Below are 69553 nucleotides of genomic sequence, written 5' to 3'. Positions count from 1 at the left end.
CTCATTGGGTCGTAGATGCACACATCATTCAGATTTAAGTTCACCATTACGCAGCACCAATGCGTGTTGCTGCAGCATATAGCGATCAGAATTTTCTCGTTCGTCTTGCCCGCGAAAATTGAAGCGAAGGCTCTGGTATTGACAGGACTATCTTCATTATCAATGGAACCGATAACACCTGGATCCACAATGACGACATCATTTCGTTCTCCGAACAGCTTGGACATGACGATATTCATGGTATCGTCGCTTAGCTGTTTTTTTCCGACGAGATCTAGAATTTCTGCCTGTTTGTCAAACATAACGTTTAGTTATGAAGTGTTGTAGTGATGGCATGATTTCGTCGACGTACCTTTGCAGACAAAAGCGGGATTGACTGCATCTTTGACAGCATATCCGTCTGTAGCACCACTTGAAACGGAGCAGGCATTGGGAGTGTGAAGTCAATGGTTTCGACCCACTTCACAGCCTTCTCGACCTGTTTTACCACCTTTATTGCCCTGTGCCACCTATTCATGATCCCAATTGTACTCGTTGAGTACGCACCAAAGCCTGGAATATCCAGCGCCACGGCACTTTCTGCTAGGCCTTTGTGCTTCGACTGCAGAGCCGAAACCTTTTTCCTGCAAATGGCAATTTGTTCAGGGCGCAATATCCGCGTGATCGACTCTGCTGGTATCAAAGCGATTGTGGGTGGCAAGCTCGATATTGTTCGTGCTGTAGGTGTCTTGAACTTGAAGCCATACTCCCCCATTTCGAACTTGTTCACAACTGCAGCTAACGATATGTATGTTGCATCCGAAGACAGCGCTGCATCCACGGACGCCAAGCTTAAATTCGAAGCGTACAGCTCTGAGTCTTCTTGAGCTACAATGACAGTTTTTTTTACGAGCTGTCTTCTTTGATCTGGCTGTCTGTCTTGGTCGTCCTCGCGATCTTGGAGGACTCGCTATCACAAATGGCGTGTCCTCCGCTGCTGGTGGTAGTGTGCTTAATTCAACGTCCCCGACTGTATCCAATTCTTTCCCGACTGTATCCAATTCTTCCCCGACTGGACCCGATTCTTCCTCGACTGGACCTGATATGCCCCCGATTGAGCCCGATTGGCCTCCGATCGAGACCGACTGGACCGATAAATCTGCAACCTGTGTTGTTTCGACGGAGTTGCAGCTTGTGGCATGGTCAGACTCAGAGACAGTTGGGGATACATGACTCACATTTACTGTATCCGCATGACGAGTAAGTAGCTCTGTCGACACGTGGTGAGTCGGCCGTGCAGTCGGATCGTGACCAGTAAGTAGTGGCGGCGACAGCGCATCATCGCGCGAGTTGCTAGTCGAACCGTGACGCTCAATTTCAGCTGGTGGTAAAATTGGCACACCGGGATCCTCGAATTTGCCTCTCTTGAACCGCCCAGTCACACTTTGAAGATACAGCATCGCTTCTTTATACTGCGTCATGCCGAGTCCCGCCATGGTGTCACAAATTTGGGATGCAAATTGCAGTGCTTCACGATATTTGCGGTTCGAGTCCCACGGTCTCGCCTGTGAGGATATCACATTTTTTACCTCAAAAGACTTTGGCTCCGCTGTATCAGAGACGACACTTGAATTTTCAATCGCCGCACGCACAGTAGACAACAGCCACCGCCTGTTTAACAGTAGTGTGGGGATGACTGTCTCCTGACCAAGAGCCTTTCGGAGGTAGAAAACGTGTCGACAGGGTAGCAATCTCGTGCACATGAATAGACAGGAGCACTTCCATTCGCGCTTAGTAACTGAATACTCGGCGTTCATCTCGTCCAGCGCGTCATCAGCTGTAGATATACTCTTGATAAAATACACGTCTGGGCACCCCTCATAAAACGTGTACGACGCAGATCCAATAGCATACGAATACTGCCCGAATATAAGTTCACAAGCATGCTCACTGACAATATTCGCCACCAGTGTCATCTCGCTGTCGTAATCAGGATGCTGGACGGTCACATTCTTGTATACTTCTGCAATGAACAATCGCTCTTGTAACGTTTGATAGTACATGGTCGAAGCGATGCACTCATCCACTCCCATAAACGAATCCACCCACTCTTTAAGCTGCTTCCAAGAGGCTTCTAGGCGATTGTTGGTATTATTGCCGAGTGTGACGGTATTCTGGCGCCTATGTGCACACCAGAGCTCACGACAGCTGTCCCAATTCTTTCGAAAGTACTTCACAAAAGGATGTTCATCAATGCGAGAAGAAATATCTTCCAGTTCATGATCTGTGACTTCTACACCGACTGAGCCCGACTCCACACCGACTGAGCCCGACTCCACACCGACTGAGCCCGACTCCACACCGACTGAGCCCGACTCCACACCGATTACGATACCAGATCGATCATTCGCAACTGGACCGGCATAACCAATCGACGCAAGATGCACCATGTACTGGAAGCGTTTGTCGTACTCTGCTTCCGTTTTTGCGTAGACAAGTAAGCTCACAACACCGCCCAGTTGCTCTTTCTGAGACCTCGAAAATCCATAGTCAGCTGAAGCAATCTCTTCCCGTAGGTACTTCAGCACGTGGAATTGGCAAAGTAAGACTGTCACCCCAGGAAATGCCTTTTCAAGTACGGAAAGTTCTGTGAAATCCTTATCCACCAGCACACATTGAAGTCTTGACCACGCAGGATTGTTCGCTTTGAATTCCTCTATCGCTGTCAACAGGGTTTCATAGCGCTCATTTTGAAGCAGCGCGTGCTGCACAAACTGGCCCTTGCCGAACGTATCGTGTGCCATCAATGAAAAAACTTTATACTTAGACCGGTTCGTCCCGTGCGTTGCGTCAATCATCAGAACTTCAGGAAATTGGTCGAATAGTGTTCGCATGTGCTTTGTTTGCAATGTGATGCAAGTCGCAACTTTCTGCGTATCCAATAGCACACAAAACAACAAATGTTAACTTCATGAATTGACATTAGACCGGATAAAAGCATTCACTCTACCTTGCCACCAACGTCGTCCAAGAAAACCCGACCAACGTTCCCTGGCACATCACCAAATTGCTTCATCCACTTCTTAAGCCGCTTGTCAGTTCTTGAAGGCCCATCGCGTTGTTCGCGAGCCTTTAGTTTCTGGACGAGGTTTTGCACATCTTTTGGGGTGGGGTTACTGTCGGTGTGCTTCATTAGGTGGCTGATGATACCAGACTTCTTGACACCTTTTTTTCGAAGTAGATCAACTGTAGTTAGCGTTGACTCGTCGAGGATAATGCGTTTCGATGGATGTGAAGAGAAAGCCAGGCTTGTCAGACGATGATTGTGCTCTAGTCGGCAACGAGTGATCCGCACAGCAAACGTCGTATTCTTTGTATCAACTACCTGGACGCAGACATTAATCTGTAGGGCATATATAACCACTGTCAGTCAGTGAACTACCCGAATGACCCCGACTGGACCCGACCAGGCCGACATATATGTACCTGCGCCTTGCAGCCCTGTGCTCGAGTCTCTTGGCGTGGCCGCTTCGTAGCTACAGACTTGTACTTCCCTGAGTGCGTACAAACGAACGTCCTCGAATACTGTTCCCACGATGCTGGTATTTTAGCTGCTTTTGACTGTGACTTGTCAATCCTGGCATTGCGCTCTGCCACGCTGGTATTAGAGCGCGCCCTGAATATCTACAAGACAGATAGCACAAAATTAGTGGGACAGCGGGGTCAGACATCCGTTCATTAAATCTTGAATGAATCTCGCATACTTGAAACGTTTGGGCTTCATACGCAGCCAGGTACTCGTCGAAGGCCTCCCACGAGGCGAACTCCACCGTGTTGGGTGGTAATGCCACCACGCGTGCGGGGGGACCACCCTCGCTAGTGCTGCTGGTTAAATCGGTTACATCCGACACACTGAAAGCCTCGGAAGACTCTCCATCACCCGAACCAGCACCGCTCGCAGCGGGTGTTGGGAGCCAGACGTCGTCCTGGGAGTCTTCTCGGGGCGGCTCAGAATCGCTGCTGTCGCTCTCGTCGATCTCGCGCGCGACAGCCCCAGTTAGCGGCCTCTTCTGGACGGCTCGGACGCGGAGATCCATTTCCCCCTCCTGCAGCCTTACGATCGTTACGCTGTTCGAAATTTAGTGGCTGTCAGGCTGAATGGTATACATGGTACACACTGTATACATCGTACGGATGGGAGCGCGTCAAAAATTTGTAGGGGAAGGTTAACTCAGTCGGTCAATATAGACACTCTCTTAAATCAACGTGCCTTCGCTTTGCCTTTTTTTTTCAGGTGACGGGCTTTACTATGCAACATATTCGTTACGGAAGTGCCCCTCTTTCCAAACGGATCCATCAATAACGTCGTCCACTACGATATAGGATCTCATCAAAACGCATCTAAAGCTGTATGCCTTACGACATTGTCGTCTGAAACCTGTTAAGAAATTATACGCCTATCCTTACGTCAAACATCTGTTCCTTACAAATATTAAATGAAACGGCTTCGTCATGTAAAACGACACTGATTGGTGTGCTATGTGTGTTTCCCCTCTGCTTTATATACAGGAGATGGGAGACGTAAAAGCACGGGTTACGGTCTCTCAAGAAATTAAAACTTCCATTTTTAGAGGGATGCCTGCATTTACCTCCTCTCCGTGAGAACACGCTGTCTACGGCCGGAGTTGAGTCGTAAATTAGCTTCAGCTTTGTCGTAAATTATCAATCATAAAATTAACATTTTTTCCAAGACAACGTAAGCTGCGATAATTTACTGAGCGGTGGTGCGTGAAGGATATCATGTTGGTTAAATTTAAGACAAAAAGGACTCGTTTAAGACGTACTTGCTACTGTACTCGAAAAAATAAGTTATTCTTAGACGGAATTCGTCGGACATTCGTCAGTCAACGATATTTTCATGAAAATTGATAGTTTTACCTAGAGAACGTCATACAGCCCGTGTTTGAGTTGGGACATGCTTGTCGTGTCTTGCTGGCATTAACGGTGAATATGAGCCCAACTTAAGACTTCTGCCGGTCTGTTATTTTGTATTGTTGTTAGACAGTTCGTTAGTGTTATTCATGTTCATTCAATGTGTCACAAATAGCTCTTATAAGTCGACACAAATGCTCGTACATTAAAAAACTATGACTGACAACTCAATATGCACGTACGAGACGTCTAAGAGATCAGTACGCTATTTAATACCTATAACACAGCACATAAAGCTGATAGTTGCTCTTCATAGCAGCAAAGTGCGCCGATGACAGCGCGACGCACTGGCACTGCCCGCCGCTAAGCTCTTTAGGCCATGGAGGACGACTGCCGGAAGGCGTCCACAAACTACTGTGATAACCAAATTGGCTAGCACAATGGCTTGTGGACACGTATATGCATGATGCTTAGTTAGTGTGGTAGAAGGGATAATAGTAGTTTGACACTTGTCTGACGAATTCTGTGCAAATCCGTCTTTGCGATTTTTGCCATACAATCAAACAGAGGGGAAAAACAGCTTTTTCAGAAAATGTCAGAGTGTGAGGATCACTTTCTTGTTCTTATACTTACAGCTCTATTCCATCAAAAGATGGCGTTAAGGATTCAAGGAAAGTATACGTGGAAGACGCCGTGAACGTTGTGAAAGTCGAGCATGCATCATAATCTTTGGCTTCGTGAGTAGCAGGCTCCCACACATCCATGTATGTCGACGCACTAACACACATCCCGCAGAAAACAACTTTTCGCTGGATCAACTCGCCACTTATCGAGAGAAAACTGAGACGCTGATGGATTTTACACGATAAACACACTTCCCCGCCGCACAACTTGCACACTTTCCGGCCAATGCTTCCAATGACATTACCGGTATTCTTCCTGCACACAACACACTGTTTCCTGCTCCGTTCTTTCGTCGAGCGCCGAAAGACAGCACGTCGATGTTGCAGTAACCACGCCAACTTCTTCATCTGTCCACAGTACACATAATTCGTAGCGGAGAGAAGAAAATCCGCCACAACCGACGTCAAGAGGAAGCGAATAGCGTCGCCTCCAGGGTCCACTGTCGCACACGCAAAATTGCCGATCGTGTTGACACCAACTTGTCTGAAACAACTGAAAGCCGATAAGTTCCCGCGTATTTTATGAGGCAACGGTCCTGTCTGTGGGAAGTCGACGGAGTGTAAGAAATGATACCCGACACAGTCTCCGTCGTCAAATTCCACTATTCCTGTTGCCTCGATGAAGACGAAATCTCGGCTCTTGGAAAGTTTAGCTGACTGTAGGGGAGGATCAATAGACATCCATTTGATCACGAGCGACTGGAATGGCTCTTCCTTGCTCGGTTCCACTACCGAACACAACACAGCAGCGTTGTCGAAGTCATGTACGTACGAAGCCTTGATACGCATCGAGTCCAGTGTGGGGCTCATGACACCAAACATGAGGTCTTCAAGCTCTCCGGCGAATGTTCCAACGCCAAGGAGAACCGACAGGTCTCTCGCGGTTGTGCTGCGTTGACTGGATCTACGTAGTACTGAGCTCCTTCGACCGAGACCTTTAGGAGTGCGCTTAGCATAGATGTGTAGCTTATCTCTGGACTTGACATGTTGCCAACGTCGTTTGTTCACTTTGCACTTGTCGTTGACGACAAAGTCTTTGTACTTATCGATGTAGTCCTCCACGTACGTGTCGACAAGCTCGATCATTTCTTGTCGTTCGAGGGTAGATACTCGCAAGTCTGGGAACGGCGTGATACTTAACCCGTCTTTCATCATGTTGGTGTCGGTGGAAAAAAACTTGAATGGCAACTTGTTACCTCTGGGGTCTTACACTGTAGCGAAGTAAAGGATGGGTAGTCCATGTATACGACATATTCAGTATAAGATGTCGACGGAATACGGCCAACATATGCAAGTATTTGGGGCCATTAAAAGCAGCATTAAATGTGATGAGGCAGACATCGTGTCTATATGCAGCATCACACAGTCCGTCACTACCTAAATCGAGAACACTTTAGCTCCGAACTACTACATGTAAAAACCTTGTTAGGTTAAACCTGCCAATATTAGTTCGTTTGAGGCGTCATTTGATTGTTTACCAGCCTTCAACGTGACCTTATCGGGTCCGTACAGATGTCCATAAGGCTTTAATTTATGGCTCGACAATGTGTTTACCATATGAGTCCTACTCCCTACAGCCTACATGAAGAATACCAGCGAGGTGGTCATGTGTCGGTAAGAAGCAGAAACGCTTAGCGGATGATGTATTGTTTGACAGTATGCAGCTTAGTCTGATTCTGCGGCGTGGGTCTTAATTCTTCCGCTAATGTTGATCACGTGGTCATGCTTCGTTTCTACATGAAGGCCTCAGACTGTGAAAGATATTATTAATACTGGAATATACATTAATTTAACACAGTCAAAATAATACACTTAAAATGTATATTAAAACAATTCACATGCAGACATTTAAAATGTTCGTTGCATCAGTTTTTTTTTCTAATTTGATTATATCTCTCGAAGACTGTCCGGGTCGAGAATTCAGTCCATCGTGTCATCCAGCCTTGGTGGGTGTGCGTGTGGGGGGTCTTTTGAAAAAGAATACCATAAGCGGGTGATATATTTGTGTTCAGAAAGTCTTCCTATGTAAAAGCATCAAAATTACTGGATTCCACAGCGCTCAATTTTTTGCAGCTCGACGTTCATGTGCATTCCAATTTCTTCATAGCGCTATTGGCATATGAGTCAATCAGTCGACGTCGCAGCGACGAACAAAAGCTCGATATGTCCAATAAATAATACCACTCTGTTCCATCTCAAATCTAACACTTCTCCTTTGCTGACATATTTATTAAACTAATGATGTGATTTAGCTAAACGAGCCCACTACGGAAAGCCCTGCCTTAGCTCTATAAAAAAACAAATGGTTATCTTTTTCAGAACGGAGGTAGCCACAAATTAAAAAAATAGCAAATCTCTATTCTTAGCCTAATAATAGCCAATGATATCATTTATTTTTGTGCGGTCGCTCGTTGCGTTAGATTTGAGATGGAACAGAGTAGTATCTGTGCTTCTCGAAGCTGTAAATCATCGAAGTATCGATCGCTGCAGTCACTATGTGAAGCGTAGACGCCAATGTTACCGTTATATCAATCCATCCCGGTGCTCAGTAGAGCATTTGTCCAGACTAGTGCTTGGAGACCAATTTACAGCCAGCAGTAGTTCTTCTTCAAGTCTCTGCTCGCAGTCAATAATCCCCACAGTCGATCGCTTGCATAAGGCTGCTCTTCGTCCCTACGAAGTCTCGGCGTCCAGTTAGTTGATCGTCATCTCCGTTCAATGCTTAATGAGCTGTTGTTACTTGTACACTGGGGCTACATACCCCCCCCCCTCCCAGCTTACCAAGCGATGCTAAGATACTCCTGTGACTTTCCCCATTTCCGAGCATATTCTTGGTAGAATTTGAAGAACGGGTGGTCGTGGAGTCGGGCTTCCGAATGTCCTCGAAGTCCCAGAAATTTGAATATTTTCGTGGGAGGAACTCCGTACCAATACGCATACTTCAACCGCGCTTTAATGAACGCCTCCGATACTCCAGGGATCACGATCGGGTACTTCTTCTCCAGTTCTGCCAGTTTGGACGGCAACGTGTCCGCGAGATCGTTTATCAGGCTCTTACTTTTGACCAAAGCCGTCACTGTCTCAACTGAAGCGACCGTTCTCGCTTCGTCGCGCTGCGCAACCCGTAGGGATCGTCTGTTCGTGTCGATATTCTTGTCGTTTAGAGCAACCGAAGCAGCAAGCGATAAGGCGGCTGCTATATTTACGAGAGTTATCGTGGCGCCTAACAATACGCAGAGACGCCTGGCCATTGGTCTCCGAAACTCGAACTAATGTGACTTTGTTCGGGATCACAACGGACAACACATGGTCTACTATTTATGCTCGAAACTGTAATCATATTATGTACGTGCGTGTACCAAATACAGATAATCCTCTTAATTATAATACCGCAAAGAGTGATATACTAACATAGAAGACTCGACGAGAAGCTACATGAGGTAGGGAGATATCATGAGAGTACAATGTATGTTTTCAGAACAGGCTACAAGTACATATTTAAGGAGCTGGAAAGCAATGGGTCACGGTCGGTCAATGTCGCGCTGGTGGGATGTATGCTGCTTCATTGCCCCCTTAGATATAATTGACTGAAGTGAGCTGGCCTGGCGATTATCATGCACGCTAGCCATACCCATCTGAGTCTTTCGATTTTCGAGCGTGCCGGTACTAATACATGTAGTACGAGCAGAAGCACAGATAACCACAGATGTCTGTATCCTAAAGCATCATCATCGTATATCATAACGGAGGGGGTCCTTAGATTCTATCATTAGCAAGAGGAAACACATTTCCTGGACAAACGAGAGGAATAGTGACTGCTTGTGCATTCGCTTTTTTATAAACTATGGGTGTGAAGCGTACATGTATACAATCTCGAAATATTTGCTCAATAGTGTTTGACTGGGACTAAGTCTCGTACAGATTCTATTTAAAGAAAAAATAGAAGCTGTCGGGTATCATTGATGAGAGGATGAGATGATCTGTAAATTTCCTCAACGCAGGCTGGGCTGTAATGTGTCGATGTGCAAGTGAATAAACGTTTCATCTTTTCGTTCCCGCCTGTTAGTAACAGGCTGTTGCTTCTGCTCTCAAAAGTCTATCGAGCTGACATGTAGGGAGTGAAAAAGCGTGCAAATCAAAACGGAGAAGACCCACTGAGGTCGCCTGGCGAGCGGATGCGAGGTCGCGTAGCCGCAGCGCGGGGTGCCCGCGAAGCAGGGCCGTGCGGTATTTGCGGAGGCGGGCCCAGCACCGATCTTTCCAGCGAGCCGAGCATTGCACTCTCCAGGTGAGAGAATCTTTTTATTGCCTTTCGACGTGAAGCGGAGCAAATCGAAAGATGTAAGGTCCTCGTTTTTTTAGGATGGTAAGGGAGGTGCATTTTACAATGTTAAGTTAATAATTAACCCTTAAAATTGCCTTCAATAAGATGGTACTTTTTCAGTTGGGCGCAGCAACGAGAGCCAAAGTCGACTCGTTCAGTACCGGGACACAAAACACTTTTAATACCGGTATTGTCCCGGTGAAAACGGCGAGGACAGCACCGAAATGCATTTTACAGATGAGCCCTTCGGTAGTAATCCCTTCTCTTAGAATACCCTCCGACAGAAATAAAAAATCGGGCACCTAAGATAGTATTCGTTATAAGGAATACAAAAATTAACCAGAAATGACTGTTCTGAGGTAGTTAACTATGGGATAGTCACTATTGTGCAGCACGTATGCTCTGCAGTATCCTATTTTAATCCCACTAGTGTTTTTTGCCAATATATAGTGGAGGCAACCGTCTGCGCTGCACGTAAAATGCAGTTATCGTCCGTGTTTTGTCCGTCTTTGCCGGATGGCGTTACAGCAACCTTAATACAACGCTACGACAAGAATTAGAGCAACCTTATTGCCTAAAGCAATCGCCAATTCTGGGTAATTTATTATAAATGACACCTACGTCCGTTTAAATAACGGGACCTTCGCTCTAGATTTAGAGATCAAATTCAGACGTCACACATCTAAAACACAAAATTGTGTGTCCCACATCGTGAGCAATTCATGATTTTCAGATGCAACAGAACAACAGACCCACTCCATCCTTGGACGAGAGATCTCTAGCCCGGGCGCTGCTACGCGCGAGGATCAACGAGCTTGCGGACATGAAGTCAAAGCTGGAGAGTATGACCACAAGCCTGGAACAGCTACTAAGACTTCGACAGGACTTTCAGTCGCGGGTTGAAGAAAGCGAAGAGCGCAATTACGAGTTGGCAACGACGTTCGATGGCGAAGGTACTGCTCTAAATGCCCATGACGTGATGACATTCGAGGTTCTGCTGGAGATGATCATCAACAGACTGAAGCGCTAGTGTAACAGGTCAGGAGAAAAGTATGACAGGCTGTATTAAGTCATCAACAATTTTGAGTCGAGCTACCTATTTGAGCTCGTCTTCTAGCTTTTGTTGAATCTTCTTGGTCTTAAGTGCATCGGAGCTGCTCAAGATATTCTCTTTATTTAGGTTCATGATAACCCACAGCATCCCCAACCGCGTTACCTTGATGTCACGATTAGATACCCCGTAGTTCTGCTGCTCCACATTCCCAAAGAGATAGTTGTGAGCTTGTGCGACTACTAAGACACCACAACTAGCTCCGTCAGGTTGTTGCTGAGCTTCAATCCATTCAATCGGATCAATAATAAGCTTCCGTTCGACCATCGAGGCTTTATGCCACCGTAGCACAAACCCACGTAGGCCTTCCCTTTCTTCACCGCTCTCGTAATTTTGGTTTTTGGTATTCCTACCCAGACTTTTTCCATCGCACTGCGATACCCTTCATCAATCAGAGGCTCGTACACGTAGACGTGTAGCCGCGTCGTGTTTTTGTAGTTTTCAGAATGATGATAACAATGCCCTAGTGGTTCGCTTTCAAATCTACAGGATTGACGATCAGCATGACTTCTCCAACTAAAATTCGCGGTGTGGTAGGCCATCCCGCGGCCCACGTAAGTGATGATAATCCAAATGCACCCTCAACCGAAGCTACAATTGTTTCGAGCACCAAACACACATCCAGGCTAATCAGTAAGGTTGCTTTATGAACACAATGGGTTGCTGTAAGGGTTGCTTTAAGGGTTGCTTAAAGAGCAAGGTACCAGGTCCAACGTACCTAAGTGATACCCGAGGTTGTTAGTCCCATGCCTGAAGTTTATCGCTAACGGCTCGCCCCATCGCTCAAATGTTAATGTCTGAACCTTTGTCTGCATGACGATGCCGCAAGTGACCTCCATCTGGTCCTGAATGACGAGGACATCACTCCCTTCAAGTTGGCGAAGAGCCTGCAACATGTATTTCATTCGATCTTCGCCTGTGTTCGGCCCCATGATGCTGCGTATGAGGCTTCGTGTCTGCTGTGGTGTCACTTTGCAGCCTATACATCTCAAACAGAAAAGAATTAGCACCATACTATCGATAGGCTATTACCATTTTCCACAACGCACCGATGCGATTATTCAGGAAATTTGTAATGTGTGCAGAGGACACGCGGGCATCAGCCAAAGTCTTCACGTCCTCGATATCTTGGTCATCGAGTGGCAGCGTCTTTGTTGTGAGATACGATGAAGCTTCAGTCTGGGAGGTAGGGTGCGTGTGCGTATGGTTCTTAACATCAAGTCCATGAGAAAGTTAGCGTTATAAGGCAAACAGATTGGTGAGCCTCGCTTTTTCTCGTACATCGTTTCGTTTGACAATCGCATACGTGTTGCCCACTACCCGTGTTACGGCGGCAGTTAACCGCGCTTGGCATCCGCAGCATCGTGATTTGCAGTTACGATGACCCTAAGATCGAGATTCTTGTGAAACACCATGTGCACAACGATAGGCTATGTACGTCCACTCAAAAGCAGTAGACATTTGATCATCATGCACCCTGTAAATTAACAAGAAACACGAGCACGCTCAATACAAAATGCCAAAAGATAGAATTAACAAATACAAATAGCAAACCGCGAACTTGTTGTAAAGATCCGTCTTTTCAGAGCTCCGCACACGAAACTTCAGGTTGTACTTCGCCTTGTACTTCTTAAATTCACGCTCAAACACTCCACGACTCCAGTGGACCAGACGAAAATGACGGCACCGTATTCTTAATCTTGCCTCGTTATCTGACCAGTGGCTGCACCTCTTCTAGGTGCGCACTCGCACGCATCCCTGGATAGTATTTACCAACGTTTTCATCATGCCCCCTATCCCCTCCGTTGGATGGTTCGCTCAGCGTTTCCAGCTTCCGTTGCTTTGGTAATGGACCATCATATTTAAGACAGACATGCGAGTTGCCATCAATCAGCAACCTTATTTTTAGCAGTATTGGCGAAATTTGCGTACGGTGTGTGTCGGTCGCGCGTTTCTGTTTCCAGTCTTCTGCATCCCCGTTTGCTTCTAATGCCGTTTTGGAAATGAGCGGCTCGAGTCGTTCGTACTTAATGAGTACGTTTTGAAAAATATTTAAATTACGCCTGGTAATTTTTAAAAACGCTTAATGCAACCAAAAACATATATAGCGACCCAACATGTCTCAGATTTACGGTTGCCGTAGCGACTCCGGATATGCTCTTTCTAGTGAGGGTTCGCATGGAGAACAAAGCGGCCTCGTTCATGTTTAAAATGTTTAGTAGTTCGTATTCCTTTAGTTTTCGGTGCAGGTCGCTGATCGAGGCGTCCACAGCTGATCCACCCTCACCATAGCTCTTAATGCTGCGGAACCCACGTCGACGGTTGAACCTTTAAAGCCACATATTTATGATGGTTAGCTCGGAAGTTGCCTCCGGTGTATTACTACGCTTCAGTAGCTAGACGGCTCCTTGAGGTGGCCGCTGCGGCAGCGCCAAGATTACGTGAGCCCCCTCGGCTCAGCTGTTCCTGCGTGGAGTGGGTGGCAGGAGCTAATGGTAACCAATTATACGATATATTTGATGGTAATAGTACTATTTTTGATTTCAAATATCAATAGTAGCTCAGTTTTTTTAAGTTAACATAATATTTTATAATTACCTCAGAGATTTGGAAAATACTAGATGCTAAATGATATTTTATAATATTTTCCCACCTAAGTACGTTTCTTGCCACCTTTCCCTCTGCTAAATGAAATTAGCAAAGAACACTTTCGATCAGGTTCGAAAACAGCAGTAGTGATGACAGGCTTCAAAGCTGACGAGTGATTGTTAAAGTATTTCATTGTAACTCAGACAAAGCCGATCGAGATGGAAAACAGCAAACGGTTGAAGTCAGTAGAGCTAAATCTAGTATTTGTCCTTATTCTCTGCCGATAGCCTCGTCCACAATGTGTGTCTCAGAAATCTGCAAGCTGTGACGCTAGATTAATGCGCTAAGCAGTGCTAAGTTGGCACTGCCAACCAAGGGTTAACGGAAACTCCAAAGTCGGTGAAGTTAATATAGTGATTATATATTACCTGGTAAATCAACTAATATATTTGTTTCTACCAAATATTATCATCTTGCCGGTAGACAAAATAATATTATTAAAAAATGCTTAAAATGAGTTAAAACGATTTTCTATTTTCCAAAGATTGCGATATCGATATTTATCCACCAATCATACGTCGTTAAACTTGACTAGCTGAAGTATTACTAATCAGCCGTAAGGAAAATCAAGTCCGGGGCAATACAGCTAGGTTGATGTTGTGTGTTGGTTTTAGACTACTAAGCGCACTATCAAGCGTCACAGGCTGCTGATTTATGATACGCACGATCTGGACGAGGCTATCGGCAGATAACAAGAACAAATATTTTGATTTTTTTCGCTCTATCGACTTCAAACAGCTGCAACCATTTGCTGTTTTTTATTTTGATCGGCTTTGTCTGTTTCATTGTGAAATACTTGAGCAAATACTCGTCAGTTTAAAGCTTGCCATCACTACAGCTGCTGCTTTAGAGCCTGGCCGAAAGAGCTCATTAGTAAGCCTTGGTTCACAGAGAGTAAGGTGGCAATCAACGTACTAAAGTGGGAAACATCATAATAATATCATCTAGTATCTAATAAATTTCACATCTCTGAGTTAATATAAAATTTGTATGTGAGCTTTGAAAAAGTGAGCTACTATTGATATTTAATATCGATAATTCAACTATTACTATCAAAAATATCATATGATATTTGGCTACTATTAGCCAGTGCTGGAAAAACCACCAGGCATTTTGGTTCTACTACCAGGTATTTTATGGTTCTTTGGTTTATGTGAATCTGGTGTGAATGGTTGAATGTCACTTTGGGCTCAAAAGAAAAGAATATCACTTCAGACAAACCAAGTGTATGCTTGGCTTTGCTTCTTGTGATGTAGAGCTGTACAAGTAGGGACCACCAGTCGAAAGATCAGTCAAGCTCTTCGCTACTGAAGTGGGGCTGAAGCTGCCATCATTCGTCGGTACGACAGCGTAAGAATGTGCAATATTTGCTGTTTGTTCATATCGTGTGAGCCTTGAAGCCTAGAAATGTGCTGGCAAGTGTACACTAGCTGCTTAATACTCAGACGGACCGTACATTCCGGCAAGGAAGTCGCCAACATGACGTCGTTTGACACTCGGCAGGCTACTGTGAAGGAGGTGACTACGACTGCGTCTACCGTCGGGTCTGGGCTGAGCCCAGACGATGGTGTAGCTGAGCCTGAACTTCACGGAGGTGCTGCGAGACTACTCGGTGCATATCTTTACTGAGCATGTGCTCAAGCGGATTCTGTCGGATGGCTACATGCAGCTTGCAGCGTGCATGTTAGTGATTCGTGAGCAACGTAAGAAGCGTTGGCAAGGTGGACGAGAAGTTAACGGGTGTTTATTGTGTAAGGATCGACGTGCGTCAAGGCATGTGCTATAAACATCAGTATAAGACAACCGTGTACGAGATGAAAAAAATCTGAGCAAAGCTGATCGTGGCTATATCAACGCATGTCTTGCCACCTTGATCTGCTTTTACCGCTGACGTCGAAGCGGCTGCGGACTTGCGAAGTGCCAAACTGTATCATAAAATTCAAAATTGCTATGAGCTCTGTAATAACACGCAGATAGAGGTTTGAACATACCTGGTTGAATCGACGGTGAATCCGGTGTCTTCGACAGCTCCACCAAGGTAACCTTTTGACCTCGTAGCCCAATTTTTTTTCTTTTCTTGGGGAAAGCGTCTGTCGTTGTGATTCGAAAAAGGTCGTCTGTCTGGGTCTGGGATCAGCGCGAACGACTGTACTTTAATCGCTTCTAATACGGTAGCATAATTGGTCTCTTCGGCGATGGAAGCTACGTCAGCAGCTTGCGGGGATCCAGCGTAGTCTGGCGCGCTGCCCTCACGAGTAATCGGTGGATCATCATCACCTTCTAGTTCACAGAGCACTGACCTCCAGTACGCAAAAGCAGTATCCGGCCCGACGACGCGCTCTACTCCGGCATCTTCTTCGGGCTCGCAGCATTCAAAACAATCGTCGCGATCTCGAAGTCGCGTGCGCTCCGTTGGGTCGATGAGTCGGGTAGCTTTGTCGCTCTGACAGGCGTCGCGCTCGGCATCAAATTCCCGTACCTTCTTGCGAACTAGAGCAAGCTTTCTTGCCTTTTCTGGGGACATTTTGTTCCTTTTGGCGGTGTGAATTAAGGCCAATTCGCTAAAGTAGCGCTCTCACGCTGCTGTGTTGACAGCAATAGACAGGATTTCGATTGCAAGATCTGGTAACTTGCTTTCAGGCATCTCAGAGCGCATACATTTCCAGTAAGAATGAATCGAGCTGAAGTCTGCGAACGATAGCAATGTTTTAACCTCATCCACGATCCACTTGTGCAGGTCTTTATACAGCCTAGACGTGTCCTTGCCGAGATTTAAGCGCCTAAAATAGTACACCCCCACGCGACACAGAGAGCCAACTGAAGTCAGCGGTGTCTTGTTCAGGGGGTTCTTGCCGGCTTGCTTGTGTGTGGGTGCAAAACGAGTGCCAGAATCATAAGCGGTTGCTCGCACTGGTGCCATCGCTTTTCCACTTCGCGAATAAGATTTTGGCTACCGTACCGATGCTTCGCAAACCCAGCATAGATATCAAGATAGCACACTACGACGTCTGACATGGTGTTTTCGTCACGCTGAAGCTTTAAAGACGCATAGGCAAGAGGACGCACGACCTCTTCGGCGTCTGCAAGCGAGACCTAGAATGTCCGATCAGCATACACTCGTAAAGCAGCTGGATAGTCACCAGCGTCTCTGAATCTCACCTCTTGCATCTCCAGCGCACTGCGAATCCTCAGGAGCGACGCGAAGCATCCGTGCATGCTATTCCATCTTGTTTCGCACAGCTGCTTCAAGTGTAGCTTGTAGCCGTAGGTATCTCTCATACACACGTTGGCTTCGACTAGCCACTTGGCCGACAATGCATTTAGGGTGTTGACAGCATCCGACGCCTGCTTGATAACTTGGGCGTAGTTGGACTTGAGTACGGCCTTCACCAAATTATTCAAATCGTGCGCAAAACAAATTCCGAAAGCAATGTGAGGCCAACGGATGCTCAATATTCTCCGAGCTCGACCGCACCGCCTCGCATTATCAGTAGCCACAGCTTTAATTCTCCAGCCGTCCTTCTGCATGCTGAGCATCACCCCTCCATTTGCTCGGCGATGGCGACACCATCATGCCGGGAACCGATGGCAAAAAGACCGCTGACTAATACAAAGCCGAACAAATCCAGCTGACACCCTAGTAGGTGTGCACGTGCGATGTTCTGCCATACATCCGACAGAAAGCTAACGCGACCCCCAGTGTTGTCTTGGGACTTTCTAAGTGTTGAATTCTCATGGGTTTCACAAGCCAATGCGTATTCATCAAGAATTGGCCCACCTAATGTGTTGCGCCGTGGGAGGGGATCAACACTACCACTCATTTTGTTTGCGTGACGAAGAAGACGAGCCGTTGACTGGCGCTCAATAAAACGGTCGGGCAAGCTGTTGTATGCTTGGAATTCAAGAAGTAGACGCTGCAAAACTTTAGTATCGTCTTCTTGTGTTATTCCAGCATAAAATTCGTCAATCCGCTTCTGTCGTTTTGGCTTTAGCTGCTGAACTAACGCGTCGTAATCAAAGGCTAAGCGCCGCGCTGCCGTTGTCGCCTGCTTCATGATCGGATCGATTCGAAGCCAAAGTGGCAGTGCTAGTAGCTTTTGCGAAAGCAATACATCCATTACAGCGCTTTAGATGGCTCTTAAAGCTCTCGATCCTTTCTTTTATTCTTCTCGGTTCAGGTATACTGTATCGCATCCGGCTGCCTGGAGGCCTCGTATTCTTGGTCACAATACTGGCAAACGTGGCACGAGCGGCCGTTCCCGCAATCAATTTCAATATTTTTAAACTCCTTCACTCGCGGGATGCCCCATACGCGGCAGGGGTTCTGTTTCAGTTCTCACGCAGATCGACAGCTTATTTGGAGAGGAGAGGGTATCTAAGACTGAGAAAGGGGAGTCCGTGCGGTGAGTGTGAATTGTGCTAAAATATAAGCATTAAGATACGTCTGTCTCCCTCGATACTAGTACTAGTACCGACCGTCGTGTACTTTTGTCAGCTCTCAACCTGGTCGGTTTAAAACCCAGATTTCGACCAGGTGGCCCATGGTGGAACTGGTTTTTTGACCTGGTTGATCCATGGTTTTTGTAAAACCAGTAAAACCAAAACCCAAAAAACAGCCAACACTGTATTAGCCCCTGCTGCCAACACACCACACCAGCCTTCCCGTCACATCCTGGAGGCCTCACCGTGATAAGTAATACTTCAGCTAGTCGAACGCTAACGCCATATCATTGGTGAATTTATTTCAATTCCGCAATATCTTAAAAATATAATATCGTATTAACTAATACTAAGTCGGATCCGGCATCAATGACGGATGATAGAGCGAAGTACACTTAGATTCACAATCTAACACTCTACCGCATTGATGAAGTCGTAGCAAGGTAGTCGAAGGGGGCCATAATAATATTATTTTCCTCTGAAGAAAATATTAGGTAATACTTTTTATATTAACTGGTCTGCCAGGTAATATTTTCACTCACCGATTTGGTGCTATCATTAACCCCTGTTTTTCCCTCGCCGAGGTTATTAAATTAAAGGATGTGGCGCTGTTTCTGACGCATTTCGACATTCTGTCTTCCCTATTCTACTACTCTCCGTCTTCACCAGGCTGCACAGGGATCGATGGCCTCGCTTATCCAGCTTCAACAAAATCTTAAGAGTAGACATGGAAGGATTCCTTACTTTTCGAGTTTAGCTAAAAGGTCACCAGAGCTTTAGCAGTTAATTATCTCTCCATATTACACTAGTGGCTTGGCAATGTTCTGTCGATATGCTCAGCTGGAAGCGCGCATATCACTTTTATTCAGTCCTGACCGAGTACAGTTAGTGTTTTAGAGAGCTAGTACCCACGGAGCACACCCCGGGCCAGACTAAGTGAGTATCACCGTTGTGTGAAGACGCCCTGTGCTACTTATACAAAAGCGGCTTGTTGAATGAATGGCAGAACAAGTGCGACGCCAGTGGTCAAGTTTATTCGATAGCTGCTGCTCTCATTACATTGTGCAAGGCGAACAACGCCTACATCGTACCAGTGGTCCTGACAAGAAGAGCAATAGTCACGACAATCCACGTTCTCAGGGACGCCGTTTAAACGCCAATAATCGCAACAACAATCCTTATAACAGCTATCGTCAGCAACATAGACAATGTCAAAACCGCGCCGGGGAAACGGCACCAACAACGGCATAGAATCTAGCAACAAAGTGTACTGCATATTCCGCCGGATCGCTTTCCATAACACCCGAGACTGCCGGGCGTTCGCCACGATAACCGACTGGAGAAGCAGCATCGCCAGGCCGGTCATAAGTGGTGGCAACAGGGAAGTCATTGCTCGGGGGAAGGGGGGGGTCAGGTAGTCGTCGCCAAGAAAAGACTCGAGTCGAGCCGCATGGTGAAAATACGGAAAGCCCAGGCGACGTGAAGTACACGCCAAGCAGAAACCCCTTATGCGCTTCCACCAGTGAGAGTCAATGGTTAAGATGGAGCACGACGTGCTTCCGGATAGCCGGTGCCCATGCAGCATCACACGGTATGACATCATGCAAACCGTAAAGGCTCAGGTTGGATAACACAAACCAACCAGTATCTCGTTTGGTCGCTGGAAGCCCCCCAAGAAACGGGGCGATTACAGTTTGCTTTCGTAGCCTCAGCTGAAGAGAGACTCTATTGTTATCCATCCCGTTGAAATTCTTGCGTCATTACGTGATGAAATAGTGGTTGGGTTAGATTTAATGACAGCTCTCGGAAAGGTGATTTCCATTGGAGTCGGCACTGCGTGTTGCGATGGTAGTGACTTTTCTAACGGAGCTAGTGGGGCCGCGACTAAGACGCCTCGCTCTGTTGCATTAGTGTGGGTAGCTGAGAATAATAGCGAGAAACTACGCGCGGCATAGAAAACAGCTTTAACCGTGTGGATCTTGTTCCAAAGCTAGCGAGTATTTAAATCTTCACTAAAACGAAATTACGTTGGTGAAGGACGCAGCACTGAGTAATAGCTTGCTTTAATTGAATAGACAGCATAATCAAGTGCGACATCGAGCTGATACTTGAAATCTGGACGGGACCTGATGATGTTGAGTAGCTTCAAGTAAACTGTTACAGACAGATTGGATCTGTCTACGATCTTTGTTGCGGTAAAACGCTTCCATCGTGCGTAGTAGAGCTCTAAACTCTCCAGCGAGCCCAGTGCGTGGGAGTTACGAATTCCCGCGTAGAATATCTGCACCGCCAAATTCACTCGAAACCGATAGATGTGGTGCTTGATGCACGATCGCCTACACCCAGCATAACGGATGATCAATTGCGCTCAAATAGTACATATTGTCTCTTAACGGACCGGCGAAGGCCACGCGAACCACATTAAACGGTCCATCCCCGTTCGGCATTGGCGTTGATTGGAGGCGTCCATAAGCTTTTTTCTACAATGCAACTTGGACTTCTTGCTTCGCATACAGAGCTGCACGTGCTTTGTCACGTCCTTCTCCACGACCGATAACCAAAACGTGGACACCGATCTGAGCTCCTTTTGCTACCGGGATATGATAAGTAGCTAAGATACAGCTCGACCAAACAGCTTCAAAGAGAGGACGGCACCACCACACCCTTCCGGAAAATGCAAACGAGCTGCTTCTAGCGGGGACCGAAGTAAAAATTCGAGGTTATGCTCGTTTGGCTCCAGTCGTGCGATAATTGCGCGGTAGCTCAGATGGTGTCGCATCATCACTGCACCAACAAAATCGTATTCTTCTTTTTACACCGCGTAAGGTACTTCCTCTATTGCATACTTCACATACTCATAGCCAAATCTTGGACGGCATCTGCCACAATATCATGAGGTAGACAGAGCGTAATTACTGGGCGTGTCCGAGCCGCTAGACGACTGGGAAACTTAAGCTAAATAAGAATATAGAATGCTCAGGCACTGGACCTTTTCATGCCGCAGCAATCGATCCGTAATTTAGGGACATCATATGAGCTCCAGGAAAATACTCCACAGAGAGACCATACTCCTCGAGCAACCTCTTCCAACGCTTGACACGAAGAGAGTTTTCTGGCGGATGCAGCAAGCTCTTGTGATCGGTGTGAATGGCCGCGGTGAAAAACAGCGTGATTCACTTTTTTTAGATTTTCTACGACGGAGAGTAGCTCCCACCCTACTAGTGCTGCGTCTCGGTGAGCGTCCGAGAGAAAGAGACCAACATACGTTTGCCTTAAATGATTAGCCTACCAATCTGACGACCACCCGTGCCGACAAATATGTGAAATGTGCGGCTATAATCTGGAAATGCGAGCCTGACATTGCGTGCTAGCGCTGCTTTATCTCCTTAAATGCTGCTGCGTTTTCGGGTGTCCATCTAAGTGGCATTTTTTATCGGGTTAAGACGTGCATAGCGTGTCGACTGGTTAAGTGACATCTCTCGATAATTTGTTTTGTGTATCGTACTGAGAGATCTGGGAAGCCATGTCATCTGCGCCAGACGACTAGCAAGCTTGCATGAAGCGTACCGTCGGCGAATTACCTTTCGTCATCGTGTATCTCGACGACGTTCTAGTCCTCTCAGAAAACGAGAATGATCATTTGGAGCACTTACGCATCCAAAATCGCTGAGCAATATCAGATGGGCAAGTGCGTGGTGATGATTTTGCACGTTTAAATGGCCCAGGTGTTCATGCCACGACTGCCTCGCTAGTCATCAGTGCTGCGCCAGGTATTGCTTTACTCACAGAGCTCACCCCATACATAGGTTAATTTAGTTTAACCCACGATGCTTCATATGTGACTTCGCATGCGCTGGAAGCCATAATCAGCACTTAGCTGTTTGTTTTTGTTAAAAAAAAACGCGGACTGAGAGATACGTACCCTCACTACGTAATTTTGAAAGCACGTGCTTCTGTAGCATAAGCGATAAAAAAACGGTAGCAAATATTTCGTCCTAAAAGCCTCTAATGGCGTTGAAGTCGCTCATTACGGAGTTTTAGAATAATTTCAGAGGTAAACATGTAAATCTTGAATGGATTGGTAAAAGTGTTTCCTTTAGGATTTTGAGAATTAGAGTTTGATTTCCAGAAATATTTGATTGACATGGTGCGTGGATCCGGCACTCGGGCTGCATGGTATCCTCTGCATGTATTTGTATCGCTGCTTGGTTTTGGTCGCCAAAGTGGTAAGCTGTCAGTATACGTTTTACCTAGTCAAATTAGTTTCTGTTAATTACTGTGGTATGAAATAAGAAAGCAGCACATTTAAGAAAAAAACCTCGGCCGAAAAATACAGCAGCTTTCTACTCCATTAATTAATCTTTATAGCTGCTCTACGTATCTCTGTGGTAGAATTTATGCGTCATTTTTTAAGTGGTCACCCTGTCAGGAACAGTTTTGATTTTTTTGTAAACTTCATGTGCATTATTCAATAAAAATACAACGTCGGCTCTCTTGAAGCGTGTGGTCGTGATGACCCTATACTGTCGTCTTGTTAAGCCAACTACGGCCCAACACCGTCGGGGATGACGAGAGGTCGGAGCTCGTTTCCGACACGGAGCATGTAGAGAACACGCTATAAGTGGACGGCCCGAAGAGTTGGTCACGCGCTGCCCTGGACGCGCTGGCGTGTAGCCCCTCCAGCATACAGGAGGCACACACCGACACCTTATGACGCACGAGCGCACTGCTCGACGATAGAAAACTCAGGCGCTTCTTAATAGAACACGGCATGCAAAGGTCACCCAGACAGATGCGGCACTTGGTGCTGAACAGGCCGCCGGCCTTCGATCGGCAGGTCACACATACGTGCCGGGGTGTCGGCAGTTTGACCGAGTCGGTTCCTAGTCGACGTTCCTCTCTCTTTTGCTGCAACATCCACGTGAGTTTCTTCATCTGGCCGCAATACGCGTAGCGCAGTGGCGCCAACATTTGAGCGGCAGTGTTTCGCATCAAGATCGAACGTGGGATAGCACCTCCAGCGTCGATTGTGCCGGAAGAGTAGTGCTCTACCGTGTCGGGACTGGTTTGCCGGAAAAAGCTACATATTGACAGCCGGCCACGTACTTTGTGTGGCCGGTCGATTGTTTGGGGGAAATGCACCGAGTGCATGAGGTGATAACCGATACGGTCTCCTCTCTGCCCAAGTTGTACCATACCCGTGGCCTCCATGTAGACGTAGTCTCTGTTCTTAACAAGGCCCGACTTGTGTAATGGTAGATCCGTCTCCATCCACTTGATGACGAGCGAGCAGAACGGGTCGTCCATTGAAGGCTCTACAATGGACGCCAGCACCGCGGCGCCGCTGACGTCGTCGACGTATGAAGATTTGATACGCATGAGCTCAAGTGACGGGTTCACGACACCGAACATGACGTCTTCGAGGTTTCCGACCAATGTGCCGGCACTGAACATGACCGGCAGCTCGCAGACAAAATACTCGGTATCGTCATCTTCGGCGTTCGTACGACTGGCCTCGGTTGAGTTGCTCGAATGCTTGCGACCCCGACGCGCCATGTCACTCTGCGATCGTTCCGCGTAGACGCGTAGAGCTTCCTTGGCCTTGACCACCTTCCAACGGCGATCGTCCACCTTGTCGAGTCCCACGGCCGAGTGTCTTAGATATTGCCGCAGATTATCGGACACGAAGGCTTGCGCCAGTGCCTCGAGTTGGGACCAGTCGCCCATAGTGAGCGCTACCTCGTCGAATGGGCTAGTAGTGAATCGCTCGTGCTTTGTCATTTTTTACCGGCACACCTATGAGATGGAGAGGTGATTCGCAAATGGTAGGACGTGCCGATCGTTGAAGGCAGTTCGGAACTCGCGTTACGTTCAAGCGCGGGCGATGCATGCTGGATAAAGCGAACTTGTCTTAGCGCTGGTCACGGTCTTTTTGTAACTCAGCAAACGCCAGTGCAGGTCACGCTGCTTCAGTTTCAACGTGTCTGTCACGCTTCCACATGGATAGGCATATCAGACGGAGACGATGTGTGCCGGACCGGCACTGCCGGTCGAGAGCTCCATTAAAATAACAATGAAGATGACGGGCATCTGCGCTATGTTAGCGTTTCATTTTGCACTGCACTTACTGGTAATTTGATTTGCAAGAGAACCAACGGACAAAATTGTGGCAAATAACAGCAATTTGCTAGTCGCGCGACAGGAGCTTACTAAAATCAAGTGTAAACTAGCTACTGAGCTTTTCGGTGAAGTTGCACTTTAGGGACCTCAGATGAGACGAAGATCAAGTACAACGTAATCGCCTGGAATGAGTATCGGATCTCCACCGAAAAGGATATGTAGGTCTGCATTGTGACAGTGCAGCGTGGCTGCAGCCTGCAGCTCCTTCGGCAGTTTTTTTGCCGCGTTGAAGTGTGTCGGCGGAACAAGCCGAGAGGCAGCGATCGCGAACAAAGATTGCTATGTGCCGTGAAGCTTCTGCTCCGAGCAGGCAGAGTAAGCGGTCCTGTACAGGCCCCCGGGTTTCCCGCGACCGACACCTCTTCTTGGCAGATTCGCAAGGACATCTAAGGTAGCTGTTGACAACTAACTAACCTCAATTCCAACTGGATAAAGAGCGTTGCACGGTGGTCAATAGGTTTCCAGTCACTTGACCGCCGGCACAAAGGACGGTTGGTAGCGAGTGCCTTTTTTTTGGCCTGTACCGGTACCCATAATCCATTGGCTGTGATAGCAATGCACTTGCGAAATAAATGGTGTTCTCTGGTCTCTTCTTCCGTGTACATGTACCTTCAGCTACTACCGCTCGTCTCGGACTCGGACGTCGCAGACGAAGTGTGTCGGTTGGCAGGGTAATTCTCTAGGATCTGTGCGCGCGCAGCTTCAGACGCGTCCGATTTGCTGACCTCCGCAAGGCAAAGCGCACAGAAAGTGACTTTCCTCTTGCTCAGCAGCATATCAGGCGTGACGAAGCTGATTTTCTTGTGGATTTTACAGCTGTGGCACACGTAGCCGAAGCAGAGCTTACATGTAGCGTCGGTCTTGCCGAAATCGCCGATCTTCCGGCCTGTGATCGAGGCCTGGCACGACACGCACTGTACCTTTTTATTGGGAGTGCCATGCAGACGGAACTCCTTGTATTTCTTCTCTAACATCCACGCGAGCTTCTTCATTTGTCCACAGTGTGCGTATTTAAGCGTCGACAAGAACGTGGTGGCCATGTTGGGGATCACGAGACGACGCACGAGACCTCCCGCGGGGTCCATGATTCCCGTGACGTAGATCTCGGTAGTGTCTTCCGCAATCTGGCGGAAAACCCCGCAAATAGACAAATTCCCGCGAATACGGTGCGGCAACTCGTGTGTTTGCGGGAAATTGATGGAATGCAACAAATGGTAGCCAATCCGCTCGCCCGTTGGCAACTCGAGAATATCTGTGGCTTCCGCGTAGATATAATCGCGGTTCTTGACCAAGCTGGTGTTGTGTAGTGGGATATCGAGCTCCATCCACTTGACCACAAGAGACTTAAACGGCTCGTTTAGTGTCGGGTCTTCCACGTTCGCCAACACTGCGGCGCCACTCAGGTCGTTGACATACGACGCCTTGATCCGCATCACCTCCAGTGTCGGGTTTACCACTCCAAACATGACATCTTCGAGCTGTCCGGGGGCCGTGCCCACACACAACAACGAAGGCAACTCCTGGCTGTCTTGGTTATTATTCGGAGCAGGTTTCTCCATATACACACGCGCTGTTTCGCGAGCCTTGACGAGCTTCCATCGCGGCGAATCGAGCTGGTGGGTAGCGTGTTTTAGGTACGACGTGTATCGTTCCAGACCGGCCTTAACGAGGGAATTGACCAAGTCGTGTAACTGAGCTTCATCCGACGGACTTAGCGGCACAGTTGGGAACGGGTTCACGACGAATCGTCCCCTCATTGTGTAGAAACGAGCAAACTCGGTGTTGTCTCGGTGGCAAGATGAATAATGAAGGAAAAAGCAGCGCCACCCGTTAGTGCTGAAGACATTTTTTTTAATTATTATTTGACCATAGTACAAAAGCCAATCAGCCCATCCTGACTGTCCCAACAACGCCTTGAAGTGCCAGAGGGATGGAACGCTGACGTTGCGCACTGTACGCCACGAAACGTTGACACTGTCCGCACTGCACCGCACTTGAGGCCGGTGATCCCTTGGATTTTTTAGGATGGAAAACTGAACACCTTGCCACGTAAGAGCAGGTCCATCTACACGTCGTTTTGTCATTTAGAGGGCCTGAAATAAAAGAGATTATTAATTATGCAGCACAGCAGCACTTTTAAAATCTCATTCTGGATTAACAAGACGTCACCCACCTCATCGATGCATCCAGGACAAATCGTCAGCTTTCAGAGTCACAACAGCAATTCCATGTCCACGAAGCGCTGCTCATCAGATCGGATATAACTTATTTGCGATCTGACCCGCTTCATGACGAAACCGAATTTTGAGAGATCTTGATGAGTCTTCAAAAACTGTTTTTCTTTATATTCACCATCATTTGAGGTTTTCGTCATTTGCCTGTTCGAAGCATACCGGAGTACTGGACATGATACCGCTGCAAGCGCTGGTCCCATGTCGACGGCGGTTGCTGCAAAGGTATGGTCCGAAATGTAGCCGGTTGGACACGTCGTGTGTTGCATGGGGCTGTGGCTTGCGTGTCACCAGTATCGACTGGGAAGGTGACGAGCGCTTTTTAAATTTGGATCAAATCTTTGAGCCTTAGAGTCCGTTTACCCTTGGTCAGTATGCTCAAAGAGGTAAGCACTGAAAGTGATCCTTTCGCCTGTCATATGCTTGCAGCCTAGTTGTTAACTGGAATAACTATCAAAAAGTATTAATTTCGCTCAAACTCGGGGGTCTACTTATAAAATCGGCCCGCAAGTAGATCGAAACCCTGCTGCTCGTGGCAATGCTTTTCAATAATACGGATGACTGCATGCCACTGGCAAACATTTGAGCATGTAAAATATTGACAGAGCTGAAGCTTGCACGAGCTTTGAAAATGAATGCGATATCCACCTTGTTGAAAATGCGATTATTTGGGATGAAGAAAAAAATTCTGCTCTGAGAACGTCAAAGTTTCTTTAGTCCGGTGTTCCAAAGTTGGAGATGACGACAAACGGTCGATTCTTTTTTACTCGGACGAGACGTCCATTAAGCGCCTATTATATGGATGTCCCGTCACCCCATACATGAGCCGCAGGCCTGTGTCAGATTCCGGTAGATGTACATGACGATATTAATAGGTACATTTTGGCAGTCATCAATCCAACGCCAAAAGATTTCCTGAGCAGCGCGTACGCTGAGTTCCTATAACGGATGGCTTTCATACTTCTAATAAGATTCACAAAATCAAGAGGACATGCATTCGCACTTTAGTGACGTCACAAATTTGGGCAAATTTGATCAGATCTACTGATAAAGAACAAATACTTTTCATGTGCAGTGGGCGAATAGTCAGTTTTGGTCCGATCTATAAAAAACAGAGGCGAGCTGCGTTGATTAACCAATTATGATTGCATTCCAGCCTGGAATTTTGGGCTTTGATCTTCACACTACTATTAGTCGAGGAATAAATAACGGTGTACAGCTCCTGGATTCCAGGAGCTGTACACCGTTATCTATTGTGGTGTGAAGATCGAAGCTTACAAAATATTGGGATTTTAAGTAACTTACTATCCTGCTGTCCATTTTTGTGAAGTCGGGTACTGTAGCCTCATGCAATTGGGGTGCCGCTATCTTCTGTTGTGTCAGGCCAAATAGTTAATTTTAGTAAAAATTAGTGTAAAGAAAGTTGAATATATATTAATTCTCGATCAAAAAGCTCCAGCATCCACCAAATAGTCCGAGATCATGCTTCGCGTGTCAACACTGTCCGATGATATGGATGACTGCATGCCTGAGTGCATGTGTCCTGCGTAAATTCTCCCGCTGGCAAGCATTTGAGCGCGAGCTACATCGACGGAGCTCATACTCGTCACCTCACTGATGCACGCCGTGCAGAACGTCACTTTCCGTTGTGACAACAGCAAGTCTGGGTCCACGAAGCTGAGCTTCCGCACGATCTTGCACGCGTGGCATACGTAGCCGAAGCAGAGCTTGCACGTGTGGTCACTCTTGCCAAAGTCTCCGAGTCTGCGACTAGTGATCGGGGTGGAGCACGTCACACAAATATTCTTCTTGTTCGGGGCTCCATGGAGCTTGGACTCTGCGTATTTCTTGTCCAACATAAACGCGAGCTTCTTCATCTGACCACAGTAGGCGTACTTTAGTGTACAAAAGAAGACACCGACCATATTGGGCACTGCAATTCTCTTGATCATATCACCACCTGGGTCCATGACGGCAGTACCGAAGAGCTCCATTGTATTAGACCCAACTTGACGCCAGAACGCCATAGCCGACATGTTACCGCGAATACGATTGGGGAGATCAGGTGTCTTGGGGAAATTTACTGAGTGCATGAGGTGGTAGGCCAGACGTTCACCGTTCCTCCACTTGATGAACCCCGTAGCATCGATGTAGACGTAGTCGCGGTTCTTAACGAGGTTTATAGAGGCGAACGGGATATCTATCTCCATCCACTTGACGATCAGAGCTTGGTAGGGCTCTTCCAGAGACGGTTCGACGATACTGTCGAGCACAGCCGCGCCGCTAAAGTCATCAACGTATGACGCCTTGACACGCATCGACTCGAGTGTGGGACTGACGAGGCCGTACATTAAGTCATCGAGCTTGCCTTCCTTGTTCCCTGCCCCAGATCAACGGTAAACCGTTTCCACTGAGATTCTCTCCGGACGAAGCGGTAACTTGACGCTCGACGTACATTTTGATACCTTGGCGCTGCTTGCAGAGTTTCCAGCGACGTGGGTTCACTCCTTTGTTCTTCTCGTCCTGGTACTTGGTGTATTTTTCAAGATTGGACATGATGAGACAGTTGGCCAGGTCTTTAAGTTGGGCATGGTCATTCTCAGTCAGAGCTAGCTCTGTGAACGGGTTCACAATGAATCGTCCTTTCATTATAGCTGTCGAGTAATCGGTGGTTGGCTTTGCAGGTGGGAAGAACGACGCGAGTCGAGAACTGACGACAGGGTATGTTTGTTTTTCGTCGGTCTTGAAGCTCGGCGACTATAATCAGGATAAGACACTGCAGTATTTTGCTGCGATAGGCTAGAAGGTGTAGGACGCAGGATAAGAAATAGCTTCGATCAACATAAGGGCTCACTTTGTCCTCAACCGTTTTATTTTCGAATTGTTATTGTTCTTATGTAGCATTTATTCTCTTTACCAGCCTGCAAAATATAATTATTAACCTACATATTTTATTTCGAAGTATCATTAATATAATTAAAAGTAATATAATTGGGGGAATCATAAGAGAATCGAGCTGGTATTACTAAAACGCTACAGCGTCTACTACATGAGCTGTAGTAAGCACTTAAGCTAAATACTACTTCAGAGTATTCCCAATTCGTTAATAGTTACACCTGAGGTCAACATTTGTTGGCAAACGCATTTCACTTCCACCTTCACATTACCACAGCTAAAAGTCAAAACTAAGGTCCTAGTCTTGAGCTAGTCACGTCTATATCTACTGTGCACTCGCGTACGAGTATTCTCCGCTGTTGTCGTCAGATGACATCGTTTGCTCGACGCTGGCATGGTTCACCTTGTGATGCTTGAGCATCATGGCCCGTGCGCAGTCCACGGAGCTCACACTCGTAGCGGAGCTGGTGCACGCCGTACAGAACGTCACCTTCCTCTGAGAGAGCAGCAGATCCGGGTCCACAAAGCTCAGCTTTCTAGAGATCTTGCATGCGTGGCACACGAAGCCGAAGCAGATCTTGCAAGTGCTGTTACTCTTGCCAAAGTCTCCCAGCTTGCGGCTAGTGATTGGTGACGAGCATGTAACGCAGATGCTCTTCTTGTTAGGTGCACCGTGCAGCTTCGAGTCGGTGTAAGCCTTCTCCAACATGAACGAGAGCTTGCGCATCTGTCCACAGTATGCGTACTTTAAGCTGGAGAGAAGCACGTTGGCCATATTGGGCACCACGAGCTTACGGATCAAGCCGGCATCGGCCGGATCCATGACGCCGGTAGCGAACATTTCCATTGTGTTGGGGCCAATCTGACGCCAGAAGGCAGTGACGGAGAGGTTGCCACGCACACGGTTCGGTAGTGTGTGAGTCTGTGGGAAGTTGACCGAGTGTAGCAAGTGGTAGCCCAGTCTCTCCCCTTTGGAGTTAGTGACGTAACCCGTGCCTTCGAGATAGACATAGTCACGGTTCTTAACCAAACTGGTCGAGTGGAACGGGATGTCAAGCTCCATCCACTTGATCACTAAAGACTGGAACGGGTCCTCTAGTGTAGGAAGCACCACGGCGTCCAGTACAGCTGCACCGCTAAAGTCGTCGACGTATGACGCCTTCATACGCATCGTCTCGAGGTCTTCACTGATAACTCCATAAAGGAGATCGTCCAGTTTGCCTTCCATGGTACCGACACAAAGGATCATGGGTAGACCAGAACCCGTCGGCTCGTTACCCGAAGCGGCAGCGGCAGCAGCAGCCTCCGGGCGTTCCGTGTACACTTTGAGCTTTTCTTTCTCCTTGAGCGGCTTCCAGTGCTGCGGATCGACTCGACGAGTTGTGCCGGACATGTACTTCATACAGAGCTGTAGGTTGGATGTGATGCATTGGTTAGCCAAGTCTTCAAGACTGGTACGGTCTGCGGGAGTCAGGTTGAGTTCTTGGAACGGGTTGATGATGAATCGGCCCTTCATCTTTGAGTGTGGAAGTGCTAGGAGCTGAGCAAGTCGAGGAATGGAGAGCGGAACGATACTCGACGTTGCGACGAGGCATAGGAGCCTGTGACTCCACAAGCCAGATTAACACACTACTATGTAGTACAGCTGGGGGTGATGGCCGAATGACATCTGATGGTGCCCAAGTTATACCGGGTAAGATCCCGTAGCACTCAAAACCAACCTCTAATCTCGACTTTATATCAAGAAACGCATCAACCCGCAGCTGGACGGCGTCTTCCTCTCCCTGTCGTCGACAGTGTCGGAACGAGTCAAGCACAAGTGCGTGACTCCAGATGGAGATGAAGTAAGTCAAGGCATCATACACCGTAATGGCCCTGCAATATGATACATGCTGTCTTGAGGTGAGGCCGGTAAGGTACAGAAGACCAATCCTGACGAGTGATCTTTTATCGTTTCAACGAGGATGATGCAACAATTCGTCGCCAACAAAGGAATAACTGGACACAGGAGCTCGAAACGCTAGTGTTTGAAGTGGTACAGGCATCGCTGAAACAACTGAGGTTCAGTACCGGCGTAATTTTATCTTATAGAAAAAAGAACACAAGAAAGCCGATCGAGAGCCCGCGGAGGAGGAGAGTTCCGTGCTGTAAGCGCCGGAAGACAGCGCTCTGTCAGCGCTAGAGTTCGTGTCGTTATGTCGCTTTCTAGCCATCAAATTAGCCCTCGCGACGTCAATTGCATTCATGCTTGTCACTTCACTAATGCACGCGGTACAGAACGTCACTTTGCGTTGCGAGAGCAGCAGATCCGGGTCTACGAAGCTCAATTTGCGGACGATCTTGCACATGTTGCACACAAGACCAAAGCACATCTTGCACGTACTGTTGCTCTTGCCAAAGTCTCCGAGTTTCCGACTAGAGATCGACGATGCGCACGTGACACAGACGTGTTTCTTGTTCGGAGCACCATGCAGCTTGGACTCTTCGTAGCGACGTTCGAGCATGAACGAGAGCTTGCGCATCTGTCCGCAATACGCGTACTTTAAACTCGACAGGAACAAACTCGCCATGTTTGATACCACGAGTCTACGCACCAAGCCAGCGTCGACAGGGTCCATGACACCGGTCGCGTACAACTCCAAGGTGTTAGGTCCGAGTTGCCTCCAGAAGGCGACGATAGAGAGGTTGCCTCGAACTCGGTTCGGTAATGAATGGGTTCGAGGGAAATTTACTGAGTGGAGTAAGTGGTAACCCAGACGTTCTCCTTTCGAGTAAGTAACGTATCCTGTGCCTTCCAGATAGACGTAGTCGCGGTTCTTAACCAGGTTTGTCGAATGGAACGGGATGTCCAGCTCCATCCACTTGATCACTAAGGATTGACACAGGCCTTCCAGTGTAGGCAACGCCACCGAGTCGAGCACTGCAGCTCCACTGAAGTCATCGACGTACTTTTGATGAAGTTTTCATCCGCATCGTCTCAAGATCTTCGCTTATCAAACCGTACATCAAGTCGTCTAGTTTGCCCTCTTTGGTGCCGACACATAAGATCATTGGTAGTCCCGAGCCTGTCGGTTCATTCCCAGCAGCGGTAGCAGCAGCTACTCCTTCCGGTCGCTCGGAATACACTTTGAGCTTCTCCTTCTCTTTGAGCGACTTCCAATGAGCTGTGTCGACTCTGCGTTTGTTGTCGAAATACTTCATACACAGCTCGAGATTGGTCGAAATACACTGGTTCGCCAACTCAACAAGGCTCGTGCGGTCGGATGTGGTCAGATGGAGTTCTAGAAACGGGTTGACAATGAATGGGCTCTTCATTGCGACGAACGAGAAATGATCTTGGTTTGTAGTGGTCGTGAGATAGTGAAGTGAGCGTGGGGCTACGTTAAGCACGTCGAAAGAGAGACGCAACAGATGACACGACGCAGCCATCTGACAAGAAATGTCTGGGTATGGCACTGTGTCTCCCCGCGATGATGTGTGGAGTTGATTGTCGACACCATCGGCATGGCTGAGATTAACGTCGTGACATCCACCAGACTCTCTGGCAGAGAGTGCTCCTTATGTCATGGATATGATAGCAAACCCTATCGATACAAATCTTTGGAGATCAAGCAGGACACTTCAACGTAAAGCTCACTTCAACATGCAGCACATACCGGAAAGCTTCAATTACTGTTTGTTCCTTAAATGTTACGGGGTATTACGGTCATTGTTACTGTGTGCAGACGACGACTGCGAGTTCGAGCTGGAGACGTCGACATTCCAAAGCAGAACGTCGTGTTCCGGCAAGGATTCCACGTCGGCATCTCGTACCGAGTGCGCGGCCACAAGCGATGCACTAAGCTCAGCAGCTGCGCGAGTGCAACGCCCACAGACTGCCATTTTCTCGGAGATTACGCCTGGTTTGTACGGCGAGATCTTGACCATCTTGTGAGCCACACGACAGCCTGCACACACCCGTGCGCAACACACACAACAGATCTTGTGGATGTCTCCTAGCGCTGCTGGTTTGACTGTTCGGTTACATAAGGAACACACTTTACAGCCTCGTTGAGACTTTACGGGAGGACTAGCGTGCTTGAGGAGATACGCCAGCTTATACATCTTGGCACATGCCAGGTTCTTTGGGATGGACATGACGATCTCGGTGACGGTGGACACGACCAGAGATTCCGGCGCTTCGCCCATAGCACACACGAAGCCACGCAGGAAGACGTCCACCTCACGCTCCGAACGTTGTCGATACAGATAGCAGTAGGACAGTTTAGCGCGTACAACGTTGAACTCCGTCAACTCGCGTACCTCCGGGAGATCTACGGAATGTTTTAAGTGGTATCCTAACGGTTGCTTCCGTCCATCGGGACCTTTGATCGTAATGAACCCCGTGGTCTCGAGGTACACGATGTCTCGCACTCGCATGACTGTCCCGACAAAGAACGGGTGAGCTTTTCTGCCCCCCGATATCTCGTGGAACGGTTGGGACGGCGTGGGTTTGACGAGCTGCGTTAGTACTGCCCAATCGACGTATCCGTCCTCGACGACGGCACTTTTGAGCTGCATACTACGACCGGTAGGGGTTCGGAGGCCGAGCATACAGTCCTCGACAGTCCCGTCCAGACTCCCCACTGCTAACATGAGGGGGACCACCTCATTGCCTCGCTGGGGGTCTCGTAGCCCCGACGCGCTTCTCCGTTCAGCCGCTGCCGCGCCGCGCTGCTTGTAAAGTGTGAACTTGTCCTGCTGGTTGAGCTTCTTCCATTGACTCGTATCAACCTGTCCACGACCTGTCGTCAAGAAGGTGTGGTAGTAGTCGCGCGTTTCGCGCACCACGCTGGTCGCGTATGCTTCCAACGCTTCAGCTTCGTCGAGAGGCAGCTCCACGGTGGGGAAGATGTTACGGGGTAACGGGAACTTCATTTGGTGTTGGTAGCCCCCCCCCCTTTTCACGATATCGGAGACTGCTTGGCTGGCTGCAAGGCCAAGTCGCGAATGACCACTAACGTGCTGCAGGTATCTGAGAGAGTAGGCACAGGACACCTGATCACAGTGACTCCCTGCGTGCACGTTGCGCGTCAGCTATCTGACCAAGGTCTTTTCTACTGGCCAGACAAGGCGGGATTCTTGTTTCTGGACCACCCGCAATTGAATTGTCACTTGGAGTTCCTAGGACGCTTACTGAAGCTCAGACTGAGCAAAGGGTTGGAATGTAAAAGATGTGAGTTGTGCAGAGCGACGAACTCGAGATCTTGAGTCTCAGTTGAAAGGAGTGTGGTGCAAATTCCTTTGCACGAATTTTATTGTCTGCGACTTGAACGCTACGTCCAAGGTGTGTGTCGAACGTGCTGAGGCTTGAGTAAACCTCCTGGCCAGTGGTAGTGATAGTGGGATGATGGCACTTTCACCGCGCGATCGACCATCGATTCGACGCGTGCTCGCGGCGCTCGAGTGCTGATAAATGAGACTATGGTAGCCTTTTGATTCTCGAAGCTGTACCAAGTCTCAAGGCAAACCTTTACGATACCCAGCGGCTAAATAATATCGACACCTTGTCTGCGCATTGTGGTTAAGTTGGTCTCTTTAGCTTTCCCAGAATAAATATATTTTGAAAATATCTTCGGAGGGTGGTATTGTGCGTCCTCAAGAATTATTCCGCTAAGATTTGCTAACTTTATCCTCGACCACTTCAACTTTGGTTCGTATCCACGCCAGCTCTCAATATAGCTCCGCTGTTGTTAATGGGCGCGTGACATGGCGGGCAGTGTCAAAGTTTCCACGCGTTGAGTTCTTCTCCCCGTATCCAAGTCCGCCATCATGACTCAGATGCATGACTATCTGGAACATGAACACCGTCAGGCTTCGTTGCCCAACGACGAGGCTGTCGAGGTTGTTGACGACAAGAATGTCGTCGTGCTCACGACCGAAGAGTTGACACCCGTAATGGACGTCTCAAGTGCCACATTAGATGACGTTCTCCACGTCTTGACGAAGAGCTCAGACTGGCAGCAACTGTACGAGGCGGTCGTGATGCTGCGCCGCTTCGTCGTACATCACAGCCAAGTGATCACGACCAAACAGAACGAAGAACTGCTACGTCCACTTGCGCTAGAATGCGACAGTCTCCGATCAGCTCCGTCCAAAAACGCTCTTTTAGCATGTGCGGAATGCTTCGAGTTTCTACCTCGATCGACTCAAGAGCGTGCGTTGCTCGGTGGGGCACGTCCCGAGATGATCGACGTGCTTCTACGTCGATCTGTATGTGAGAAGAAGTTCCTACGTGACGCGGCCTTAATCGCAGCACAGAAGCTAGCGACCCATCTTGCCGGTATACCGCTTCTAGTAGCAGTAGCCCGGTACGGCACTAACAAGAACGGCAAATTATGTGGCTCAGCTGCGAAGATCATAGCGTTGAGTCTGGAACGCTTACTACAAGACCAACCGATGCTAAACCACAAAGGCATTGAGTCCTTGAAGGCGTTGTATCGTGCTTTAGCAGCATTCCGCGAGAGCAAGGACGCGACTGCACGTACGGAGGCGACAGTAAGTTTCCAGCGGCTAGCTGCGTTACTGGGCACGAAAGCGCTCGAGAGCGGCGTGAAAGACGCTTTACCGGGTGCAGGGCAAGCTGGGGCTGTAACGCGCATCCTTAAAGACGCCTCTGCTAACACCAGCGTCACGAAACCTCGAACTCAAGTGAGGTCATTACGCGATCGTGTGCGAACGGGAACTGTAGCAATAAACTAAGGCAACTCTAATTCAAAACACTGTATTCCCTAACTGTAAAGCATCAAGGTTGTTTTGTCTCCGTCTTACTGGACGTCAGCGACGCCGATGAGGATTTCCCGGCCGAGATCGTCCGACAGCTTGTCGCCGCTGATCACGACGACACGGTCGCCGGCAGACAACCATCCCATCTTCTTGGCGTGAGCGATGGCCTCCGCGGTAGTCGGGGCACGGTCAAGGTAGTCCGGCACCACCGGGTACAGACCGCGGTGGATCTGGAGCTGACGGCCGACCTTAAGGTCGGTGGTGAAGCACATGACCGGCACAGTCGGTTTGTACTTGGCGACCTTTCGGGCCGTGTAACCGGTACGGGTGAGCACAATCAGGAGCTGCGCGTGCATCTCGTTGGCCGTCTTGACTGCCGACGACACGGCTGACTCGACGTCCGACGTGGGCGGCTCGAACTGGAACTTGGCCTGGTAGTTAGGCTTGAGTAGGAGCTGGTCGGCCTCCTTGATCACCGTGTTCATCGTGGCCACAGACTCGATCGGGTACTTGCCCTGAGCCGACTCGCCACTGAGCATGACGCAGTCCGCGCCGTCCAGCACGGCATTGCCGACATCCGACACTTCGGCACGCGTGGGGCGCGGGTTGTTCTGCATGGATTCGAGCATCTGCGTCGCCACAATAACCGGCTTTCCGACGGCGTTACAGCGGTCCACCATCATCTTCTGGTATGTCAGGACCTTCTGTGCCGGCACTTCGACACCCAAATCGCCACGGGCACACATGATGCCATCCGAGGCCTCGAGGATCTCCTCAAAGTTCTGGATACCTTCGAGGTTCTCGATCTTAGAGATGATCTTAGGGGCAATGTAACCAGGTTGGTTACCCCAGTGTTTCTTAACGCACTCTCCCACGAACGAACGGATCGAGTTCACGTCGCTGGCCTTACGGATGAACGAGGCCGCGATAAAGTCGATATCGTGCTCGACACCCCAATCCAGGTCGCGTTTGTCCTTATCAGATAGAGCAGGCAACTCGACGATCAAACCCGGGAGGTTTACACCCTTACGGTTACCGATTTCCTCGGTATTGTGGATGTGGCACGTAATCTCATCCTTACCCACTGACGTACAGGTGAGACGGATAAGGCCGTCAGATAGTAACACTGTATCGCCCACCTTAACGGTTTCGGCTAACTGCTGATACGTAACGTAGAACTTGTCGGCGGTACCCTCAAGCTCGAAAGCCGGGTCGGTCGTGAGCACCACCGACTTGCCACTCTCTAACGTGATTTTCTTGCCGTCACGCATCTTACCCGTACGGATCTCGGGTCCTTTGGTGTCGTGTAGCACGGCACGTAGGTTGAATTTGGCCTGACCCTCGGCGTGCACGCCGCGACAGGCACGAAGGTTAGTGACGCGCAGCAAGGCCTCGTCGTACTCGGCGTGTGAGAAGTTAATGCGCATGATACGCAAACCTTCGTCCGTGATCTTCTGTAGCATGTCCAGCTGCTCCGACACGGGGCCGATAGTGGCCACGATCTTGGTCATGCTGAACTTGGAGCTGCGCGGGTTCTTGTACAGCTCCGAGGCGGAGGCGAAGTTGCGCACAGAAGGCTTCACGGTACGGAGGGCAAGACGACGCAGCATGGTGATAGAGAGCGATGCAAGCTTGAAAACTCTGTGAGTGATACAAGGAAAGACAGGTTAGAGTTATTGGTGGCAGGCGTTGAAGTGATGCGTGTCTTTTTACCAAGGTGGCTGCTTGGCGTGTGGTGGTGAAGGCACTTGGTTTTGGTGCTTGGAGAATGCCTTTAGAAATGGATATCTGTGAAATTTTATTAGCCGGTATTATTTAATAGGGTGATTCAAAGTGGCGAAACAAGAATGATAATCAGCCAATCAGAGCGATTTACCTTTATGCCGTTATGTTATGTTTTCTTGACACCTAAGAACATAACAACTTTGTAAGGGTTTTCCTCCATGATGACATTTTGAAAGAGCCATCCTGTCAACTAAAGTTATGGGATGCACCTCTAAAAGATTGAAATACAGTGCAAAAAAATATTTATTTAATACTGGAATTCCTCAGTTTCCGGTAGTGAGATTTATTTAGTTCTAAAGTGCCAATAAACGGAGTTATCTTAACAAAAAAAGTGAAGTAACTTACGATTGTGGATATAAAAATATATTTTAAGGTAAAAAATGCTTTTTCCAAAATATTGCTTACTGAAATTACCTTTTTACGATAGTTGGTGCACTGTGTGCTTCTCCTAACCAATGGTTTCTTCTCCTTCAAAAGTTGCTCTTTCGTCAAACGTGTAATCATTTTCGAATCAAGATGGCAACCAACAGCCCCTTCAGCACACGGCAAATGTGTAGCTTCTACGAGCCCGTTTTAGACGCTCAGCGTCTTGCTTGGCAAAGAGGCTGAACTAACGGCTAAACAGCACAGCCTGCTCAAGGATTGCGGTGCCCGCAGCGGATCACGCCGACGAAGACGCGGTCGCAAATGCTGACCGCAGTAGCTTTGTGGATCGCGCGCTGAGAGCGCGAAAGAAACCGCGAGTCGCTGCTCAAGCCTACGGTGCTGTGCGCTTTATACCACCTACATATAATGCGGTGGAGCGCCTGCTCGGCAAGGCGCGGCACGTGCTGTCACTTTATTGTACCAAGTCGCCTGGAGATGTTGCTCTTCCTAAAACTCAACCGTCGGATTTGGGGAGCCGCAACTGTATCGAAGGTTATGAGTGCGTAAGTCAGAGCTAGATAGCTACCAAAATACAGGTTGTCATCCTGTGGTTGGATTCGCTATCGTCTAATTTGTTTTTATTTTGGTATTGTTAAAAGAAGGTGCAATACTACGGAATAGTTTATTTCACCAAAGCTTAGTGATCCACGGAATATCTGATTGCGGAGACATTGCAAAATGGCTTGGCAAAGCCATTTTCGGATGGCCTGGTCACGCCCACTAAAAGTAGGAGAATGTCAATTATCTCATGCAAATTTGAAACTCCTGAGCTCTTTTAAATACTTACTATATAACTATGTTTGTGAGCACATTGCCAACGGAGCTCAGTCCACGGAGCAGGATGATGTGCGGCGCCGTGTGCGCAAGCCGTGGCGAGAACTATGGAGGACAGGAGACGACAAATCGTATGATGAATTTCCAGGGCGTCTATCAGCTTATGTTCGGGTTACAAATTGTTGAAGGAATGATTTGCGCAGAGTTGTTAGGGCAGTACAGAACTGAATGAGGACAAAGGTAGAGAGGATTAGGCGGCCATAGTGAAGAGGAAGTCTTGAGTGTAGAAGGAGAAGACGCTTGTGGTGGACTTGGTAAAAGAAGAAGAGCATGTGGTGGACTCGGTAAAAGAAGAAGTAAGATTAATGTTTAAGAAAGTAGCGGGCTACTAACAAGAAATTAGTATGCGGCATTCAGAAACATAGTCTAGAATTGCCGCTACCATTCATAGTACTAAAATGTTCCAGACATTTTAGTACATTATTTATTAGAGTCAAAAATACCGTGTCTCTTCATTATTAGTTTATAGAGAGCACGATGGAGAGACGGTCCCTGTGACGGGCCCTAACCTCAACAGCCTCCCTGGATCGACATCAGGGAACGTCATTGGATAATATAATACACGTGTTTTGATTGGTCTACGAAAACCCTGTTAAAAATGTTCAGTCAATTTACAAAATGGCTACACGAATTCGTGTTTTATGCGTTTCTGAAGCTCCTAGAGGCCCTACAGCCAAACGGAGACCGGATTTGGACTCTACTCGCCAGGGCAGTTTTCTGGGGAGGTGGAGTCCAAATCGCCATTTGGCCACTTGTGCACCAGGTGGCATACTGAAAAATGACTCGAAAGTTCAAAACGAATTAGTTTTGACAGTGATAGGTTTTGAGAGTACACTTGTATTGAAGTTAATAGCAGTTACAACAAGTGGCCATCTTATCGGTCGTGTATGTTAACTTAGAGAAGCTCAATGCCATCAGAATCGGCCCACATGACGGACAGCCTTGAATTTAGTAGAGACGACAAACGCAGATGATGCTGAGACGGCATAAGGTCTTATTCTATGGTCCGGCGCGCGGTATAGGATCAATCAGCAGCTCGGGGGCTCATCGAGCTGATCTCGTAGTCTCACATCACAATTTACACTCTACTGTCACCGCACCAGCCACACGCACGTCAAGGACACGCACGTCAAGGCCACGACACCAACAAATTTCGGTGCTTCAACAGCCAGCTTTGGGTATTGCAACGCTTCATTCTCGCTCAGTCGGCGTCATTCAGGATACTTGTGGAGACCAGGCAGATTGGCTCGAGGCTCAGTTATTTAACGCCAGCTTTGAGGATCATGTCTCGGTCGGCGCAGGTGGCCCGGATGGACCCTACTATCGCCGTGCATCTCATTACAATGGCTGCCCCAAAGCAGTTACCTTCGATTACAATTTCTCTATATGAAATAGTACAGTTATATTTCACTAGATAGTCATCATCACATCGGAGATGCTTACTTCGACAGCCTCCCACATCGAGGAATGTGTATGATGCTCTATCTGTCGGATAGTTACCACAGGTGGCTGTTATAACAGTCCTGTACGTACATGAGCATTTACAAGAAGTAGATCTTGTTTTGATATTGATGATCTTTTTCCTTTGACTTTCATTGTCAGATTTGTCGCCTTGTGCTGTTTTGCTTTGGCAATAACTGTGCTGATTTCTTGTTTTCATTGTTATTTTGGCTACTCAGGAAAACCTTAGAGGATTAAACCTGTTCACCGTAGTGATTGTTGTTGCTATCGTTTTAGTTATACGAATTTGTAGCAGCTACTTCAGGGAAACCTTTAATTTTAAGGATCAAAACCTGTTCGCTGAATTGTTGCTGTTATCGTTTTAGCTTTACGAATTTGTAGAAGCTACCTCAGGAAAACCTTTAATTTTAAGGATCAAAACCTGTTCGCTCTGTTGTTGGCTACTCAGGAAACCTTCGAGGATACACCTGATCACCGTATTTATCTTTATATATTTTGTGTATGCGTTTTAGCTTTGTTCATTTCTTAAACTGCCATTGTTTTGCTCTTTCATATGTGTGGTTTGTTTTTTGTTTTTCCGCTGCTGAGGTCTTATAGAATTGCCTCCCAATTTCATGAAATGGTTGATATAGGTGCTGCAGTCATTTTCAATTTGTTCTGACTATTATTATTGAGAGCTTATAGTTTTCAAATATTTTTGAAGAAAGGCTACAGCTTTCAAAGCATAAAAACATCTAACAGTGTCATCGGTAGTGTACGCATCTTGTTTGCAGGCTCTCATCGTTGGGGCTATTTTTCTCCCTAGAGGCTCATGGAGTTGTTTCTCATTTCGAAGATTTTTATTTTGTTTATACTTCGCAAGTGCAAGCAATAGGTTTGTAAACTATCGATTCCATTGAAAATGAAACTAATGCAGTAAAACTATAGTTGCTTTCTGTAGACAGAGGCTTGTGTAGGCTTGTCTTAAAGTCATAAAGTATTGAAGATTTTTTCTTTATGCTGGAAATGTTTGAAACTTTTGCCGCAATAATTTTTTTTTTAAGTTTGGCGAATTGAATGAATTGTTTTGGCGTTGTTGCCTCCCAGTTTCATACATTTCTGGGCGTATTTCTTAACTTGGTTAAATACCAGACACATGTTTGTATGGACAATTGCCCATTTTTATTTTATCTCTTTCTTGTTTTTTTAAGGTATATTTTTATTTTACAGGTCCAAAATGTAGTGGATTACCTGTTCTCAACAAGCCGTAGATCTGCATTTAGTAGACTGCTGCAGCTTTGCATTAAGCGAGGTTTTAGCTGTGCCATTCCTCCTTGTAGCTCGAGATGCACATATTTAAAATGGTATTTCATTAAGTACACATATACTAGTAGTAAATACACAGCTTGTAGCTGGAATAATTTTTGCACAGCTTTATAGCTCGCAAGTGGGGCATTTGGCCTCCCAGTATGGCGTGACACTACAGCAATGCTGCTGGTGCGTGAGGGCGGTATTTAGTTCTTCGCCTTAAATATGTACTACATGTACTTGTACATCATCAAATGCATGTACGTGTATGTGTACGTGTACGTGTACGTGTATGTGTACGTGTACGCGTACATGTACGTAGAGCACAAGGCACTGTGGCCTTCTAGTACGGCTTTTCAACCAGACAGCGCTATGGCTGGTCTGGCATCATGGCCTCACAACTCGGCAATGGCCGGTGTGGCACGGAATGTATGTGTCTCGTGCGGCGCTACAGCTCCATGGCTGGCGCGGGGGTTTCATGACCTCCCAGCATGGCGAATAACTACGCATGCTGTGCTACAGCACAGTGGCTGGAGCCAAGTTGGCAACGTGGCCTCACGCGAGTTGGTGTCCGTCGGCGATTTTCTCTCCGATCTCCTTCATGAGCCTTGGGGCTTGGAAACGCATCGTCTTACCGCTTTCAGCTCGTCAGTACCCTGGCGAAGCGTTGGGCTGATAACCTGTTGAAGGAATGATTTGCGCAGAGTTGTTAGGGCAGTACAGAACTGAATGAGGACAAAGGTAGAGAGGATTAGGCGGCCATAGTGAAGAGGAAGTCTTGAGTGTAGAAGGAGAAGACGCTTGTGGTGGACTTGGTAAAAGAAGAAGAGCATGTGGTGGACTCGGTAAAAGAAGAAGTAAGATTAATGTTTAAGAAAGTAGCGGGCTACTAACAAGAAATTAGTATGCGGCATTCAGAAACATAGTCTAGAATTGCCGCTACCATTCATAGTACTAAAATGTTCCAGACATTTTAGTACATTATTTATTAGAGTCAAAAATACCGTGTCTCTTCATTATTAGTTTATAGAGAGCACGATGGAGAGACGGTCCCTGTGACGGGCCCTAACCTCAACACAAATGATCTACTTCGGTGCACAATGAATCATGTGGATCGCGAAGAGGACTTCCTAGCTGCCAATTATCACTAGGAGCTCTGCATCGTTACGAAATGCCCCCCCCCAGCAATGTGCTGCATCTGGTAAAACATGCAAATGTCGATACAAGATTCTAGCATGTGAAGAATTTGACTTTATATCTGTACTGGAGGAAGAAATACATGTAATGACTGATGATGCTCCCGAGTCTCCTGTAAATCCTAAGCTTACGGACGACATTAAATCTTATATTCTGGCTAAGCTGAATGACTCACTGTCAATTGTGCCGCAGCTTTTGCTCGCATTTCTGTGCCGGGAAGCTCAGCGGATTCGGATTCTTGGCCTAACAGCGGTGTTGAAGCACGTCTAGAGCTTTGTTAAAGGCTGAAGAAGAAAGAAGAAGCCTGACAGTATGGCTCCTGTAATCGAGATTTGTCGACAATGCATGTATGATCGGGAAGGTCGTGAGGATAGAGGCCACGATGACCTGCTTGTTCGCTGCGATGTAAAGAGCGTGAATGAACCTTCGCTTGGGTCTGTCTCTAAGGCAAACACTTTGAATTGGATTTACATGCATGGAGCTTATAGCGCGCTCTGTAGCTGTGCAGCAAAATGCACTTCTAGCCATTATGATGCACTTGGGCAGTTATCACCGCATCGTGAAGCAGAAGTATCCCGTCTTTGTGGCTGGAATATTGGATCGTAGTGGTGCTTTTCTACCTGTAGTTTACTTCTGCACATTACAGCGTCGTGAAGTGGATATAGCTTGGTGTATTGCGTTCCGAAAACGAGTCGTATACGGACTGTTTCAAGTGCAGCTTAGTTCTGACTATGTCATGATGGAAGTGGCCAAGGCCCAATACAACGCATGTGTATCGGATCTTTCACAAAGCAACATTCTAATGTGCTGGTTACATGTCACACAAAATGTGGCTAAGCACCTTCATGACCAAAAGCTATATCGAATCCAAACAGTTGATTTTTCGAAATCTTTACGATTTGCATTTCGCTATTAATAAGAAAATATGATTCTGTCGTAAGTTCTTGGAGGTGTGGCGATGAGATTTGTTCAACCTTTCGCAGGGTGGTCAATCATATAATTTCATTTTGGATTCTCGGAGGCTGTTTTCTTGTTGACAAGCTTTTCATACCCCAACCGGGTACGTAGCAGCAAACAATCCCTTAGAAACATATCACTACACGCTGAAACTCGTAAATGACAGCAAAAGAGCTAGTCATACGGAGCTGGTCACACGCCTAGACTTATCTCGAATTGCATAGGTTGCATTAACGGCTCCGTTTAATGACGAGCATAAAGTTTCGAAGCGACCTAAGGCTTCCTGTAGAAAGATGAAAAATAAGAAAACAATGATGACATCCACTGCTCATCGTTTTGGAGATCTGAACCCGTCCTTGTACAGATTGCACCGTCAGCAGAAATTCTAAGTATAACCGAGTCCGGCACCAACATTAGAGGGTAATCCACCAACTACCTCATCTGAAGTTCTAAATGAAGTCCATCGCTCTCACGGGGCGACCAGTTACACTAGCTTAATGTGGGTTGGTATACCTCAAAGAGGCTGGACCATTGATGCAGCTCATAGGTTCTATATGTTTCTAATAAGGAAGAAATGAGGAATCTGCTTTCATGTGATTAAGTCCACGCAGTTTCCCGAGTTGCCCTGTCCAGTAGTGCGGGATCCGCAGCAGCGATTTGTGACACAGAACTGTCAGAAATCGCAGAAATTGCGATAAAAGAATTCATTTGTGGACCATTAGCATTGCAGGAATCGCGAGCGGTACCAGTCGTCCTACCAGTGCCACCGCAAGAAGGGGACCAACGCATTGATCAAGGTAGTCCAAGAGAAGATTCTCCAGCGCCGCTGGACCTGCCAGTGACAGAGTATGCAGATGATAATCGTGAAAATGTTTTGGACGAATCTGAATCGCTACCGGCCTTTCCAGAGCCACCAAATCTACCAGTGATAGAGAATTCATCTGATGATGGTGAAGAGGTACTGCAAGATTGTGAAACCAGAGAGGACACGGCTGGTTCTTCACGAAATATACAGAAAGTTGCTGATGTCCGTCGGTCGAGAAGGCGAAGGAATCCTTTGTTTCGCGCTTGCGAGTCTTACGAATTAATAAAGAAGCAGAAGAAATAAGGTGGCTCGTAGGCTTCAGTACATGTAATTTGGTAAGACAAATTTACACGGATATTACACAGCCAGTATGTTGTACAAGATACGTTTCAAGTACAGCTTCTTTAGATGCACGGTAAAGGTCAGTAAAGGTTACAGGCTGTAACTTACAGACTCGTGCAGTACTGGTACCTAGAAGAACTACAAGCTGTATCTTCTGCATGCAGCTGTGATTTAAAAATTTGCTTTGTTGCAACTTACAGGAACTCTTTTAATCTCACTTTCCAAATAACCAGAGCACTTAAAAAACGTACTTCATATCACGAGTAAAAGGATATTGCTCTCGGTGGTCGGTACACTGATTCTCTGAGCAAGCCTTCACATGTGCATCAAGAATCTCGACTCAAGTTTGTTGTTACGCTGCATTCGGGTGAGGAGAAATTGTCTCTCCTAGGCATAACGGCGCACTTCCAACCTGTGCGCATGGTGGCGCTAAACGATGCGACGGGTGCAGAAAAATAAACAGAATGCTGGCTCGTCAAAGTTTGTCAACTTAAAAGAGAATTGCTATTGGCAATAACCGTACACAAGCAGCGATCCAGATGCCACACTACATCGATATGACCATTCACAACGCGTGCAACATTTCACTAATGGAAAGCAGCTCATCTGGACGAGATGAAGACAGCTGTGCGAATATGTGTCTCTCTTTTGGAGCAGCGTCGACACGACGTGATTGCGTGTGGTGTCGGAGAGGATTTCTGTATGGAGAAGTTGCTCGAATCGATGCTCAAGGCTGATAGAAACCCGTGCGACATCCATCTGCCATCCAGAAATGACGGTGGCGACACTGAGTGCTACGATATGTCATATGTATACACGTATTTAGACGCACCCAACGTACGCGAAGTGCTAGAAGTGGACTCGAAACGTGTAGGCGCGTGGCAGGAGTACAACTCGAATGCGTCGGCATCCGGCGTCGTCCATGCGCCAGTTTGACTTGCCCTGCAGTCAGGCCAAGGCTGTAGGTGTCTATGCGACTACAAGACTCGCTGAATGCGGCCGACATGGAAGCTGGGGGGGGGGAGGGGCCTGAGGAAACACGGCGATAAGGCGAGACCGTATTTCAATAAGCTGCTGAGCATTCTGATGACGTCGAGTTCTATCACTAGGGTCTGGCTGTTTGCGCTTAACGTTTTCCCTCACGAGCTCCAAACTACTGCGTAGGGCCGTAATGGCTGCAAGACATATGGCGTTCGGCCCGAATACCGTCCACGATGGCTGTAAGGGTACGGTTCGTGTCCTATTCGTCGATGGCACCTTCCTCCAACTCGTCACAAAGGTATCCTAGACACTCGAGCGTGGCCTGGATGCATCCTTCAATGACGCTCGTTACATTTTGTAGTAGAGGCTCCGACAGGGTCGGTCATACCTTCTGTAGCAGCTCGATGCTGCCGATCTTGGCCACGAGCTGGGCGCTCGTGTGGGGAGTCACAGGGTCGTTGGACTGCAGCACACCGAGGGAGCCATCCTTGATCTGGGTGCGAAGGGCTGTGTCCATGACCATCCAAGCATTGATCTTCTGCTGCTGTAGAGGGTCGTCCTTAGCGTCCAGCACGTTCTTGAGGTATTGGCTGGCGGCTTGATAGGTACTGCGTAGCAGCTGAGTAGCTACAAGTGATAGAGGCTGTGAGCACTAAACTGCCTTCGAATTATATCCTTGTTGGTTTTACGCTATTTTGTTCATATCTCTGTTATTACTTCATGGTTTGCTCTTTCGACTGGCCGTATCAGTTTCGTCTTTCAAGAACTACAAGTAGTACGTACCCGTAGAGAGCTACTTCAGTAAGATAGGCATCATAAGTCGAATGAGCTCATTCAGAAGCGTTCTCGTCGTAATGCTGGAAGTGGCCTTAGATTCTTGCTCAGTTCGATTGGCGCCTAGTTCCTCTATATAGTGCTGCCTTCCCAGGCTGACGGTTACACTACGAAAATAAAAAGTTGGTGATGACTCCTGTTTCAAAAATTGCCAATGCACCACTTATCAGCTCATAAACGCAACTTTACTGTTTAAATGTCCACTTTTGTAGCTTCTTCTCCTCATGAAAATGTTGTCCACGTTTTTCTCAAGTCTTTCCGGATTTTGAAATTTTTCAGGTTGTGTTTTTAGCACAAAAAAGTTGATCAACTTTAGCAATTTTCAGGGTTTAAGCCACAATGTATTAATACAAGGGATGCCTTAAATCTCTTTACTTTGTATTGACAGAATCAGCCGACAGCGTGACGCCTCTTGTGATACTCCAACCTGGTGATCTCAATGTCTGCTCAGAGCGATAGACAGGTTAAACAAGTCGAGAGGATCCGTCTGAGCTTTCAAATTCGAATTCACCAGCAACCAGCGCGTCGTTAAGACACGAAAAGCAAAAGATTACTTTCCTCCTCGTCGCGTTAAGAGTCGATGACTGGAACTTGGGCCTCTGTTCAATCTTGCACGAGCTGCAAACGAACCCAAAACAAAGACTGCATCTGAAATACGGTCCAAACCAGCGCCACACCCGCTTACGACACGTAATACAAGTGTGGTCCACCCGGAGAGAACTCAACTCCAGTCCGAATTTCCTCGTTTTACCACCTTTGGAATCCTGGAACGGTGATAATATCAGTTTAACAAATCGAGGTACGACTACCCGACGTACTCCGTCACTCATGGGATCCAGCATTGTCATTGCGTAAACCGACACTAACGTTTCACTGACTTGTCGGAAGAAGAAACACACCGAAAGTTTCGCACGTACTCGGTCTGGTAAGCTGTGGGTTTCTGGAATGTCCACCGAGTGCATGAAATGGTACCCCACACGTCCACCGCTAGGTAGGTACTTGATACCTGTAGCTTCGACGTAAACGTAGTCGCGGTTCTTAACGATCCCCATTGTTCGACGACGCACATCCAAGTCCATCCACTTAAGTGTGATAGACTGGACAGGGTCTTCCATAGTCGGTTCTTGGACAGTAGAAAGCAATGCAGCGCCACTGGGATCATTGGCTCGCTTGACAGTACCAGACATTAGGTCGTCGAGAGCACCGGAAATTGACCCAACGCAGAGCATTGAGTATAAATCTGGTCCAGAATCGGCTTGCTGCTTCCGTCGTTTCTCGGTATACAGTCGAATGTGGTTCTTTATCTGAACGAGTTTCCAAAATTTGGAGTCTACGCCGTCAAATTCTTGATACTGTTCGAAGTTCGCGTCGACGAGAGTGGTGGTGATGACTTGCAGCTCATCCTCATTAACAGAGGAGAGCGATATACGCTGGAATGGAGTGTTCTGCGGCATGCCCACGCTGTAAGACGAAAAGTAACTTGCATGTTCGCTCATTTACTTTTTCTCAGATACTAACAAATCTCTAGTTTCTCCCATGCGGAAAAGCTTTTCATGACGCTCCAATGACCAAACCAACCCTCGATTACTTAATAGTTTTGCCGTTCCCATTGCAGCTCGCACCGATGGTACGGTACAGTTATTGTACTTCTGCAGTAATTTTTTGGGGATTTTTTTAAGCTCTTATCTTCTTTATCTCGTTTGCCAGATCGAATGAGAATCTTGTTGACAGATCTCGGGGTTATTGCTTAGACGCAATGAAAAGGAAAACTTGGACTCGTTTCTAGCTATCAAGTCGGTTAGGCAAGAGAAGCAAATGGTGACTTTCCGTTGAGTCACTTTGCCGTTTGAAGTCGGAAGCTCCACCTTCTTTTCGATTTTACAGGCGTTGCAAACGTACTCACAGCACAACATACACATCCTGTGGTGTCTTGCAAATTTGGGCAAGCGCCACATACGCTTGGTGCAGCTGCCGCAGCTCTGGCTTGAAGTCGCCGTTTACCGAGCGTTTGTGACGATTTTTGAATGGGTTTTCTCTTGGACGTAGCCACCAGTGTCTTGACAAATCGAGGGACGAGAGCGTGTCGAGCTGGCCCACTCATTGGACTCATCATCACCATGGAACATACAGACAGGGAAGCTTTATCAACTTGACGGAAGAACGAATAGACCGAAAGATCAGAGCGCACACGTCCTGGTAAATTCAGAGCTTGAGGGATACCCACTGAGTGCATGACATGATACCCCAGAGGTTCCCCACTCGGGAGGTGTTTAATCCCAGTAGCCTCAACGTACACGTAGTCTCGATTCCTAATAAGCCTCATGGATTCATGACGGACGTCAAGCTCCATCCACTCCGCCGCGACAGACTTGAATGGGTCGTGCTATGACGGTTCCTTGACCGGGATTAACACAGCTGCCTCCTGGACGTTGAGGCTGCAAGTGCAGACATCAAGTCGTGCAGTGTACCGTGAATCGATCCGACGCCTAGTAGCGACTGTAAATCGGAAGTGAAACATTGTCGTTGCTCTTGTCGAGCGCTAAAAGCGTGGATTCCATCGGTCATCCGGACGAAATTCCACATTTTTGGGTCTATCGTCGAAAAGTTCTGATACCCGTTAAAGTTCGCGTCGAGAATTGTCGTAACAATACTCTGGAGCGCCTTTGTGTCGGTAAGGGACAACAATATTGGCTTGAATGGACAGGGCATCTTAGCAGGTGAAGTTGGGAAGTACTGGGCACTTTGGTGAATGATCTTGTGGAGACACATAACTGAGATGAAACCAAGTTAAGGATGGAGCTAATCCATTCTTTCCGATATGCCGCGTTTGTGTCGTATTAGTGCCAAATTTCAAACGAGCACAAATGCTAAGGATTACGATACGGTAAGTTTATTCTGACGCAAAGTATAATTTGGCTTCAACTGTACGCCGTACAGTGTACGGCGAGTGTGCGTAAGCTGCCTTTCCAACATGTATTATTAATGGCACTTGCTATTCAACCCGACTGGTGTGGAAGAGACAGGCTAATGGTGCCCGACAGCACCCGATCAATGCCCGACCATGCCCGACACAAATTAAGTCAGTTGAGCAATCAAGCGTCCGTATACGTATATCCGGATGTGAAGACTTTGTGGTTTGAGCGTGCAAGTACGACCGGCATCATGTCATGAGCATGAGAAACTTTATTCAGTAGAGCTCAGTGGGACTGGTAAGTGCAGAATCAATATCAACTTGTTGAAAGAGTTAACTATAGACACATATATATGTATCTGTAGCGCAGATACTGTAACTCCTTCCTACTCAGCATGCACAGACCTTGGGCACCAGCGAATACCTCAAACGCTAGCAGAACATACATACCACAATTGTATGTATCTACTTGTACCCCTAGATCGCCCATGTAGTGGTGTACTCGGTATTTCCTTGGTGCGTAGTTTGGCAGTTGCATTGCCAGCTTTTCTGCGATCGCTCGGACTCTAACGACATAGCTCGAGCTCATTGGGTCATAGATGCACACATCATTCAGATTTAAGTTCACCATTACGCTGCACCAATGCGTGTTGCTGCAGCATATAGGGATCAGAATTTTCTCGTTCGTCTTGCCCGCGAAAATTGTAGCGAAGGCTCTGGTATTGACAGGACTATCTTCATTATCAATGGAACCGATAACACCCGGATCCACAATGACGACATCATTTCGTTCTCTGAACAGCTTGGACATGACGATATTCATGGAATCGTCGCTTAGCTGTTTTTTTCCGACGAGATCTAGAATTTCTGCCTGTTTGTCAAACATAACGTTTAGCTAGAAAGTGTTGTAGTGATGGCATGATTTCGTCGACGTACCTTTGCAGACAAAAGCGGGATTGACTGCATCTTTGACAGCATATCCGTCTGTAGCACCACTTGAAACGGAGCAGGCATTGGGAGTGTGAAGTCAATGGTTTCGACCCACCTCACAGCCTTCTCGACCTGTTTTACCCACTTTATTGCCCTGTGCCACCTATTCATGATCCCAATTGTACTCGTTGAGTACGCACCAAAGCCTGAAATATCCAGCGCCACGGCACTTTCTGCTAGACCTTCGTGCTTCGACTGCAGAGCCGAAACCTTTTTCCTGCAAATGGCAATTTGTTCAGGGCGCAATATCCGCGTGATCGACTCTGCTGGTATCAAAGCGATTGTGGGTGGCAAGCTCGATATTGTCCGTGCTGTAGGTGTCTTGAACTTGAAGCCATACTCCACCATTTTGAACTTGTTCACAACTGCAGCTGACGATATGTATGTTGCATCCGAAGACAGCGCTGCATCCACGGACGCCAAGCTTAAATTCGAAGCGTACAGCTCTGAGTCTTCTTGAGCTACAATGACAGTTTTTTTACGAGCTGCCTTTTTTGATCTGACTGTCTGTCTTGGTCGTCCTCGCGATCTTGGAGGACTCGCTATCACAAATGGCGTGTCTTCCGTTGCTGGTGGTAGTGTGCTTAATTCAACGTCCCCGACTGTATCCAATTCTTCCCCGACTGTATCCAATTCTTCCCCGACTGGACCCGATTCTTCCTCGACTGGACCTGATATGCCCCCGATTGAGCCCGATTGGCCTCCGATCGAGACCGACTGGCCCGGTAAATCTGCAACCTGTGTTGTTTCGACGGAGTTGCAGCTTGTGGCATGGTCAGACTCAGAGGCAGTTGGGGATACATGACTCACATTTGCTGTATCCGCATGACGAGTAAGCAGTTCTGCCGACACGTGGTGAGTCGGCCGTGCAGTCGGATCGTGACCAGTAAGTAGTGGCGGCGACAGCGCATCATCGCGCGAGTTGCTAGTCGAACCGTGACGCTCAGATTCAGCTGGTGGTAAAATTGGCACACCGGGATTCTCGAATTTGCCTATCTTGAACCGCCCAGTCACACTTTGAAGATACTGCATCGCTTCTTTATACTGCGTCATGCCGAGTCCCGCCATGGTGTCACAAATTTGGGATGCAAATTGCAGTGCTTCACGATATTTGCGGTTCGAGTCCCACGGTCTCGCCTGTGAGGATTTCACATTTTTTACCTCAAAAGACTTTGGCTCCGCTGTGTCAGAGACGACACTTGAATTTTCAATCGCCGCACGCACAGTAGACAACAGCCACCGCCTGTTTAACAGTAGTGTGGGGATGACTGTCTCCTGACCAAGAGCCTTTTGGAGGTAGAAAACGTGTCGACAGGGTAACAATCTCGTGCACATGAATAGACAGGAGTACTTCCATTCGCGCTTAGTAACTGAATACTCGGCGCTCATCTCGTCCAGCGCGTTATCAGCTGTAGATATACTCTTGATAAAATACACGTCTGGGCACCCCTCATAAAACGTGTACGACGCAGATCCAATAGCATACGAATACTGCCTGAATATAAGTTCACAAGCATGCTCACTGACAATATTCGCCACCAGTGTCATCTCGCTGTCGTAATCAGGATGCTGGACGGTCACATTCTTGTATACTTCTGCAATGAACAATCGCTCTTGTAACGTTTGATAGTCCATGGTCGAAGCGATGCACTCATCCACTCCCATAAACGAATCCACCCACTCTATAAGCTGCTTCCAAGAGACTTCTAAGCGATTGTTGGTATTATTGCCGAGTGTGACGGTATTCTGGCGCCTATGTGCACACCAGAGCTCACGACAGCTGTTCCAATTCTTTCGAAAGTACTTCACAAAAGGATGTTCATCAATGCGTGAAGAAATATCTTCCAGTTCATGATCTGTGACTTCTACACCGACTGAGCCCGACCCCACACCGACTGAGCCCGACTCCACACCGACTACGATACCAGATCGATCATTCGCAACTGGACCGGCATAACCAATCGACGCGAGATGCACCATGTACTGGAAGCGTTTTGTCCTACTCTGCTTCTGTTTTTGCGTAGACAAGTAAGCTCACAACACCGCCAAGTTGCTCTTTCGGAGACCTCAAAAATCCATAGTCAGCTGAAGCAATCTCTTCCCGTAGGTACTTCAGCACGTGGAATTGGCAAAGTAAGACTGTCACCCCAGGAAATGCCTTTTCAAGTACGGACAGCTCTGTGAAATCCTTATCCACCAGCACACTGTGAAGTCTTGACCACGCAGGATTGTTCGCTTTGAATTCCTCTATCGCTGTCAACAGGGTTTCATAGCGCTCATTTTGAAGCAGCGCGTGCTGCACAAACTGGCCCTTGCCAAACGTATCGTGTGCCATGAATAAAAAACTTTATACTTAGACCGGTTCGTCCCGTGCGCTGCGTCAATCATCAGAACTTCAGGAAATTGGTCGAATAGTGTTCGCATGTGCTTTGTTTGCAATGTGATGCAAGTCGCAACTTTCTGCGTATCCAATAGCACACAAAACAACAAATGTTAACTTCATGAATTGACATTAGACCTGATAAAAGCATTCACTCTACCTTGCCACCAACGTCGTCTAAGAAAACCCGACCAACGTTCCCTGGCACATCACCGAATTGCTTCATCCACTTCTTAAGCCGCTTGTCAGTGCTTGAAGGCCCATCGCGTTGTTCGCGAGCCTTTAGTTTCTGGACGAGGTTTTGCACATCTTTTGGGGTGGGGTTACTGTCGGTGTGCTTCATTAGGTGGCTGATGATACCATACTTCTTGACACCTTTTTTTCGAAGTAGATTAATTGTTGTTAGCGTTGACTCGTCGAGGATAATGCGTTTCGATGGATGTGAAGAGAAAGCCAGGCTTGTCAGACGATGATTGTGCTCTAGTCGGCAACGAGTGATCCGCACAGCAAACGTCGTATTCTTTGTATCAACTACCTGGACGCAGACATTAATCTGTAGAGCATATATAACTACTGTCAGTCAGTGAACTACCCGAATGACCTCGACTGGACCCGACCAGTCCCGACTAGGCCGACATATATGTACCTGCGCCTTGCAGCCCTGTGCTCGAGTCTCTTGGCGTGGCCACTTCGTAGCTACAGACTTGTACTCCCCTGAGTGCGTACAAACGAACGTCCTCGAATACTGTTCCCACGATGCTGGTATTCTAGCTGCTTTTGACTGTGACTTGTCAATCCTGGCATTGCGCTCTGCCACGCTGGTATTAGAGCGCGCCCTGAATATCTACAAGACAGATAGCACAAAATTAGTGGGACAGCGGGGTCAGACATCCGTTCATTAAATCTTGAATGAATCTCGCATACTTGAAACGCTTGGGCTTCATACGCAGCCAGGTACTCGTCGAAGGCCTCCCACGAGGCGAACTCCACCGTGTTGGGGGGTAATGCCACCACGCGTGCGGGGGGACCACCCTCGCTAGTGCTGCTGGTTAAATCGGTTACATCCGACACACTGAAAGCCTCGGAAGACTCTCCATCACCCGAACCAGCACCGCTCGCAGCGGGTGTTGGGAGCCAGACGTCGTCCTGGGAGTCTTCTCGGGGCGGCTCAGAATCGCTGCTGTCGCTCTCGTCGATCTCGCGCGCGACAGCCCCAGTTAGCGGCCTCTTCTGGACGGCTCGGACGCGGAGATCCATTTCCCCCTTCTGCAGCCTTACGATCGTTACGCTGTTCGAAATTTAGTGGCTGTCAGGCTAAATGGTATACATGGTACACACTGTATACATCGTACGGATGGGAGCGCGTCAAAAAGTTGTAGGGGAAGGTTAACTCAGTCGGTCAATATAGTCACTCTCATTATTAATAGTAGTGCTCAGGGCTCCCGATTAATGCATAAGTATTTTAATTTTTTTAATGTACTCCATAGTGTACATAAGGGAAGAAAAATTATGCCTTCACACTTAATACTCGTTTTTGTAAAAACAGGCCATCACATATGTGGTTTCCATTAATGGCCATTATGTATGGACGGGTTTCTCAGATTCAAATGCATAATGTATGGGAGCCTCGAAATTTGAACTGCTATTAATGCCATTATCGGGAGCCCTGGTGCTGCTGAGCTGAGTGATCAAGTAGTAGTATATTTTAATAGTACGGTAGCCCTCACTGAAAGGGTTAATCTATCCACTTCGATAGCTCTCAAAAGGTTATCTCGACTGCAGACCAAGAGACTTTACCGGTGACAACCAAAGATAATTTTCGCTATCACTACACTTTCTTCGTTACCTAGTACTTGCAAAATCGATCGATGACTCGCTACTCTTTGTGCTGCTCCAACTCGGCAATCTCGTCGCCCACACCGAATGGTACATTGGTCGATGGGGCTCAGTGTCATCATCAGAATCCTCTGCAAAGGAGAATTGGGACTCATTTGCCGTCATGACGTCCGTAAGACACGAAAAGCAAATAGCGACCTTTTTCGTAGTCACTTTTAGGTCCGAAGAGACCATTTTTTGCTTCTTTTCAATCTTGCACGCGGTGCAAATGGAGCCGCAACAAACCGTGCACGTGTTGTGGCGACTCGCCAGCTTGGCTAGACGTCCAACGCGCTTGGTACAAGTGACGCAGTTGTGATCCGAATGATGAGGTTTACGCTTGTCCAGTTCCGTGTAACGTTTCCCCATAGTTTGCGCAAACTTCTTCACTTTTCCAACCGAAACAGGTTTGAACGTTGACTGTAACATTTTGATAAGACGAGGAGCCACAAATTGTCGAACACGGTCGCTCATTGGCTCCAAAATCGCCATTGAATACACTGACAACGTATTGTTCTCTTGACGGAAGAATGAGCACGTGGAGAGCTCCGAACGTACCCGTCCTGGTAGATTATGGGCTTGACGGATACCCACAGAGTGCATGACATGGTAACCTACAGGCTCGCCACTCGGCAAGTACTTGATACCTGTGGCTTCGACGAAAACATAGTCTCGATTCTGGATAAACCCCATGGATCGATGAAGTACATCCAGCTCCATCCACTTTACCACAACGGTTGCGAACGGGTCAAGTACAGTCGGTCCTTTGATTCGGAGTAGTACAGCGTCATTTGAGTCATTCGTACTCTGGTCTTTGACACCAAGTGCTGACTCCTGGACACTTTCCATTATGTTGTCCAGTGTTCCAGGAACTGATCCTAAGCATAGAAGTGACTGGAGTTCAGAGGTGCTATCCTCTACAACATTGTGAGAGTGTTGGCGTCGTGGACGGCTGCTGTAAACCTGCATTCCGTCCTTGTCTTTGATGAGTTTCCACGCGTTTGGATCCACGGCCGTGAAGTGTAAATATCTGTCGAAGTTCGCGTCCAAGATGGTTTTTACAACACTCTGAAGCTCAAATTCATCCGCCGTCGACAGCGATATAACTGAAAAAGGGCTGGCTGAAAAGATGCTTCCGGTCATGTCCACGGGTAGTTGTGACGTCCCAAATAAATTGCCGAATGAGCAGCTCTCCATTATCTAGCGTCTGTGACCGTTAGTGACGAATGATCCAGGTTACTTCAGTCCACATGCTGTTAGACTTCGTTCCGGATTACGACACCCACCATTTGTATCCATGCATCCTTTGCTTTCAGCTCATATGTGCCAATAGCATGATGTGTAAAACCGTACGTACACTAACTGTTTGTATTGGAATTGATATGCGACGCTAAAGAACCGAATCGATTGTTACTACACTCACAGTCAAGCCTCGCTTAAGTTTTTGGCATAATCTCGAGTGTCTGCAGTGTCTTTTTTTATACGGAAAGTATGGAAAATTTACATATTGGTAGGACTACATAGATAAATGATATTTTTTTATTTTTAGTTTGAGAAACTGGCTGACGGCTCATTACTCTTCGTCCCCCAACCTGGTGATCTCAGCGTCCTGACTGAATGACACATGCGCCGAAGAAGTCCCGAGCCGTTTCTTGGGTTCTTGGTTTTGGATAACTCGGAGTTTTCTGCTGTGATCACATTGCCCAGACAAGAGAAACACAGTGTGTAATCTTTGGTGGTTTCCTTCACATTCGAGGTGAAGAACTTGGGCTTTTTGTCGATCTTGCACGAGTTGCAGATATGACCCAAACATATCTTACACGTATTGTGCTGACTCGTGAGCTTGCCAAATGCCCAGACGCGCTTGGAGCAAGTGACGCACGTATAAAACGGCGTGGTCAGCTGAACCCCTTTAAAGTTGTTCAACTCAGCGTAACTCTTTCCGAGGGTATCTTTCAATCTCTTGATTCTACTGTCCTGCGTGGATGTGAACATTGACAACAGCATTTGAGCAAAGTGGGGTACGATCACTCGTCGAGCTCGTTCGTTCATCGGGTTCATCATCCACATCGCGTAGACAGAAACGGAGTTCTCTTTCTCTTGACGGAAGAAAAAACACACCGACAATTTGCCACGGATCCGTCCTGGGAGTGCTGGAGCCTGGATGATATCAACCGAGTGCATGAGATGGTAACCCACACGTCCAGTTCTTGGCAAATGTGCAGTTCCTGTCGCTTCGACGTAAGTGTAGTCGCGGTTCTTGATATAACCCATTGAGCGGCGACGAACATCTAATTCCACCCATTTAACATTTACCGAATGAAATGGGTGTTTTAAAGTGGGCTCTTGAATTTTCGCGAGTGTCGTGGCTCCGTTGATATCGTTGGCTGACGTCTTCGTTTGAGCTGGGTTAAATTGTGGAACGGCAACTCCAGACATGACTTCTTCCAGGGAACCTGGTGTTGAGCCAACACACAACATGGTTTGTAACTCTACGTCGTCGGTCAGGTTACGTTGGGTCGAAGAGTTACGTCGCTGATATCGACGCTCCGCATACATTCGCATTTGGTCTCTGCACTTGACAAGTCTCCAGGAAATTGGGTCTACATCCTTGAAACGCTGATACCGATTGAGATTCGCTGCTAAGATGGTCCTCGTCACGGCTTGGAGCTCGTCTGTATCTGCAGACGAGAGTGCAATAGGCTGGAATGGACTCATAAGAGAATTCTTTTTGAGCGGCGGATTGATAAATGCCGCTTTGATGTCGATGCGCATCGAAGCTGGGGGTGGGACACATCTTGAGTTTTGCCCATACGGAGCTAAGGAACGAGTGTATGACCAACCCAGCCGATTTACGTGCTAACAGATCGGATGCCTTTCAATCCGCTGTACATTGAATCTGGCAGTTGTACGCTCGTACGATTTCCGATAGACAAGATGCGATTGGAGCCTTTTCTGCTGCGAAGTAGTGAAGAGCTCCAAGCGTCAAGGTGGTCGTGCCGCGAATAGCTGTTACCGCTAGTAGCGGCATGACCACCAAGACGTATTGTGTTACCATGACCACTTTGCTGGAAAGTTACACTCCTAGCTGTTATGTCGGAATCGGGTGTTATTTTCTCGTCTGTCGGGTGCAATTCCGACAGCTGAAGACTCTATTATATATCCTTTTTCGTTGGTCGCTATTAATCCTTAAGAGGAATGAGTTTCGGACTGTGATGTGCGTGCTTTGCTTTATAGCCCCACACATGCCTTGAATTTGTCGATTGAGCTTTATGAATGTACTTACATTACATCCTAGAAGGAGAAAGGTCACGGTCGTGCGCTGTACCCCACGAACTAGTGCACGAGCTCGTCTCTGCGAATGGAAATTCGGACACATTTTCATCATCCGCACAAGATGAGCAAAAGATGACCCCCCGCTTGGTCATGTCGAGCTCTGGTGTCATGAAACCGAGTTCTTCCACAATTTTGCAGGAGTTGCAAACACTCTTCGAGCAAACGTTGCACGTTGCAATTCGGCCAAGTTGCCATGGACGCTTTGAACAGGTGACACACTTGTCGCGACTCATGGATGCTTGTCTTTGCAGCATCGAGTCGCGTTTCGCAAGAGTCTACGGTTCCAGCGACAATCTGATGTTGACAGAGGGTGTGCGCTTGAACGTCGACAGCAGCGTATTGACAAAATGAGGTACAACCGGCCGTTGCGCTCGATCGTCCATTGAATCCATCACTCCCAGGGTGTAGACAGACACTGACGTCTTGCTCTCTTGGCGGAAGAAGGAGCACACGGAGAGTTGAGAGCGTACACAGTAAGGAAGGTGTCGAGCCATTGGGATACCGATCGAGTGCAGGAGATGGTAACCCAGACGTTCACCGCTTAGTAACTGATGGACTCCAGTGGCTTCGACGTAAACGAAATCGTGGTTTTTGACCAGCCTGGAGCGAACATTTAACTCCATCCATTTCACTTCAACGGACTGGAAAGGGTTCACAGAGTTATTGTCGATAGGAGAGTGGCTGCGCTAAGGTCATTCACAGTAGAAGGAGGTGGGTTCACGATACGCAACATCACATCGTCCAGTGCACCCGAAGTGGAGCCAACACACAACAGTGATTGCAGCTTGGAATCGTTGGACACAGGAGAAGAATTGCCTTGGAATGCAGTGAACGACGGTCTGTACTGACGCTCGAGGTAGACTCGTGTTCGGTGCGTTGTCTTCACGAGCTTCCAGAAACTTGAGTTCACTTTACCGTTGTCCGAATCCAAGAAGCGCTCGTATCGGCACAGGTTTGCGTCGAGGATAGTTTTCACGACAAGCTGTAGCTGGGTCGTGTCCGAAGATGATAGCGATAGCTGCTCGAAGGGGCAAATATGGACACCTTCTTGTGGCATTCTGACTGAGCAAGTCAAATTGTGTCCAGGTGACACATTTGCCTTGCCAAACCGACTGATTAACGCGCACACGATCGAAAAATACGGCACAGCCACTAAGCTTGCAACAGTTGTGTGTTGGTCTATCCCGAACAGAGTTACTTGCCGTTCTTATCCCTTTTTGCACAAAAGAAATTTGAAAAACAAATGATGGCGAATTAATTTGGACTGACACAAGTTTCCTCGACAACAAAAAACACTTTCAGGTGCCAGACTTTTTTTTGCTTGAGCCACAGTATCGCAGTATTTTGTTTAGTGGTTTTGTTAAAGAATGTTACACAGCTGATGCACTCTATTTCATGCGCCAAGCGCTGTGTTTGGAGGCAACTCACTGTCAGACGCACATGGAACGAAAGTTTACTTGGCCTTGGTCTGGTTGGCAACACCAGCAATACGCGCCTTAATCTCCTCCTGGTTCCCGACGTAGTAGCCCGACAGAAGACCAATGGCGTCCTTGTGCGGGATGGGCTTGAAGTTCTCGTCCAGGTCGTACACAAGAGGAACTCCCGTGGGGATGTTAAGACCCGTGATCGTGTCCTCCGGGATGTTGTCCAGGTGCTTAACCAGCGCACGGAGCGAGTTGCCGTGAGCGGCAATCACAATCTTTTTGCCTTCCTTGATAGAAGGAATGATGGTCTGTTCCCAGTAGGGCAACACACGCTCACCGGTAGTGGCAAGCGACTCAGCGAAGGGAAGAAGCTCCTTAGGCACATCCGCGTACTTCGCATCGTTGCCCGGGTAAAACTCGCTATCAGCCTCGAGCGAAGGGGGAGGTGTGGCGTAACTACGACGCCAGATCATCACCTTCTCAATGCCGTGCTTGTCCACAGTCTCCTGCTTGTTGAGGCCCGTGAGCGCACCGTAGTGACGCTCGTTAAGGCGCCACGAGCGGGTAACGGGGATCCACATGAGGTCCGTCTCCTCCAGGATGTTCCACAGCGTCTTAATGGCACGCTTGAGCACCGACGTGTAGGCCAGATCGAACTTAAATCCTGCCTCCTTCAGCACTTTGCCGGCATCGTGCGACTCCTGTTCGCCCTTGGCAGACAGCTGCACGTCGTGCCAGCCCGTGAAGCGATTGTCCACATTCCACTGACTCTCGCCGTGGCGGATGAGAACGATTTGATACTTGGCAGCCATTTTTAGCGCGTTGTTGTCTTGGGGGAAGAAGGCAAAATGCAAACTGACAAGGATAAAGATCGCTTTGGGTTGCAAATTTGCGTGTTTTTACCGTTTAGACCAATCATGGCGCGGGATTCTGTGGAATGGCCCGGCATTTGCCAAGTTTTTTTTGCTTGCTCATTTTCAGCATAGTGAAAGCAAGGTACTTCTATTTGCGGTCCTCCGTGTCGCAAACGAGCAATCCAAGCAGCATTTTTTAGTTAGACCTGCGCTCATTGGTTGTTGCTAGCGAATCAACAGATCCCTCTGACGTGGCGCGGTTGGCAAGTGCGAATGGTAGCTTGCAACACATCGACTTCTTGCCTCCAATGAAATCAACTTTTTCCTGCGTTAACCATGGACTTAAAGTTGGCAAATGCAAGAGCCTTGACGTACACTCCGCTTTGTTGCGCTGGTGGCATGGTGTTATCCTTGACAAAATCAGTTTGCCAACCTGCTTCATGAACGGCGTAATAGAATGCAAGCGCTCGGACTCTCGGAAGAAAGTCGCCAAGAGCCAATGCTGACACAGTGCGGATACTCAGGCCATATTCAATGTCGAGACACTGAATTCATGAAAGGACCGGACATTGTGCCGACGAAGATCGCGAGTTGATAAATAGCCGTAAAGTGGACGTCACTTCATGGTCCAAGAAGATGGAGGTTTTTAGCATTTGGGGTGCTTTACCAGGGATGTACTAATGTACCCGGCCCAGTACTGCGCATGTAATATGCGAAGCACTTGATGAAGTGCTGGCGGGCTTTGTCGGAGAAGACTTCTACAGTAAGTGATGTTCGCTTTTTAGCGAAGAAACGCACCCAAGTTCGCAGGTATGAGCGTTTACTGTTGCTAAAGCACTACGTCGGTATACCAACCTATGACCAATATCGCCCGCATTCTGTGCTTTCAAAGTGGACTGTGTAGCAAAACACGGCATCGATGCCGAGCAAGAAGATGCAAGCTGGAAAAAAAACAATGAGCCGTCTATGAATGATACGTTGAAGGGGGTTCCTCATCATTCTGCCTTGCGCTCGAGTACTTAACGTTGTTAAGCCACAACGATGCCTGCATCTCGTCACAGCTTTGCAGGTTATCGAGCGCCACAGCTGCCGCATCAGTCTCAGTCAGCCAGCCACCCGCCGCGAGTCTTCGCCAGGAAGAGATGTAGATCGGGCGTTAGAACACTTGGTACCAAACTTCGTTTTAATCGCTTCCTTTAAGTCATCTACCGAGTCGCGCTCATCCATTCGCACCGAGAGCGCACTTCAGGCCTTACCAACGATCGCGCAGAAGAGCTTGATCATCTTTCCAGATTCAAGACTTTGACAGCACTTGATTGGTTAATACTTCGACGCACTTCAACTTGCCTCCACCAATCATAGACCCCATCCTACTTATGTTTCCTACACAACTAGGACTTTCCCAATTTACTGAAATCACCTTCCCGCGCTTTTTCACAATTCAATCAACCTCAAGCAAGCAACGATGGACTGGGATACCGGTCGCGTGTCGGCCGTGGGTATGGAGAGCGCGCAGGCGTCGGACGCGCGCCAGGGTGCTAGCCCAGCGGCTCTGCAGCGCCGCCTGCTGGCGTTCCTCCGCGGGTTCCGTATGGGTCCGCTGTTCTACTATCGCGAGCAGCTCCTCGCCAACGCACGACGCAACCATTGGTTTGTGACCGTGAACCTCTCGCATGTTGCCGCCTTCGACCAGGAACTGCAGGACTTGCTACTTAAGAGCCCAAAGGAACAGCTGCCGCTTTTGGAAAACGCGGCAAAGGAAATGTTGACGCAATTGCTCGTGTCCAGCCAAGAGTCGGTTGCTCCAGACTCGGCAACTTCTGGCATTTCCTCAAGCAACTTACCGGACATCCAGGCCATTCTAACCAGTGACCAAGCCCCAGTGGCACTTCGCCATGTACACTCGCAGGAGATCAACCGACTGGTGAAAGTGCCAGGTATCGTAATCAGCGCCACTCGAGTGCGGACGAAGTGCGTGTCGGCAACTTTGAAATGTCGCAACTGCGGCCACACCAAGCGAGTTGCCGTTGTCGGCATGGGAGGCGTAAGCATCCCCCGCATCTGTGATCGCAACCGCGATGAAGATAATGGCGTCACTCCGGGCGATATGTGTCCCAAAGACTCGTACGTTGTGTTGCCCGACCAAGGCCACTACGTCGACCAGCAGACACTGAAACTGCAAGAAAACCCCGAAGTGGTCCCGACTGGCGAAATGCCGCGAAACTTAGCGCTAATTGCCGATCGCCACTTGGTGGACAGAGCATCCCCCGGCACGCGAGTGTCCGTGGTCGGCATCACGTCGGTTGTCAACGCAGGAGGCAAAAACGTCGGCGCTGTTGCCATCCGCACGCTGTACGTACGCGTCGTGGGCATTGAGATCGACGAAGAAGGCGCCGGACGTGCCAAAGCAACTTTCTCCCCCTCTGAAGAGGAAAAGTTCCATGAAATGGCGCGAGATCCAAAGTTGTATGACAAACTGGCAACAAGTATTGCGCCTTCGATTTATGGCGACTACACGGTGAACATCAAAAAGGCAATTGCGTGTTTACTAGCTGGTGGGTCTAGAAAAAGATTGCCAGATGGCATGATTTTGCGTGGCGACATCAACGTGTTGCTTCTGGGAGACCCCAGTACGGCAAAATCCCAGTTTCTGAAATTTACCGAAAAGATTGCACCCGTAGGAGTGTACACGTCGGGTAAAGGCAGTAGTGCCGCCGGTCTGACCGCGTCGGTTATCCGCGATGCCAAGGGAGAATTCTACCTTGAAGGCGGCGCCATGGTCCTAGCTGACGGTGGCGTCGTGTGCATCGACGAGTTCGATAAGATGCGCGAGTCCGACCGTGTGGCAATCCACGAAGCCATGGAGCAACAAACGATTTCCATTGCCAAAGCTGGCATCACTACGATTTTAAACTCGAGAGCGAGTGTACTGGCCGCGGCAAACCCCGTGTTCGGTCGCTACGACGACATGCGCTCTGCGTCTGAGAATATTGACTTAATGAGTACAATTCTCAGTCGTTTCGACATGATCTTCATCGTCCGCGATATCCAGGATGACGCCAGAGACAGGCAAATGGCTGCACACGTGGTGCGAATGCACACGAACGCCCTGGCGTCAGCTGCGGGGAAGCCCTCAGCTAGTGAAAATACCTCGAGTGGCGGCGAGTTCGAGCCTTGGTTGCTTAAGAAATTCATCACTTACTGTCGTACTCGATGCGCGCCGAGACTGTCGGTTGGCGCAGCGCAAGCCCTTCAGGACTATTACGTGGGTGTACGCGACGACGTGCGTCGTACACAGGGCGGGGAAACGACTATCCCCGTCACTGTGCGGCAACTTGAAGCTCTGGTGCGTATTGCCGAGTCATTGGCAAAGATGCATTTGCTTAACGAAGCCACACGCGAACACGTGCAAGAAGCGATTCGCTTGTTTAGTGTGAGTACCATGAACGCCGCCAAAGACGGTGGAACGCAGGGTTTATTCGGTGGGTTCCATGAAAAAGCACAGGAAGTGGAACAGAGCATTAACCGCACGTTGCGTATCGGGACGCGTGTGGAAACCAGTGCGCTGTATAGTCGTCTGGAGGCGCAGGGCTACAACCCCAACGCTATTCAACGCGCTATCCGAGCTATGGTGCAGAAGGGCTCACTTCGGCAACTCAGCCAGTACAAGTTTGTGTCTCGCGTTAAGTAGTTGTGCAACTTTTGGAAGATTACTTCGTACAACTACTCAATAAAATAACTTTCGCGACTAAAAATTGGGAGCTTGAAGTAACGTTTACCCATTCATGTAACATTGTTGCTCACAGTGCATGTTGCTGAGACGGCCAATGAGGTAGAGAATGCAACATCTGCCTTCCTCGTAGCCACTTTATTTGCCTCCACATGTTGCCACTTTTTTTGGCCCGAGGTCTCCAATACGTGAAGCTTTAAGTGCGACATCCTCCAGTTTGTTGGCAACCATGGAAGTCCACCGAAGGATGTAATGCAACACAGCTCACTGAACGACAAACCATTCTTCAATTTTCTCTTTTGCTCATCGTTTCCAGCTCCAAAATGGCGAAGGGAAAGTTTGCAAGTCCATTTGGACGAATGGTGTTGACGCCTGCCGACATGACCGAGCTTGAAGTCGTCGCGAAGACGATCGTCGACGCCAACATGGGTCCGTATTTGCAGTATTGGGACGTAGACCACCACAAGGTGAACCCTAATTCGTGGAAGCTTATCAAGTCGAAAAACGGGATGCGGGTGTACTCAGAGCGGCAATTTAAGCGCCAAATTTCAGGTGCAAAAGCTGCAACCGACGTCGATCTCCAGTCGATTCTTTGCGTAGGAACATCTCCTGGTACACTGGACGACGTGATGCTTGGAGTCATGAGCCCAACGCTTGAGGTCACACGAGCTAAAGCTTCGTATCTGGACGATCTCAGTGGAGCTGCAGTCCTCTCCACAGTCAAAGAACCAACAACACATGACCCGTTCAAGTCGGTAGCGGTAAAGTGGATGGAACTTGATGTCCGTCGTCGCTCAATAGGTTTTGTAAAGAACCGCGACTATGTTTACGTTGAAGCCACCGGTATCAACAATCTACCGAACGGTGAGCGACTGGGGTATCACGTCATGCACTCGGTTGACATTCCTCAAGCTCACGACTTGGTAGGACGAGTTCGTGCTAAATTATCGGTGTGTTCCTTCTTCCGCCAACGCAGAGATGACAGTGTGTCAGTGTACGTTATGGCCGTGATGGATCGCATGAGTGACAAGGTTCGTCGTCTAGTCGTTCCTTGCTTCATTAAGACGCTACTGTCGACACTTAAGTACGCGTACTGTGGCGAGATGAAGAAACTATCGCAGGCTCTCAACGATCGATACACAGAATTAAAGCATGTCGGGCCTCCGAATCCGGATCACAACTGTATCACATGTATGAAACCAATGCGTGTATGGCGACTCGGAAAGATCCGTACCAACCCCAGCACGTGCAAACTCTGCTTCGGATATGTCTGCACTTCGTGCAAACTCGACAAGAAGCTGAGTTTCATGAATGCAGACCTAAAGATGACTCAACGGAAAGTCTCTTTTTGCTCGTCGTGTGTGAGCGACGCCATGGGGGTCAGTCCGTCCGAGATCCCCAAGGCCAGCGATTGCTGGAGTCATCCGACTGGCTTGCGACTCTACGACCAATCAGGTATGTGGAGCACTGTGTTAGATAATGAGTCGTCCGCAGTATCCCACGATTTCGCGAATACGAGATAAAAAAGTGTTTGATCGAAGAGCGCTTGAAGGTTACCAATGATAGAGTGTACATTCGTGCCAGCTATATAGTAACGTAGTTTACCAATTCATGGTTATCCCATTACAAATTTTTTTTACAGTGCAAGAATAGCTTTATTCTTAAAGTTCAAATCTAAGGTCGCATTTAGCTTTTAAGAAGCTTTTTTTTCTAAAAACCCTTTGTTATTTAGTAGAAAAATGATTCTTATTATTGTCACCACGAAAAGATAGAGTAATAAAACGAGTTAAATACCGTAGATTACCTTACTTTAGGAGCTCTTTAATTAAAAAAAACTGAATCGCAGACTTGTAATTTCGTTGTGACAAGAACGTTTATAAGGAAATCTGCTGTGGTTCACTATCAAGCAATGTGCCCCAGCCTGACGACACCGATGATCCCACCGAGTTGTTGCGTTGGTAGTTGACAGCCTGACTTCGCGTCTCGACATCAGGCAACTCGGGTGGGTCCTCTACAGTCGCATCAGTGACACAAGTGGGACAAAAGGTGACTTTCCGCTGCGTCATCTTGAGATCCAACGTCACGAAGCTCATCTCCTTCTCAACTCGACACGAGTTGCAGACGTGCTTGAAGCACAATTTGCATGCACTGTGGTGTCCAACAAGTTTCCCTAGACGTCCCAAGTGTTTCTTGCACGCCACGCACTTGTGATCAGGGTCCCGCGACTTGAGGGTCTTCAACTCTGCGTACCGTTCACCCAGAGCTTGCGTCAGCTTCTTCATTTCTCCATAGTGCGCATACTTAAGCGGTGACAGCATTCTCTTAACAAAACACGGTACCACCATACGACGAACACCGTCGCTCATTGGGTCCATCATCCCCATCATATAAACCGATACTGCAGACTCGGTCTCTTGTCGGAAGAAACAGCACACTGATAACTTGGCACGGACTCGTCCTTCTAGTAGATGCGCTTGAGGGAAGTCCACAGAGTGCAAGAGACGGTAGCCAAGTCGTGCACCGTTCTGCATCAGCTTCATTCCTGTAGCTTCAAGGTAAATGTAGTCGCGGTTCTTAACGATCCCCATAGAGCGACGTCGTATATCCAGCTCCATCCAATTCACCACAACAGACTGGAACGGCTCGTCTGCTGTCGGTACCTTGGCAAGTGAGAGCAGAGCAGACCCGCTGCGGTCGTCAATGAACGAAGTCTTCGTACGTGCAGCTTCGAGAGTCGGACTTAGAATGCCAAGCATGACATCGTCCAGTGTCCCTGGACTCGAGCCAACACACAGCATTGACTGTAAGTCCGGGTCTGCGCTAGTCGGTGGTGGAGACTGGAAGGCTGAGCGTCGTCGCTTCTGCCTACGCTCAGCGTAGACTTTGATTCGGTCCTTGCTCTTGATGTATTTCCACTCGTTCGAGTTGATTTTACTGTTGTCGACATCCGTGAAATGCTGGTACCTTTTCAGGTTCGCGTCGAGGATCGCCTTCGCGACAACTTCCAGCTCGTCGGTGTCTTCAGGGCCTAGTACAATACGTCGCAACGGACTCGCGACGTATTCGCCTTTCGCCATTGTTTACCGAACGAGAGAATCCACGAATGGCCTTGGAGCTCTCGGTGTATTGCCAGTAACGATAGCCAGGCAACGATGTCGCACACCTTTGGATGTGAGCTACGCTGCCATGTGGAGTGAAGGAGCGAACGTTACTTGGAGCGTTTGTGAGTTTTATACTACAGCCGGCCGATAATTGTCTCCGCTCTACGCGATCATCTGCTTCAAAGTGAAGTAGCACTCTTTGTGGACGGGAGCTGAGGCTAGAAAGGGTTAAGTACCGCTCCTGTTTCAAGCTGCACTAAAAGTCCACGAAAGGACCACCGCATCAGTCAACGCGCAAGTGCTACGGCACTGTGAAAACGTTGATGAGAGGACAAGCACAAACAATTTGTTGGTTGTGCAGTCGAGACACAATAAGGTGTCCACATTAGTGGTAGGATGATTTGAAAACTAGTTATTCAAATAAATAATATTTCGAGGTAACAAAGAAATATACGAGCAAAGCTTTTGCTTACTCTATTACTATTAAAATAAGAAGGTAACAAGACACTAAGGTTTTAGTCTTGGTCAATTTTATGATTATTTTGCGAGATATGCACCAAACATACGATTCCGGAAATGCAGCTTGGCTTTCGAGAACCGTGTCTTCGCTCACTGCCAAACATTAAATCTGTTCATACTGCAGATTTACAAAATGCACCAACTGGTGGAAAACTACATGAACACGACGTCGCATGAAGGCGTGGATTCTCTGCGTCAGAATCTGACGTACAGTGCTGGGTCGAGATCGGACCTGAGCTTTCTGTAGGACTCTTTCAATAATACACAAAGCACTTTTTTCACATTGACAGAAAGAACGTTGACATCAAGATCGGACGAATGAGTCAACGAGCTCTGACTGGTATCCTTCAAAGGCTTTTGCAACATAATGCTTGTAGCAGAAATTTTCCAGGGAGAAACATTGCTTAAGAAATGAAATCGAAAGTCATCATTTGGTTGCTACAGGTACAATAGGTATGTACATCATCGCACTCTCTAATAATAAGGGTGTATAGGGGTCAGGGGCTAATGGTAACTCCAAAATCGGTGAACTTAATATTGTGAAAATATCACCTGTAGACCAGTTAATATAAAAAATATCACCTAATATTTTCTTCTAAGACAGTATGATATTATTAAATATCAACTTAGTATTAGTTAATACTATATTATATTTTCAATAATTGCGTAATCATATTAAATGCACCAATCAGATGTCGTTAACGCTCGACTAGCTGAAGTATTACTAATCAACCCTGAGGGAGGGACAATTGTGAGAGTGACGGCAAGGTTGGCGTCGTGTGTTGGCACTGCTGAGCGCATTAATCTAGCGCCACAGGCAGCAGGTTTATTAGACGCACGATGTGGACGAGGAGATCGGTAGAGAACAAGAACAAATGTCTTGATTTCGCTCTATCAACGTTAAACAGCTGCAAGCGTTTGCACTTTTCCATCTCGATCGCCTTTGTCTGTGTCACAGTGAAATACTAGAGCAAATACTAAAGCCTACTGCTTTTCTAGAACCTGATCGAAAAAGTTATTTGGTTCCGCTCGGTTCACAGGGCAAGAAACGTACTTAAGTGGAAAAATATCATAAAATATCATGTAGTATCTAATATTTTTCAGTTCTCCGAGTTAATATTAAAATATTATGTTAACTTTTGCAATAATGAGTTAATACTAATATTTAATATCGAAAATAGTACTATTACTATCAAAAAGATCATATGATATTTGGTTACCATTAGCCCTTGATAGGGGTACTCTTGATGCTTTTTTAGGGGTAGGACGAGCGGGCAATGGGCGGACGCGACTTATACACAACACATATTTTCTGCTTGGGACGAGAACAAAAGA

The 69553-nt window shown here is 47.8% G+C and overlaps 16 protein-coding genes across 16 annotated transcripts; 3 read left to right on the top strand and 13 right to left on the bottom strand.

The window, feature by feature from the left end:
* Positions 1–5688: 5688 nt before the first annotated feature.
* On the bottom strand, positions 5689–6416 carry PITG_07415 (uncharacterized protein; the record flags this gene model as incomplete). Its single annotated transcript, XM_002904396.1, has 3 exons — positions 5689–5729; positions 5774–5809; positions 5909–6416. 3 exons carry the CDS (start codon positions 6414–6416, stop codon positions 5689–5691), a joined length of 585 nt encoding a protein of 194 aa, XP_002904442.1.
* Positions 6417–8371: 1955 nt separating this feature from the next.
* On the bottom strand, positions 8372–8845 carry PITG_07414 (secreted RxLR effector peptide protein, putative; the record flags this gene model as incomplete). The annotated part of the gene is made up of 1 exon (XM_002904395.1): positions 8372–8845. The coding sequence occupies one exon, from the start codon at positions 8843–8845 to the stop codon at positions 8372–8374; it is 474 nt and encodes a 157-aa protein (XP_002904441.1).
* Positions 8846–22636: 13791 nt separating this feature from the next.
* PITG_07412 (uncharacterized protein) lies at positions 22637–23899 on the bottom strand (the record flags this gene model as incomplete). Its single annotated transcript, XM_002904394.1, has 2 exons — positions 22637–23610; positions 23680–23899. 2 exons carry the CDS (start codon positions 23897–23899, stop codon positions 22637–22639), a joined length of 1194 nt encoding a protein of 397 aa, XP_002904440.1.
* A 945-nt stretch (positions 23900–24844) lies between these two features.
* Positions 24845–26080, bottom strand: PITG_07411 (uncharacterized protein; the record flags this gene model as incomplete). Its single annotated transcript, XM_002904393.1, has 1 exon — positions 24845–26080. One exon carries the CDS (start codon positions 26053–26055, stop codon positions 24910–24912), a length of 1146 nt encoding a protein of 381 aa, XP_002904439.1.
* Positions 26081–27943: 1863 nt separating this feature from the next.
* PITG_07410 (uncharacterized protein) lies at positions 27944–29230 on the bottom strand (the record flags this gene model as incomplete). Its single annotated transcript, XM_002904392.1, has 1 exon — positions 27944–29230. One exon carries the CDS (start codon positions 28878–28880, stop codon positions 27975–27977), a length of 906 nt encoding a protein of 301 aa, XP_002904438.1.
* A 427-nt stretch (positions 29231–29657) lies between these two features.
* Positions 29658–30971, bottom strand: PITG_07409 (uncharacterized protein; the record flags this gene model as incomplete). Its single annotated transcript, XM_002904391.1, has 1 exon — positions 29658–30971. One exon carries the CDS (start codon positions 30938–30940, stop codon positions 29750–29752), a length of 1191 nt encoding a protein of 396 aa, XP_002904437.1.
* A 516-nt stretch (positions 30972–31487) lies between these two features.
* Positions 31488–32764, bottom strand: PITG_07408 (uncharacterized protein; the record flags this gene model as incomplete). Its single annotated transcript, XM_002904390.1, has 2 exons — positions 31488–32293; positions 32370–32764. 2 exons carry the CDS (start codon positions 32737–32739, stop codon positions 31488–31490), a joined length of 1176 nt encoding a protein of 391 aa, XP_002904436.1.
* A 350-nt stretch (positions 32765–33114) lies between these two features.
* PITG_07407 (uncharacterized protein) lies at positions 33115–34381 on the bottom strand (the record flags this gene model as incomplete). Its single annotated transcript, XM_002904389.1, has 1 exon — positions 33115–34381. The coding sequence occupies one exon, from the start codon at positions 34339–34341 to the stop codon at positions 33115–33117; it is 1227 nt and encodes a 408-aa protein (XP_002904435.1).
* Positions 34382–35191: 810 nt separating this feature from the next.
* PITG_07406 (uncharacterized protein) lies at positions 35192–36199 on the top strand (the record flags this gene model as incomplete). Its single annotated transcript, XM_002904388.1, has 2 exons — positions 35192–35833; positions 35879–36199. 2 exons carry the CDS (start codon positions 35245–35247, stop codon positions 36163–36165), a joined length of 876 nt encoding a protein of 291 aa, XP_002904434.1.
* Positions 36200–36219: 20 nt separating this feature from the next.
* Positions 36220–37799, bottom strand: PITG_07405 (pyruvate kinase, putative; the record flags this gene model as incomplete). The annotated part of the gene is made up of 1 exon (XM_002904387.1): positions 36220–37799. The coding sequence occupies one exon, from the start codon at positions 37797–37799 to the stop codon at positions 36231–36233; it is 1569 nt and encodes a 522-aa protein (XP_002904433.1).
* Positions 37800–46523: 8724 nt separating this feature from the next.
* Positions 46524–49217, bottom strand: PITG_07404 (uncharacterized protein; the record flags this gene model as incomplete). Its single annotated transcript, XM_002904386.1, has 5 exons — positions 46524–46586; positions 46653–46891; positions 47474–47525; positions 48016–48543; positions 49056–49217. The coding sequence occupies 5 exons, from the start codon at positions 49215–49217 to the stop codon at positions 46524–46526; spliced, it is 1044 nt and encodes a 347-aa protein (XP_002904432.1).
* Positions 49218–58865: 9648 nt separating this feature from the next.
* Positions 58866–59647, bottom strand: PITG_07401 (uncharacterized protein; the record flags this gene model as incomplete). Its single annotated transcript, XM_002904385.1, has 2 exons — positions 58866–59231; positions 59327–59647. The coding sequence occupies 2 exons, from the start codon at positions 59645–59647 to the stop codon at positions 58866–58868; spliced, it is 687 nt and encodes a 228-aa protein (XP_002904431.1).
* A 396-nt stretch (positions 59648–60043) lies between these two features.
* PITG_07400 (2,3-bisphosphoglycerate-dependent phosphoglycerate mutase) lies at positions 60044–60826 on the bottom strand (the record flags this gene model as incomplete). The annotated part of the gene is made up of 1 exon (XM_002904384.1): positions 60044–60826. One exon carries the CDS (start codon positions 60824–60826, stop codon positions 60044–60046), a length of 783 nt encoding a protein of 260 aa, XP_002904430.1.
* Positions 60827–62333: 1507 nt separating this feature from the next.
* PITG_07399 (DNA replication licensing factor MCM5) lies at positions 62334–64559 on the top strand (the record flags this gene model as incomplete). Its single annotated transcript, XM_002904383.1, has 1 exon — positions 62334–64559. One exon carries the CDS (start codon positions 62334–62336, stop codon positions 64557–64559), a length of 2226 nt encoding a protein of 741 aa, XP_002904429.1.
* A 362-nt stretch (positions 64560–64921) lies between these two features.
* Positions 64922–66121, top strand: PITG_07398 (uncharacterized protein; the record flags this gene model as incomplete). Its single annotated transcript, XM_002904382.1, has 3 exons — positions 64922–65113; positions 65183–66017; positions 66075–66121. 3 exons carry the CDS (start codon positions 64922–64924, stop codon positions 66119–66121), a joined length of 1074 nt encoding a protein of 357 aa, XP_002904428.1.
* A 351-nt stretch (positions 66122–66472) lies between these two features.
* Positions 66473–67675, bottom strand: PITG_07397 (uncharacterized protein; the record flags this gene model as incomplete). The annotated part of the gene is made up of 1 exon (XM_002904381.1): positions 66473–67675. One exon carries the CDS (start codon positions 67673–67675, stop codon positions 66473–66475), a length of 1203 nt encoding a protein of 400 aa, XP_002904427.1.
* Positions 67676–69553: the final 1878 nt, after the last annotated feature.

The sequence above is a fragment of the Phytophthora infestans genome, genomic scaffold, assembly GCF_000142945.1.
Source record: "Phytophthora infestans T30-4 supercont1.11 genomic scaffold, whole genome shotgun sequence".
Classification (NCBI taxonomy): Eukaryota; Oomycota; class Peronosporomycetes; order Peronosporales; family Peronosporaceae; genus Phytophthora; species Phytophthora infestans.
The sequence above is the reverse complement of the archived record's forward strand: the minus strand, read 5'-3'. Positions and strand labels throughout refer to the sequence as shown.